Here is a 72,089-nt window from a genome sequence, read left to right on the forward strand (position 1 = left end):
ATCAGAGCTGAGACACATTCTGCGGCCATGGTGCTTTTAACACAGATTCAGTTTTATCCTGTGACTTGTGGAGACCATCTTTGTCAATCACATGACTGAAGTAAGAGATCTGTTTTATTGAAGAACTCACGTTTTTCTTTATTTGCTCTTAGTCCATATTCACTGAGTCGAGTCAGTCTTTCAATGGGCTGCGTTTTGGTTTTTTTGCAGCATCTTTTAGTTCTGGGACATTCATCGTTAATAGTTGCCTTTCTGATGGGAGCTAATAGTCTGTGTCCTTCACCGGGTGTACGGAGTCCCACGGGGGTTCTGAGTATGATCCTTGACTCCCATGAGTCAATGCTAGAGTCAGACATTTAATGGCTTTTTTAAAAACTGCATTTCTTTTGGCCATCATTACAGTTAAACGCGTAATTGAATTCCATGCATTGTCAGGGAGTGCCCCATTTTCCCGGAATAGTGGTTTCAGTAGTGTTTCATTATGGCCAAATTCTGTGTTTCTACCTACATTTAACCACATTTTATCATTTTGGCTGCGTTACAGTCAGACCAAAGTGAAATACGGTTGAAACTTTCTCCAGTTAGGTCTTTATGGATGTACATTGATAAGACAGCAGCTTGGCGCAAGAACAACCAGGTGTCTGTTTGTTTTAGTCATGCATGGAGGGGTTGTGTGCTTTCTAAACCGAGATTGGCATATTTGGTAACACAGGTAATTTCTCATGCGTACGAGTCAGCTGGGCAGTCTGTGCCATTTTCTATTCGATATCATTTAACGTGTGCTTTGGCAACTTGGGGTTGCAATTTTTCTCGTTCCTACAGATTGTATGTGACTCCCTCGCCAGCAGTGATTTTACCAGTGTGAATCCTTCTCAAGGGAATTCCTAGTGTCCCATTTTATTGTTCTCTCTGTCTACTTTCCTGTCGGTCTAAACCAACTTACTATTAAAAGCAAAGAGGCAATAAAATGTTACGTTTGGATATGTTTATTTTTTACACTTTAAAATGACACATTTGTCATTGGCATTTCTACCACAATCTTACAAACTGCCGGCAGTTTAATCACAGACCCTTAACAGTTCCAGCTGGCTGGGAAACCCTGGGCTACAGTGTCAGGCAGTACATCCAGAGTTATACAAGCAGAATAAGAGCGGTCCATCCACAGGGAGCAGATGGTGGGTGATATAGGTTGGTGAGTTTTACATGCAGAACATTGATATTGTTGTTTTTACAAAACAATTGAGACTTGCACGTTATTTAACTTTTTTTTAACAAAACCAAAGTTTCTCCCAGTGTTATGTTTGGCATATAGTAAAGAACAGTCAACCCAATATCTGCATTAGGAAGGAACACAATGTTTGTATAATTCCATTATATTATACAGTTCCTAAGCATTTAGCTGACATAAAAAACACTGCGCATGTGCACAATTATGGAAAAAAAATCAAAGGCATTATTTAAAGCCTTCAAATGAACAACAAAGTAAGGCTGAATGAAAATTACCTTTAATTGTATTTCTAGGAAATTGGCAAGACAGAGCAAAGCCTGTATTAAAAGTCTGTAAAAACAAAAGATCAGCAGTGTAACATACAGCAGCATGGGCACACGCATATAATGTGTCTACATTTGTACATTAACATTTTGTTTATTGCACTTATCAAAACATCCCCTCAAAAACATAAAATTTCAGACATTCAGATATATCTATATTTAGTATAAAATCTCACTTATATTATAGACGCATATCTTTCTCTTATATTCACTCAAGGACAGTAAATGTCAATAATTCTCTCAATGTTGGTATTAAAATATTTTCTTTCCTTTCAATAATCTCATTATGTCACAGTACATCTATCCTCTTATTTGCACACAAACATTCGTTTTTTCAGCACAAGCAGCACTAAAGACATAAATCATATTATCAGCAGATTTTATTACTGTCTTGTGTTTAAAAAAAAGCATAAATCAGTGATTACTACTGCTCATCAGTACACTGAAGTTTTTTAACCTCCCTTTATGTCTTCTCTGTATTTTGTGTACTGCATTTGTATACTGAAATTGTTAGTTTTGATATGCAGTCAAAAAAAATAACCCATCTAAATGTCAAATGGAATCTCAAAAATGTGAACACCTGAATTAGGTACCTAAAATCTATGCTGACATTTATCTGGGGGCTACACAGAGAGAAAAAAGGAGGTACAGGGGAAGACATTTAACCCAAACAGTGTTGTAGTTAAAAATACCTCCAGTGAAAATGTGTGTGTGCTTGCCTCAACAATCTATTACAGCAATCCATTTCCACTTCACCAGAGGTGGGCATTCCTGGTCCTGGAGGGCCACCGTCCTGCAAAGTTTAGCTCCAACCCTTACTAAACACACCTGAATGCCATTCCACGTCATCCTGCAGCCTTTGAGGAGATTTTTCAGGTGTGTTTAATTAGGGTTGGAGCTTTACTTTGCAGGACAGTGGCCCTCCAGGACCAGGAATGTCCACCTCTGGTGACTATAGGAACAGTGCTATACCATTAAAAGGCTTAAAACCCATAAGTCTGTATAATCTATTACATTATTCCAGTGTTTTGAAAACAATTTATCATGATAAAGTAGTCTGGCACATACAGTTTTTCAAAAACAAAAACAATTACAGACAAAACATTTCTTGTGCAGTGAGGCACACGTTTAGTATTGGATTGGTAGGATAAGATGCACTTCTTCTACGTTTGTGCTCTGATTGGTCCGTCTCCAAACGCCTGTGAGTCCCGGTGCGTTAAAACGTCTATGTATTAAGTCTGAAGGCAAAACCTGTGGTGTCCAATCACTGCCACAAACTGGATCACATGGTTCAGAAACTCCCGTTTCTTACTATAAGGACCGACTGGAGTTATTCTTTTGTCTTTTGTTCCCTTCTTTAAGACTATTACATCCCATATAACAATGTCAAGTCAGGGTTGATATCCAACAGGACAATAAGCTGTAGAAAGTGGTTTAGTATTAAAGATCTCTACACCACAGAATGCTTCAGATCAGTATGTTCCACGTGGCCATATATTAAGACTATAAATAAACTGTGTTTGTTTGTTTGTTTGTGTGAACAGTTTTACATTTCCTGTTTACCCTGACTTCAGTTTGGAGTCTGATGTGTGTAACTGGGTTACGAAGGGTGAGCCACATTGTGAGCCATCCAGTTGACTTTGGTGGTCCAACTTTCTCTCAGGGCTTCATCAAACTTCTGACGAAACTGTTTAAGGGCTTCCTCATCTGTTTTACCCAACGCCAGAGAGTCCTACAAAACACACAATCCATTATATTCCTAACTATAAATAAAAAATGTTCAGGTTATCAGCACTCTCGTAACACCCCTTACATCACAAAAACACTACAATACATCAAGTGCCCGTAGTACGTAGTCAAATTGGTACATACATTTTTTTTTTTGAAAGCCTTTGACCAAGTGAATTCTGGAATCTGTATGTGTCAGATTACCTTTAAATACTGGATATCTTTGACAGATGTGAGCTCTGGCAGGCCTGCTGTGAGCATTAACGCAAAGAGTGTGATGAACAAATTTCCATTTCTCCTTAAAATCAGATACGCCTCTTCACAGTACTGCCTAAAACTACACAAAAACAAAGTGTTTTGTTAGTTTAGTGATCATAGTGAGGTTAAGGGAGCAAGAAAAATAAAGAATTGGAGAGAAATACACAGAATTTCTGTTTGTCACGAACTTTCCAAATTTCTCTGTGTTGCCAGTTTTTCCCTGCTGAATCACGTGGATGAAGTCATGTGTGAGGATGAAAGGAACGCGCTCGCGCTTAATTCCAAACTTAGACTTAAAATTCCCCAGGATGTGTCCAAAGTCTATGTGAAAGAGCTGAAGTGCATGCAGACAAACACACAACAGGTTACAATAAAATATTTAATGTCAGACTTCAAATATTACGAATTACTATAGTATAGGAAAATTCCAGTACCTGCCCTGTACTGCGAACCATGATGTTGTCGCTATGGCGATCACCAATGCCCAAGACGTAGGTGGCAACGCAATAACCAGCACATGACAGAGTGAACTCTTCAATGGCTTTCTCCAAAGCATCACTATTTGAACAGTTGGGAAAGTCAAAGGTCTTTTGAATTTACAAATTTATAAAAAACAATACTTTTTTGGAATAATATTGTATAATCTAATTTACTAAATGGGTACAATTTATATAATCAAATTAATTAATATTGTACAGAACATAAACACTTAACACACAATATTTACTCTAAAATACCTATAAATATAACTATCTATTGTAAAGTTTGTAAGGACATTTTGGATCTGGAACACTTCCTAAATAAAGAATAAAATCAAACTCTGTGGGCGCAATGCAAGAGAAAAGGTTCCAAAATGTTGATGCCCCAAAAGCACATGAGCTATAATAAAAGTAACCCATACACACATCCAGATTTATGTGTGTCTTAAGAAGTGAAATGATCAGTGTAAGTTAAAGATTCATATTTTAAACTTCGCAAAATTGTAACTTCAACTTGGACCAATCAAATCAGATATAAAATCAAATTGGTATCAGAAATGTTCTTGTGCTTGGAAATGACATGCACACGTCAATGAGAATTGCATATTACATTTCATAGACCTACAGAGAAGACCTATTAAATTAAAAACCTTTAGCTGTAGAAAGAAATTGATTTATGCATTACACAGACAAATGGCCCGACAAATTTTTACATATTAATGTGAAGTCAAGGCTTGGCAATTATAATATCTGTAGCATCAAAGCCCATTATATAGAAACATTCACGCCTACCATAACTCACCCAGAGTTCTTGTCTTTGAGCCAATTCAGTAGAGCATCTTTATTGAAGGCAGCTGCGGCAGCCATGTTGCTGCTTGTTTTTTGGATGTTGGCGATAGTATCCGCTGAAGACACAACCTCAATTAGACCAGAGTGATCACCGGTTGCCAAGCAACCATAAGGCACAATTCTACAAAAGATAACAGGAGACATAAATCATCATCATCATCTGAAAAGTGATTACTGACATAAACACTAGAGGGAGCCATTTGTTGTTTTCATATTTCTTATGTTTTCAGTGTTTCTTTATTCCCGTCAACTCTCCTTATAGGATACACCGAATTCTTGAAGTCCCTGTCTGTTAGTTTTTGGAGTTTGGATTGTAACTATGTTTAACATTCAGATAACTAAACATATTTAGAAGACTTTTTTCGGCCTGAGGGTAGCGCTCTTATGTTGATTGGGAGGCTCTACGATCATAGACAGCTATCATATACACATTATAGTGTAGTATTTAGATTTGAATATTAATGTAAAAAGTTGCTAGTTGTGGAAAATTCATGAGAGGAAAACAAAGTTATATAAATAAATTCTCAATATAATCAATCAAGTGCATGGGGAGCTGGGTTACTTCAAAACAACAATATCATTAATATAACTTTTTTATCATTATAATTTATTGGTTGTTATTGCAATTGTTTCTCATTATAGAATGCAAGCATTTTGTATATTCCCATTCATCTAGAAGTTATGACAAGAGCACATTTAATCTAAATGGTATGTGCTTTTACTAACATGATTAGAATTTATTTTATTTTATGAGAATTTGGCCCAACATAGTTTTTTCTTGAAATTTGGTGATTTTGGTTTTCCTACAAAATACCATGGTTAAACTACAGTTTCTGTAATCCGGTGGCCATATTAAAAAATATATTTTTTTAAGGATCCACACATACAGCATTTACAAAGAAAGGTAAAGTACTGCAAACATGGGAAACAGAAAGCTTTTCTCTGTCTAGTAAAACCAAACTTTCTGTCCTATTGAATGACTTAAAAAGTTGTGCTGACAATCTCTCAAACAAACTTACACTGACTGACTCGACACAACTACACGTCGGATTATTTGTACTTGTGGCTGCTGCTCAGGGAAGATAAAATAGGCCTTTTCAGGTCTGATTTTGAGGACAGTGATTGGCTAAATTTTATTTCATGTCATGATTATGAAGCCAATAAATAGTTAATATCATTTGTTTACATCAGTGTTGTGGCTGTTCAACAGAGGGCGATACGTTGACGCCAGGCCTGTTTGCTGTCATGGTTTATCATAATTACTGGAATTTAGCACTTTTAAATGTGGTTAAGGGTGGAACTGTTACAGAGTGTCAGATACTCATGTTCACCCTTCACTGAGCACAGTTTCTGTATAATGTGTGAGAAGCCGGGTTGATTATTTGAATACGCTACTGAACACAAGCCTGTCAAAGCCAGTAAATAGTAAATATCATTTGTTTACATCAGTGAAGTGGCTGGTCAACAAAGGGCGATAGGTTGACGCCCTTTCTTGATGACACAAGCACACAAAAAAAAACAATAAAATAAATTATACAAATAGCTATTTAGATGACATATGATATAAAATCTGTCTTGTTCTTTTTATTAGAAACAGCAGTCACATGGACACATTACAGCCTATGATCAAAACCTGTAGGACAATATCAGTACATGTAAATGTTTTATTTTGTTGCAAGCAAGCACAGAGCCCTGCACAGGGGCAGAGGCTGAAATGGAAAAAAGGGAACTTCTCTTAGGCCTAATTATTATTTTTGAACAAAAAAAGTTTAAATATATTGACACATCTTCCTTACCAGTTTATTTGAATTCCCTCACACACACACGCACGCACGCACGCACACATACACACACACACACAACTGTTTCATACTTAACAGATTTCTTTTTTTTTTTTTTGGGCCATTTTGCCTTTTATTGATAGACAGTAGATTTTAGAGACGACAGGAAAGTAGAGGGTGGAGAGAGGGGTATGGGATCGGCAAAGGACCTCGAGCCGGGATTCGAACTCGGGTCGCCGGAAGTGCGTTTGCACCATATGTCGGAGCGCTGCCCACTACACCATCGGCTCCGACACTTAACAGATTTCTACACAATAATCAGTTCAAACACAGAGGGTTTATTCCAAGAACAGGAGACAGCAAAGGAAACGGCCAACAATGTGAATGTTTTCTGTGCAGTAGCAAACTAGTTAGTTTCCAATATATTTAGAATAAATGACTGCGCCAAGGACAGGGTGGACAGTTTCATTTATAATTGGTTTGTTTATTTTGCACAAGTAGTAAATCTCTTTAATTCTTTTGGTGTTAAAAGAACCCATTTTTTTTACCATAAACTAACAAAAGGGGTGTTGCTACTATTTTGTTAAATTCACAGTAAGAACATATGAAGTACAAATTATTTCTTATACAAATGATTACTTTATCAGGCTCTAAGGGTTGCACTATTTCACATCATTTACAGGACATTTAAAAGACGAAAGAAAGCAGTGGTCATCTGATAAATAAACTGTGCGCTGCTGCTTTTCTCACTTGAACTATGATGACTACTGCCACCCACAGTCTGCTTGATTCAACGCTGGGTTATTTGCGCTTGAACAATTATATCATTATTTAGATTTCATATCATAATTACATTTTCTTTCTGTTGCTTTGACGCCTGGGCCCGTGCCTATAATGCCCATTGGATAATCCGACCCTGGCAGGAGAGACCCACTGTAATATGTGGCCTAACCCTAACGTCAACCCTAACACAACTGTCACAACAACTCCTATTTATTCCCACCTCTGGATGTGTCTGTCTACTGTAGTTATGATAAGAGAAATTTAAGTTAAAGGTCAGATAAAATGGAGCAACTGCACTCCTATCCAACAACTGTTCACGAACAGCTTCACAAGGGTGACCATACGTGCCATTCTGCCCGGACGCGTCCTGGCCAGGATTTCGGTGCATCTTCCGGAAGTCGTATTTGTTGACACCATATGCCATTCAGTTAAAAACATAAGACATACAATTGTAGTTTCATTCTTACATAAAAATGTAACGGTTGCTTTTCTGTAATAATAAAAATAATCCTCTATGACGTATGCAGTTGACAAATACGACTTCCAGAAGACGCACCCGAAATTCTGGCCAAGACGCGTCCGGGAAGAATGGCACGCATGGTCACCATAGTTTCACAAAACCAAAAAAAAAAGCAGCAGCAACAGTATATTGTCCCCCTCTGACAAATGTAAGAGAAAATACAAGTCAGCATATCACACAAACACACACACTCTACCTTAGATCCAAGTTGGCCTCTTTCCACAGTAGATCCATTAATCTCAATATTTGAAGAGTCAACATGTCCTGTCTCAGGTCTGAGAAAGTGAGGTTTTTAAAAGTTAATATTTCAATGTTATCCTGTGACATTTGTGTGTCATCCAAATTGTGTTTCTCTTACCATCTCCATTTTTAAAGATGATGCCCAGGGTGTCTCCAGTCAACAGCTTGTTATTGTACACAATCCACAGTGGTTTCATCTTTGAATCCATGTACCTGCACTTCTCCACGCTGCCAAAAAAAAAAAGAAAAACTATCAAACAAAGCTTTTGTTTGCAAGTTAGTTCAAAACCTGCATACATTTATTATGATATTGGTAACACTTTACAATAAGGCTGTATTAGTAAACATTAGTAAATGCATTCACTAACATGAACAAACGATGAACAATTAATGTCAATAATCAATTCATGGTCCTTTGTGCTGCATTAACTAATGTTAACAGTAGTAAATGCTGAAATGAACTAAGCTTTAAAAATGCTGTAGAAGTATTGTTAATTGATAGTTCATGTTAGCTAATGTATAAACTAATTGATAATAAATACAACCTTATTTAAAAGTGAATTATTCTTTATTACTGCAAACAATTCACCAGGTGTTGCTCCACCTCTCAAACTACAATTCTCTACCATTGCTTTTGGCTGATATCAAGTTTTTTCTTTCTACTTTACCCCAAATGAATACACAAAACACCTTGAATCCTGTACTGTATGTTTTCATGTTCAACAGTGATAATAATACTAACAGTGATAGTCAGGTTTTAGAGCCAGAACTATCGCCACACTTTACGAAATATCAAGCAATGCACAAAACAACTGAAATGCACACACAGAAATATCTTACTTGACTCCAGCGAATAGTATGCTGGGATTGAGTGGAGACTGCAGGTCAGAAAGTGTCTCGATGAAGCCTGTCTGTCTAAGGCACGTCATCATTGCCTCTTTAAGATGGGCATCTTTCGTTTTGTTCTTGGTTTTTATGGTGCCCAGCTTAATCAGCTCATTAACTGCTTTCAGCTTATTAAGAGCTTCAACCTATTGAAACAATTATTGAAAAACATTCACTTTTTTAAGAATTAGGGATCAAAGTCATTTTGAATAAAAACAAACATAAATGCCTAAATGTAACATGATGCAAATATGTAATGGTCTATTACAGCAGCAACAACTAAACAAAAGTTTTTGTGGTCCAAACATAACCACTGGTAGAAGATAAGAAAGCACAAACTGGAAGTTAACTTCAGGGAGTGAGTCCGATAAAACATCTATAAATCATCTATTTTAAAGGCACCTATATCTCCTAAACATATTGTCCTAAAGAATTAGTCCATCCAAAAATGCAGATAAACAAAGAATTTTAATAAAGCATTTTGACACAAATGTCTTTATGTGGGACGCCCCCAAAATAAAAAATCAAGTATATCTATCATAAAAGGCGTGTCGCACCTGTTTTTTGAGAACTTCTATGTGTGGGATACTGCCTCTGCAATACGCTTCCAAAATCAGAGCGAAATGAACGGATACAGCTGAAATGTGCATCTCAGACCTGGAGCAAAAACATCAATAAATGACATGCATTTAGCTGGTTCAGTGGGCTTATGCAAGAGCTAACGTATTTAAATACTTTGTTTCACGTGCACACACTTGCCTGAGATGCCAGAAGAGGAAATGGCCGATTTTACGGCTGGTCTGAGCGCGGTCCAGGAGGAAACGGCTGAGGGCACAGTCATAGTACGGCTCATAACGCAACACCTGCACCAACTGCAGCAAATACTGCAACAGCTCATCATCACTAACAAAGAAAAACAAAAAGTAAGCATTATAATGGAGATAGATTTGTGGACTAACTTGCTTTTGAGTAATTTATTTAAAAAAAAAATGTACATATGCTTTCTCATTTGTAACTCACTTTGGATAAAAGCATCTGCTAAATGAATAAATTTGAATTTTTTAACTTATTAATGCAGTGAACTGTTTTAAAAGTGTTTGTTTTCCATTTTGCACTGTCAATAAAATAAAATAAAAACTGGGCAGGAGTGCATATAAGGTGGCTCATGCAAAGAAACTTGTCTCTTGTGTGAATGACACTGAAAACAGTTTAACCCAATTAATGACTAGCATTGATAATAGTAAGGATATCTTGCAAGTGTTTTTTGATATTGCAAATTAATATTTCATTCATATAACGACAATAAAACTCTCTTCAACCCCATATTTCCATTTAAAAATATTTTGTTTTTTTCCGGAGATAAATTATACCCATCTAAGTGGGTTGTCAAATGAAAGTTTGGGATCCCCTTATCTAAGGTGCATGGTCGAGTGTAGTGTGCACAGCGCTCCTCACCTCATATCTTTGAGGCAGTTGACAGCAAATTCTCGGACATACTGGTCAGGGTAGTTAAAGTCCAGGAGCTCTAGAGCATCTCGAGGGCTCAGCTTGGGCCAAATCTGCAACAGCGCTTGCAGCTGTAGCACGAGAGAGAAAGAGTTTGCATTTGTCTCCACACGTATGCTGGTGCATAAGTGTGGAAACCGTGTTGGCTTACCTGAGCCATATCTTCGTGTTTGCTCCATTTGACAGACAGCAGCAGTTTAGGGAGAGACTGAGGGAAGTTTTCTCTGCAGTCATAACGCAGTGTCCATATCAGATCCTTCTCATTCTCACACAACTGAGAGAGCGGATCTCTCTCCATGATCTCTTTAAGCTCGATATAAAACTTCTTACCTCCACGACCCTACACACACACACACACAAGCCTCCTTGTAAGCATGTCAGATGTTTAGATTTACATGTGTATCTCATTGTACTATCTAAATGTGCTTTAGGCCTGGATGTTTTTACTTGTTTTTAAATTTATATTTACTCTGATGAATACTGACTGTACATGTACAAACGGCAAATAAAACTTAATTTATCTTTTTACTTTTTAATAATAGTACAATCGATCTTTTTTAATGGATCTGCACAGGACAAGTTGCTTAAACTTGATGATTATGTATATATTTATAGATACTACATTATACCATTGTCATGGAATCACTGGCTCCAACAATGTCGGCAGCTTTTTCCAGTATCTATGGATCAAGAACAAAAAATGTCATTATACAACAGTGTCAGTCTTAGTCCACAAACTATTCAATGACTATTTTGACTGCACTAAAAAGAGGTGAGTTGAATTTGTGACTAAAGTTTCTTCAATAATTAATAGCACATTTCATGAATCAGTGCTGTTGGGTGTGGTCAGTGGTGTAGTCTACGTGATACGCAGGTATACGCCGTATACCCACTAGAAATTGTCAAGGATTTCCGTATACCCACTAAAAATAGCGCGAGGATGCGTAACAGCATGGTTTTGTGACATTTTTAAAGGTTAGTCATAATATAGATGTGAAGCATTGACCATTAGCATGCTACACTTGCTACTTTAGCGGGTTGAAATACATATTAGGCTATATACTTCATGCCAAACTGCGCGATCCGATCGGCGTATGAATTTCTATGAAATCAGATTACTATAGTGACGCGAAAGTGACTGGGGAGCAGACTGGCGAGTGACAGCAAAGTACCGCGAGAGAGACTCCAGTTATCACATGGAGAAATCTGCTTTGACTCGCTCTCGCGGTACTTTGACATCACCAAGAGGTCTGCTTAGCGCCAAATGAAGTCGAACCTACAGTGTAGCTGCTCACGCGACACTGTAAACAAACAGTCCAGAGAAGTGAACGAGTGCTGCAACATAAACTCCATATAGTTTACAACGCACATGTGAGTAAACAACATTTAAATCATCATTCCAGTTTATTACTTTATCTGGAGGTAAGGCTCCAAATGCAATAAAATAAGCCCGTGATTATACCCTGATGGTTTTTAGCTGCCTTCAGTTCCTCTGCATGTTTGCTTGTGCTTCACAGTGTTAAACTTCCCTTCTCTGTGTTCATTTATATATCTACGTTCAAGATGTATATGATCTTAAACTTCTGTTTGGTTTGGGTGTCTAATATTAGGCTACATGATGGTCTTGTAATAATAATTATGTATAAGCCTATTTTCATTTTTAGACAATGCTTATATTATATGCAAAAATAAGCTTTTATATCAATGACTATGCAAATTAGAGTTAATTCATGGTCATCTTAAATGTGTATTAATTAAAAACATTTACACCATTAAATTACACATGGTAATGTTATCAATAGTTGTCAGATAATAGCTGTTGAAAGAGTGGATATTTTGTTCTCCTTCAAGGCACGTGTTAGCCACAGATTGAAGATTTATTTAATTTTAATTAACAGTTAAGTAACTTTTGTCCCCGAGTTAGATGTTGATTAACACTAAACCAGTCTAAAAATCAGTCCAGTTTCCCCAGCTGTAAACCCATTGGCTGTTAAAGTCTTTTTTTCTTATAATAAACTGACATGTTGATAACACGTTCAGTTTATGTGTTATGAGTACACTTTCAGAATGCTCTTAGTTACATGAATACTATACTGTATGCATCTGTGAGTGTGGTGGTGCTTATGAGGTGTCGCGCTAGGACGAGTAAGCATAAGGGTGAGAGGGAAAAATCACAGTATACTCACTACAAAAATCTAGACTACACCACTGGGTGTGGTCCAGGTCTCCAAATATGCTGTAATGTAAACATCTCTTCTAGTTCATATATCTTTACTTAATCCATTTAGGTTTTCTGAATTTATTTTTCAAGCTGCCATTTTTCAAACTTTAGTTGGTGTGTAATGTTGCTGTTAGAGCATAAATAATACCTGTAAAATGATAAAGCTCAAAGTTCACTGCCAGGCGATATATTTTCTTTAACCGAATTCCTCTTTCGAAGCCTACAGTGAACGGCCGGTTTGGACTACAACCCTCTATTTCCTGCTTTAATGACGTCAATATAAGAGTTTTTAACTAAACTCCGCCCACAGGAATACGTCAGTTGCCAGTTTTGGCTCAAACGGCTCTGCTAAGCTAAGCTGCTGTCGAATCACAACACACTTAACAAACTACACAATCAGAACTTGTTACGTATTTCTGAAGGAGGGACTTCATAGAACAAGGAAGACATCAGCAGTTTAAAAAAAATATAAAACAACAGTATACAGAGAAGTAAATTGTGTGAAAAATACCACGTTTTTTACACACAAAACATGAGCATGTTATATTGCGAACAGTAAACACAATCAAAGGGAAAAACGGGACCTTTAATGTTCTCAAACTGTATACCAATGATCATCTGTTTTTAACTTTTTAACTTTGTTTAGAATATACTGGGGCCTTCAGCAACAAACTGGGTAAGACATTATGGCAGTTGTCAAGACTATGCAATACAAATGCGTCATGTGTACATGTGTATAAATGCAAGTCATGTTTACATGTGTACATGCGTATGCATACCTTGTCAAATGGAGGAAATACAACAGGTTGTGTTGAGTACATATGGAAGCTTATGTGTAGTTCCGTGGCATTCTCAGTGTATGGATTGGTCTGAATCGTCCCAATGGGGTTCAACATTTCTTCCAGTTCATCTGCATGCAACCAATTTTTGAAAAGATAAAATTAGAAGCATTTCTGAGCATATTTCCTTCATAGAGGGCATCAGTGCACAGGCTTACACAAAAAAGCTATTAGTTTATTACGATTCGATACAATATCGATTTTGCCCACCAGCGTGCGATATTTGCCAATACATCAAGCGCTTCTTCGATGCAATTACAATTCGATTGGATTAATTTATCAGTATTTTTATATTACGCGTATTTTCAATTTACAAATGCAACCAAAATATAAAACATGAACATTTAATTAAACTCTTTGAAAACGGCACAATCTCTGTCTCAATTGGAACATTTACAACAACAAACTAAAAAAAGACACCTTTTTTAAATAAAGAAAAATGAATAATGTCACATAAAATCAGGTTTATGATGGCAACAAAATATGCAATAATGACAATCACTGGAGGTAGTTATAGGAAAAAAAAGAATTAATATATAAAAATAAAGCTGTTAAACTTAAGCATTTGATCTTTCACACAACTTCAGATCAAACAGTCAAACAAATGCTGCAGTGGTCTCTTTTGAGAGGGTTTTCTTAAAAAAAAAAAATCAACAGATCAACATGTTCAGGAGAGAGGACACTGCATTTTGCACGAACAAAATTTGAATCTGCTACAACCACTTTTTGCTGAATTGCATTCATTTGCTGACACTAGCAGACGAAAATAAATGAAAATGCGTGCTTTGGCAAAAATGCCTAGATGGATGTTACATCAAGGAATGAGTGTCAACATAAAGGAACCTCATATTAATATTTTATGTGTGGCATCGATGCATCATATAATTCGAAATATAATCGATGTATCGATCCACATTGATGTATTGTTACACCCCTATTAAAAACAGATGAACTGATAACTCACAGTGCTGACCTAAATCCAGACACACCCTGTGACACATCTATCCAATAGTTTACACAACCGTATAGTCAAACTCACACCCCAGGAATATGAGAATGAGCGTGTGTGTGTGTGTGTGTGTGTGTGTGTGCACGCGCGCGCCATTCTCTCACCAGGAAATGAGGACCAGCAATGCAGGATCATGTCTCCAGTCTTCAGTTGTCCTCTATAGTCAAACACCATTGTGTTCACCCATGCAATTGGGTAGTGCTAATCAAAGAAACAGAAATGAAAAGTTTCAAATTCAATACAGATTAAGCTTCACTGACAGCATTTGTAGTATAATGATTATAACTAAGCGATTGTCTGTGACTAGCACAGTTACAGTAACACATACAGTAAACAAGGCAGGCCAGTTGAGGGTGTACATTTCTGCATTTAAATTTGCACCCTTAAAATGCAAATGATGTCTTGTCCTCACTCTCTTACCAACAGACAGTGAGCACTTTCGGTTAAAAATAGATGTGATTCCTGTGAATACAGTCTTTGACAATATTATCTTTAGCCGAATTAGTGCTACAGTGTGCTAACAAACACATTTAGAAAAGCTTTTGGATAAAATAAACCAGTCAGTCAGTGGTCGTGGGCGGGATTTTATAAGTTTGACATCACATTAAACTGATTGCTTAATGAACTTCTAACTGTTTTTCACAGTGTTTTGTTAACATGTTTTATACTTTAAAGGGATTGGTTTTACAAAGAGAGGTGGGGTAAAGCTATTTGTATCAGAGCTTTTCAGTGAATTTAGTCCCGTCCAAATAGAGCTGGGCGAAAAAAAAATCACCTGCGATTCTCATGCGTGTCTCATAAGTAAAGCCGGTTCGGTGATAAGTAGTAAATCGCCATCACCTGCGATTTGGATGGAGCGGCATTTACTACACAAAGTTGTATTTCACCAAGAAGCTAGGCAAAATCGCATTCATAATTGAAGACGATCTTCCACGATTATGCCTAGCTTTCAGTGAAATATGGCTCTGTGAAATAAATGCCGCTCCATCTGAAAGCAGGTGAGGAGAATCGCAGACGATATTTTTCGCCAGCTCTACCTCCAAATGCTCCATGTCAGTTATCATTACGGACAACGTCAGTGAAGATTACAGCGACTTTTACCTTCTGTATAAAGGTCTTGAAGAAATTACCTCAGATAATAATAATCCGGTACGAATAGACCAGATGTAAATATACATGTACATATTTCGTAATTTCCTGTAATTTTGCTTGTTTGTTTTTTAAATATGGAAGTGCTTGAAGAATCATTCACTTGCGTTCTGAGTGGTGGAACAAAACAGTGGAAAGTCAGTTCCTGCATACGACGACAAAGACTTAAAAAAATCACTTCTCAGAGGCACGGAACTGTTTCTGAAACTGACAATACCGAAAATAACCACTGTGTTTCCTATCTAGTCCAATTTTTTGTTTTCTCGTTGGCGTCATGTTTGCACATGTCATATCAGGAAGCAACGTAATGTGCACATGATGACGAGGGAGGTGACACGCTGCGTAATCGAGTTACCCCTTCCACTTCTGAATGTTTTAAGGAGATTTCTAATCCCTTGCAAATTGGTCATCAATATTACAGACGTCCTGTGGTAAAGTTACATTACTCCAGCTACCCACGTAAAACTAATCCCGTCCGAATAGGGCTACAGTACTTGTGTTCAACTTACCACTTTCCCTGCTTTGCGAATGGTTTGGTATTTGTTAAGGTGTGTGTTCTTGGTGGATTTCTGTTTCTTCACTTTGTCCATGACCGCGTAAATGGCAAAACAGAGGCGCGCCATCCGTGGCAGGTCACAAACAGCAATTTCAAACTCCAGTGTTGCGTTCCATTCATGCTCAGATCGACTACTGCTTTCACTGCTGACTGCTGTCTTACACAAGAGCTCCGTACCGTGAAACAGCCCTGCTCGAACCTGGATCTGCTCATACACAAATTACAACAACAAAACATAAATGCATCATAAAAATCTTCGGAATTGGTAGGGATGTTTGTGGAAATTTTAGTAACGGGTACTGTAAGAGAGCAACACATTAAGTGTACTTTGCACTTTATAAAAAAAATTCAGTTCAGTAGGAATAAGTCCAATTTTTTTGTAAATCCTGAATTAAACTTTTTTCATCATATAAATTGTCTATATTGTACTTTACCGGTTACTGCTTTGATTTGTAATGTAAAAACAGTCCATCCCCTGACAAGTAATTTTTTAATTCACGTTTATTGTGTCATATCACTTGTTCTTTGGTGATAGGTGGTTAAAGACTAGTGTAAGAGGAATTAGTCTGGATTCAGGGGTGCTGATCATATTTACCTTAGCAGTATCTTCAGCATTGACTTTAATCCCCTTCACAAGATTAATTCGAAACATATGTTTGTTTGGAACCTTCCAAACACACGTATGCAACAGCTGGATGGGGGAGAGAGAGAGAGCGAGAGCGAGAGAGAAAACAGTTTATTATAACAAAATTACTTTTTATATGTCGACAATTAAGCTATACAAAAATAATTCATCAGATTACTTCTCAAACCAACTCATTTATTTTTAAAAGCGACAGCACAAGCAAACCTTTTGGAAATAAAAAATCTAGGATTATTGGGCTAATTTAGACATCGTCATATGTCAACATGGAAAATGTTTGTAGTTAACGGATTAACCAAAAATGAGGTTCATCACATTATGACATTTGGTGGTTTTCTGAAATGAATAGAAAAATGGGCCTTTTAGCAACTGGATGATATAGTCACTTCCCTGCAGTTCTTTTTTATTTGCATGGTTTCTATGGTTAGATACACACAGCATTTCCCATACACTGAGAACATTTCATCTTATAAAAGGATTACTTAAAAATTACAGGCATGTACGTAAGAGCAGGATCATATAGCAATGTTTAGACTTGGCACAACAAAAATATATCAAAGTATATTTTGAAGCCATTGAGAAACCCTTGTAACATACAACATATCAGACTATTGAAAAAAATAGCTTGCATTGCTGTAACAATGCAAAACGGTACACACATTTGTGAAAATTAATAATTTGTTAATGTTTATTAAATCTGGCAATTACAAGGTAAAGCATAACATCTTAGTTTTTTTATTCACATCCTCTTTTCAATGGTGACAGGTATGAGTGAAAACTGTTTGGTCTCGTTTTTTTAGAGTTTGTTTTATTCATTTTTTATCCTACAGTATTAATGTGGCTCTAAGATACGTTCACACTGTCAGTTCAAATCTGATTTTTGTGCATATCTGATTTGAATGAACGATATGAGAAACAGGAGGCTGGCACGAGCGGTTTTATTCCCTGCAGCCATCTTCACTCGCACATCTACAATAACAAAACAACCTTGCTTTTCACACAACGTCTAACATGGTGAGAGAATTAATTTTAACACAACTTTTATTTTAACTTCAAATCAACACAAAATGACACATAATGTGTTAAGTAGCATAACATAAAAAATGTGTAAAAAATTAACACATCCTTTCTTTTTCTGAGTAGTTCAACTTAAATGTAAAATATGTATTTATTTCTGTTAAAGTGGCTTTTCTGTAATGACTTAGTGGGCAGTCGTGGGGTAATGGTTAGAGATTTGGATCTGTATCTTTCACTTTACTGCCGTTGCACACCTTTGTTTGAAGTTTTTAATTGAGTGCTTTTTTGTCTAGTTGAAAGGACTGCCACCTAAAATATTTATAAATGAAATGCGTATCCACTTCAGACTGGATACAGTGCCAAGCAATTATTTATGTAGTTATTTATGTTTATAATGTTTAAAGAAACTGTTAATTATTAATTATTGTTGAAATTATTGCCTCCTGGTCTTCATTCAAAAAAAGTTTTCTTTATAAAAGAAAATCCTAATACTGTACGATAAAAAAAATCTAAGCCAAATCTAATCCTACATTAAGCCAAACATGAATATACCCTATGATTTTGCTCAACTCTCTGGGAGACAAACTCTGGTTCAGACTCGAACCTTTAAGTTGGTGCTACCAGCCATTAAATATGAATAATATGCTAAAAACGCACTCGTGAACGTGTATCAGTCGTTTCCCGGAAGCTAGTTCTTTTAGTTTGTAAAGTTTTAAATACTGATTTTTTTACAAAATGGCATTAATTTACTTAGCTGTGTGGATTACTTCCGTTAAGGATGGATGGACTTTGTTGGGTATCAAATCAGATGCGCCATTTACTACCATTATAAAGCTTGGAACAGCCAGTATATAAACATAACCAGATACATATGGTGCACTTACAGTTGGAGCTCTCTTCTTCGGGGGCAACGGAAGAGGAGGGTTTGACATCTTGCGTGCCAGCACTGATCCGATAGTACTGACTTCCTTCTCAAACAAGTCCTTTATGAAACTGCAGTGAACCATCGTCAGATGAGGACTCTCTTTAGCCAACAAACAAGTCCTGATGTACTACAAACACAAACATGTTGAGATGTTATCAATACTCCATATACTTCCCTTTACAAACAGCATTGCAGATAGTATCACTGAATGTAAATATATTAGTAGTTCAGCAGAATCGTATTTGCATGGAAGGCTTCTCTCCAAGCTTCAAAGAGACATCACAACATCACCACGATTAGAAGTAATACAATAATTATTTCTAAGTATTGCATGTATAAACTAATGCCATGGTTTCAAGGGATTATCTTAAGCCAAGCCTAGGCCTTAGTTAAATGTTTAAATATTCTTTTATGAACATTACTGGTGTGTATCTTGAGATATTTTAAGATCGGTTTTATTTTTAGTTGAACACAGCTCAAACAAGGGGTGGGTGGTATGACCACAAATCCATTTCACGGAAGGAGTCATTTAATTTCACATGAATGGTATATTTCATGGTACACATGTTTTTAAGCTTTATGTTTATATTATTTTTGGAATACACAAACTTGCAGAAATTTGCCACTCACTAATTAACTTTTAACACAATCCTCACCACCGTTTTAAAAATATAATAAGTTAAAGTTAGTGTTCAAGTGACAATGCACTAAAGATAGTAACAGATTAAGTCTTATTAGACAGAATGTTGTTTTTAAATCAGTTATATATTTTGTAGGCTATTGAATATATAGGACGCATTGTATTTTGGATTTATGCAGGCAGTAGCCTACATTGAAAATATAAGTAATATATAAAACAAACAAGTATGAATATATGCACAAACCTACAGACAGGAAAAATACCTAGCCTATATAAGATCTTTAGATTTGGAGATTATAAATATGACACGTGCTATGAGGTGATGATCATGGAGTCTGATCTGAGGTGGTCTTGTTTTAAGTGGTTATGCATCTGGTTGGCTCAAGATTTATTATTGTCTTCCTGGAACAACACGACAATTGAAATCCTTACAAGCCACACACGTGTTTACTGGACTGAAGCTGATCTCACCTGACAGGTTTTTTTGCGCTTTGTGTTTACTAAAAACGCACACAACATGGAACAAATGCACTTAGTTCTTTCTTTGATCTTTGAATACGACTTACCCTTCAGAACTATGCATTGGACTAGTATTGTCTTTTTTTTTGGGGGGGGGGGGGTGACATCTCATTCCTTTTCAACACATTTAAAGGGCACCTATTATGGCCTTTTTACAAGATTTAATACAAGTTTTAGATGTGTCCAGATTCAGAATGTGTCTGTGAAGTTTCAGCTCAAAATACCCCACAGATCATTTATTATAGTATGTCCAAAATGACCCTATTTGGGTGGGAGAAAGAACGTGCTGTTTTAATTTCTGTACCTTAAAGCTCCTCACTTCCTTAAAAACAGACAGTGAGCGCTTTCAGTTCAAATAGATCTGATAAATACAGTCTGAGACAATAATATCTAGTGGACGGAGTACAACTCACTGAGTGTGGAAACTATGGCAATGGAGGACTGTAAGAGTAATAATAAACACACATCTGATCAAGGGTGTGGATTTGGTTTTGAACACTGAGGGGCTGAAGTTTCAACTGTACATACGTTTTCTTTAATCAGTAAATATCATACAAATATAAATATTAGGTGGGGAAGTTTTTGCTACAATTGATTATCGAGTATTATAGTACTGTAGAACCTGTACTTCCATATCTGTACCATGCTTTCACTATAGTATTTTATACTATTTTAACTGTTCTTACAGCCTCAGCAATGTTTGACATGGTTTCTTTTTTTGCCATATTAACAATAAAAAACCTCAGAAATTACAGTTTGAACTTGGCAAGACCTTTCGGGCATTTTGTCTTACTTTGTACTGATTGAGAGGGTGATCTTCGAATAGGAACTCCAGTTTGTCGCTGACACGTAACACATACTCTCTTCGGGTGGTCTGCAATTTCTTAAGAGCCTGATCCATAAGTTCAGTTACTGTACAGTTCAAGGACACATTCAAACTGGTTGTGTCCTACAGAGACGGAGACAAAAAGAGGGTAAGACTGGTGCTATCAACTGTAAAATGCAGAAAAACAACGCTTTGGCCTTATTTTGAATATTTCTGTTACAGTAACTATCTCCTAAGTTACTCAATATTAGGTAGGTTACAGAACTGTTATTTAAGCATATCAGATTTGCAAATCAGGGTTTCCCGCAGCACTTTTCAGTTCGGGCGGCCCACCTTAGCTGGGATACCCTACCACCTTAACTAGGTCGTCCAAAAAAAAAATAATTCCACCAAACGCCACATGGCCGAAATGAGAGAAAGAGATGGTCCGTCACTGTCTGGAGGATAACTAGCCTGTTGATAAAACATTTAATTCAGCACTAATCTAGTATGTGTTCATTTTCTGTCATAGTTTCTTGAAAATTGAGTTTTATTTGAGTGTTTTAAATAAAATATTTTCATCATGACGTGTACAAGTATGTACAATCATTGCCCCTTTGATTGCCCACCTGCACAACCCTACCACCTTAACTAACAAATTTTCTGCGGGAAACCCTGCAAATGCTTAAAAAAATTATCCACTCATCAATTCTTTTTGATATATTAGGTGAAACAAAGTTGCAAAATAAACCAAGCATAAGGGTCAATCGAGATGTTCATTTAACATTTGAGTACACACCACTGATTAAAATGACATTAAAATAAATAGAAAAATTGTAAGGTCACTATTTACACACCTGTGACTGGTCATGATGCATGGTGATTTTGATCCCGCCTTCATGCTTGTCAATCAAATTCTCCACAGACCCTGTCTCCAGCTGTGGGGAATAACAGCACCGGAGCCAGTCCTCCCAGGACATCAGCTGCATTTGCTGCATCCTCTCCTCGCTGATTCGTTTCATTTTGGAACGGAAGTCCTTCACTTCCTGGTCTTGCAGGGCGTCTAGCTCGTGAAGACCTGTGTCATGTGCCATAATGGTCTTTTACTGTGCAATCTTAAAACATCAACAATATCCAGCATTCCCAAATGACCTGACACAACCATGTGTAAACGCGTTTTATCTATAACAACGATTAGATTTTCAACACATACATAAACAGCATTCCAAAACCATTTTCTTGCAGCTCAACAGGTAGACCATTGCGTAAGCAGCTTCATATCTTTTATCCCAGTAAACACACACTTATTCACGGCACATCGCTTTGGATAGACGCATCTACCACCTTTTCTGTAGTACTTAATATACATCAACTTTAAATGAATTATGGACACAAAAACCAATGTGCGATAAGTTAATGAGTCTCTGATTTTGCTAGATGATGTCAGTGTGTTTTGATGTAAGACAGGTCTGTGCTCTAAAGGGAAAGGTTCAAATGTCTTTCCTGATAACACGCATGATGACATTTCAAATGCATCAAATATTCATCTGATCCTCTCCACTAAAAGAGTGCTGGTATCTCAGTTGTCTGTGTGTTTGTCTGAAGCAGTGAATAACATTGGGAAGCAAAAAGTGTGTTTGTTTGTGCAAGCACAAAATGTGCAATTAAAAAGGTAAGATTTAAAATCTAACTCACAGTAAAGATCCTTTGTTCTGAGGACTTTACTGATATGGAATATTATTCATTTTAGGTCAACCTGCTGTTGGTCAGAGGGCTGTTTCAAGTCTAAGTTTGGCGGCTGTTGTGAAATAAAGACAAAACGCTGCCCGTCTGGCACTACACCCCATTATAAGATGTGAACATGCTTTACCTTTCCCGATCAGCACTCCGATTTTAGAGTCTAAAAGGCGCTCTGCACGTCCACAGTTGCGTGTGATAAGTTTTAGGACCGGCAGGAAGGGGCGCACATCGCACAGTCGCCTGCTTTCATCCTCCAGTTCCTCGTGCACTGCTGCCTGATTCACACATTCAAACATGTGACCCTCCATCTCCCCCAGCAGGGAGAAGAGAGGGTACGTCTGTGCCTCCTTCCATAACAGCTGCGGACAAACAGAACATTGGGAAAGTGTTTAATTACAGAAAAAGGAAATTGTGTCCTCATTTACTCATTGCAAATGCGTATGACTTTCTTTTTTTGTAACGAAAGAGGATGTTTTGGAGAATGTCTTGTCTGCTCTTTTCTGTGTAATCTAAATGAATTGAGACAATTGAAAACAAACAAACAATATGAGGAAAACGTTAGTAAAACTAGTCAATGTGCCATATGCTTTTTGTATAATCATTCTTGAAAAAACTTCACTCATTATCATATCACATTTGTCTGTCCCTTTAAATATACAGTCTTTATACCATGTCTGAGATTAAATGTAAATGCTTCTTTGTGACGGTCATTAACGTCAAACCTGATGCAATCTAAAGGTGCTGTATTTGTTCCTGTAAAGTCAGACAATAAATGTGTTGTGAATTTTATAAAAAATGTGTTATTAACCACCCAGCCAAATTTGAATAATATAAACGCCAAATAGAAAATACAGGATACTCTGCTCTCAAACGCTGGGGGCGTGTCCACTGTCGATGCTGAAACCACAGCCACTCGCAGGAAAGCTGCCATCTGTCTCAACTTTTAAATACCGCTACATCCCGAATGGATGTTTTGAATTGTGGTAGGGGCGGGGTCATGCTCAGTGGCTCAAGTCCGTCATTGAGACAGCGTTTTAGGCCCTGAACTCCTGAAATGGTCTTTGTGGCATGTTTGTGACTGAACAGCAATATATTTCTTACATTTAGAATGTGTTTGGAAATAATTTTCATGATTGACTTTAGCAGCACATGTCTGTCCTCTGCCAACTTCATTATAAACAATAATCATGACATGCTTCAAAATGTCTTCTTACATGGAGTCCTACTACTGTATTTGTGAATATGATCTTTCTCAGTGCCCCTTTAATACGGGTTGCAATGGTAAAAGCAACCCTCAAAATTGGGCTTTGTAGTATTATTTAGGATGCAACATTTTCATAGGTTTAAAGACATTTAAAGGAACAGTATGTAGGATTGTGGCTAAAACTGGTACTGCAATTACACAACTGGTGGCCAATACACAAAATGACGACATAAAAATCAGTTGAGGGCTGCAACTCCACTTTTTAAATGACAATATCCTGGCCAGACCACTGTTGTCAGTGATATAAGTATTTGAAATGAAAATTATTTCTTAATGTCTTGTGACATATCAGGGCCATTTTATGATTAATTGATATAATATAATATATATATATATATATATATATATATATATATATATATATAATATAATATAATATAATATAATATAATATAATATAATATAATATAATATAATATAATATAATATAATATAATATAATATAATATAATATAATATAATATAATATAATATAATATAATATAATATTATATATATATATATATATATATATATATATATATATATATATTGTGACATCATGAGAGGGCGTGTTCTAGAGGGCAGATACATTGCCCTCAGATGGCTGAAGCAAGATGGCCGTCTGTTAAAGACTACAAATCCCAGACTGCCTGAAAGTACAGCTGCAGCTAATGAGACCAGCAGCAGTCCCTAATAGGGGGTGTGGGAAACTGTTGAGTGTGTGTTTTGGCTTGGAGAAGGACATGTACCTTTGTGAATTAAAGACTAAGTTACTTATAGCTGAAGAGATTTAAGTTGTAAACCCTTTTGTTAATTATTAAACACACCTGCATATTGAAGAGACCGTTGAAGTGATGTTTTCTTGGAACTGACACAAGCTAAAAGATCCTAAAACCTCTCACGCTGTCACATATGGTGGAGAATGCGGGCACTTGGATGACTGCAGATGTTCCAGAGTGATGTGGAGGACCTAACAAGCCTGTTTTCTAAGCTAAGTACACAGTCAATTGATGGTAAAATGGAAGAGTTACTGAAATCAATGATAGAGAGTAATAAAGTGCAGCAGCAAATTCAAGCTGGCTTGCTGGAGGAACAAAGGCGGGCCAATAACCTTAAAATTAAAGAACTAGAAATGAAGCAAGCCCAAGATGTTAGCAGAATACGGGCTAGTGACTTTATTCCTAAAATGGGAGAGTGTGACGATGTCGAAGCGTACTTGCATGCTTTTGAGACGACTGCCTTTAGAGAAAAATGGCCAAAAGATCAATGGGCAAAAATATTGGCACCGTTTTTGTCTGGAGAATCACAGAAGGCCATACCCAAATGATCCAGCATGAGATCCATACTGTCCCGGGAAAAATCGTGCAGCAGCGGCCTTACAGAATCCCAGAGGCCAGACGAGAAGCCATTAAGGAAGAGGTGAGGGAAATGCTTAGGTTAGGGGTCATTGAGGAGTCACAGAGTGCATGGTCGAGCCCTATAGTGATGGTCCCCAAGCCCGATGGCACAATAAGGTTCTGCAACGACTTTAGGAAGTTAAATGAGATCTCAAAGTTTGATGCATACCCTATGCCCCACATTGATGAATTGATTGACAGACTAGGGAAAGCCCGCTTCATTTCAACACTAGACCTAACAAAAGGCTACTGGCAAGTTCCCTTGTCTTCAGATTCCAAAGAGAAGACTGCTTTTGCAACACCAGACGGACTATACCATTATACTCATTTACCCTTCGGTCTTCATGGGGCTCCAGCCACTTTCCAAAGGCTCATGAACCGTGTCCTTCAACCCCACCAGCAGTATGCGGCTGCTTATTTAGATGATGTGGTAATCCACAGCTCAGACTGGGAAAGCCATCTTGGAATGGTGCAGAAGGTACTGGATTCTCTCAGAGAGGCAGGCTTGACCGCAAACCCCAAAAAATGTAAAATTGCCTATGGTGAAACTGAGTATCTGGGCTATACAATAGGCAGGGGTGTAGTACAACCTCAAGAAGCCAAAGTTGGAGCCATTCAGAACTGGCCTAGGCCACAAACCAAAAGACAGGTAAAGTCCTTCCTTGGCCTAGCTAATTATTATAGGAGATTTGTGCCTAACTTTTCAAGTCTGGTTGCACCCATTACAGAGCTAACCACTAACAGACACTCCAGAATGGTAAAGTGGAGCAAAGAGGCAGAGGAGTCTTTCTCGCAGTTAAAGAGGATGTTGTGCTCCAGACCGATTTTGAAATCCCCAGACTTCACAAAAGAATTTCTGGTGCAGACTGATGCCTCTGAGGTGGGTCTAGGAGCAGTCCTTTCTCAAACCCATGAAGGCGAGGAACATCCCGTGCTCTACATCAGTAGGAAACTGGCAAAGCATGAGAGAAATTATGCCACAATTGAGAAAGAGTGCTTAGCTATTAAATGGGCACTAGAGGCACTCAAGTACTATCTATTGGGGAGGAAATTTGTATTAATGACAGACCATGCACCACTACAATGGATGGCCCGGAATAAGGAGAGCAATGGCAGAATAACTAGATGGTTTTTAAGTCTGCAAGCCTTTAACTTCTCTGTTGTCCACAGGCCTGGACGATGCCATGGAAATGCTGATGCCCTCTCTCGCAAGGATGCCCTCTTCACAGTGGCCTGCCAACCAAGAGCCTCAGAGCAGTGGAGGGGGGTATGTGACATCATGAGAGGGCGTGTTCTAGAGGGCAGATACATTGCCCTCAGATGGCTGAAGCAAGATGGCCGTCTGTTAAAGACTACAAATCCCAGACTGCCTGAAAGTACAGCTGCAGCTAATGAGACCAGCAGCAGTCCCTAATAGGGGGTGTGGGAAACTGTTGAGTGTGTGTTTTGGCTTGGAGAAGGACATGTACCTTTGTGAATTAAAGACTAAGTTACTTATAGCTGAAGAGATTTAAGTTGTAAACCCTTTTGTTAATTATTAAACACACCTGCATATTGAAGAGACCGTTGAAGTGATGTTTTCTTGGAACTGACACAAGCTAAAAGATCCTAAAACCTCTCACGCTGTCACAATATATATATATATATATATATATATATATATATATATATAAAATATATATATAAAATATATATATAAAATATATATAATATATATATTTCTTAGATATTGTTCCTTTAAGTGACCACTGACCAGAATAAAAAAACAATAAATGAAACCGAAAGGAGTCCATTTGTACACACACTCACCAGTTTGATGTGTTGGATAGTGCTCTCCCGAGGAACCTCCATCTGGATGTAGACTCCTGTGGGCAACAGGAAGTCCACTATCACCTGGTCATCTTCATCCAGCCCCGACTCCGCCCACTGATCCAGCTGATCTGTCTTGGCGGGAGGCATGGCAGATAGCACACCGGAGCCAAACCATGGGAACCTCAAGATAAAAAAAATACAAATTAACACAAAACAAACAATGGTACAAAACAATACGCCTATAGAAATGCTGGGTTATTTTCAACCCAGCATTGAGTCAAAAAGGGAAGAACCCAGTCCACTGGGTTATAATTTAACATATGCTGGGTTGTTTCAACCCAAAGTGCTGGGTTAAATATTTTCTGGGTTAATTTAACCCAATGACCAGGTTTGTCCCATTTTGACACAATAGTGGGCTGAACAAAACTCAGCGGAGCAGTTTTCCGGACAGGGTTTAGATTTATCCAAGACTAGACCTTAATTACATTAGGACAGGTTTTCACAAACATAGCTTACAAAAAACTATACTGGTTTGCATACTTTGATTCAAAACAAATGGCATTGATATATGTTAAGATATGCATGGTCAAATGTGCATTTTAGTCTGAGACAAGGAAGGATTAAGCCCTGTCCGGGAAACTGCCCAAGCATGTTTTAAAGTGCAAGTAAAAAAAGACTTTTTGATTTTCTGAAGAGGACCTATTTTGGGAAATGCATTCTGGGAAACTTGGCTGTCTTAAGTCCACACAAGTCTCCTCCTGATGCATCCTCAATAAAGGGGCGGATCAAGAACACATCCAGGGATTTTATGTGAACTTTGCTAAATGCGATCTTTGAATTGAAACAGTATTTAGGCTGTGACTGATGACGTTTCACAAGTCCACATAAACAGACAAGAATGCATATTCAATGAGTTAAATTAGGTGTTTTAAATAAGTAGACATCTAAAAACATTTAAGTAAAACATTCTGGAAGGGGGTACTTGAGAACCAGAATGGCTGAGTTTTTCCTATTTGACCCAACACTGGGTTGAATATAACACAGTATTTTTTTGTGTATATTCAATGCTGTAGTCCGAGAGGCTGGTTACACCTTTGGCTGATCGCATCACAAGTGGATCACAAGAGAGACAGACACCCATTCACACCTGGACTCTTCTGTCCACTTTCGACCGCTTCGGTAGTGATTCCTTCGAGGGGATGGTCTATGGGCGAGTCATTAAAACAGGAGTGGAAGAAATGATGGGTTTAAGTTGTCAGTGTACAGCTGCTTCTGTTGTTAGTAAACATGCTGCACAAAGTTTTGTACATGTTTATGGAAGGGCTTTCTTGGATATTTCAGAGCAATTCATGAAATAAGTTTGCAACTTTCAGAGGCTCGCAAAATGAAACAACAATGAAGGCACACAGTTTTATCCATAATTGCCTCAGGTTTGCGTTAGATGTCAGGACAGAAAGAAAAACATTGTGCTTGGTACATTACACATTAGATCAACAGGCTGACAGTAGGCTGTCTTTGTGGCTGTTTGAACACTTTCGACCACATGAGCATCTACACCACAAAAGCAATCCGATCAAATGTGTTTTTGAATACCTCTGAATATGGTTGAAAGTGGACAACCTGAAAAACACCCCATTTTACACCCCTTTCACACATGTATTTAGCATCGTACACTAGTGATCCAATCGACCAAAGTGCATCTAAATACCAGGTGTAAACTGGGTTTAATGGGTAAAAATCTGGTGTCTGTTTGATACAGAAGTTGCTGAACTGTCAACCACTTAAAGTTTTCGAGAAACATAGACAATGCTGTGCAAGCAACAGATAAAAAAAATCTCCAACAGGGGGCATTAATTTTGTCTCTATGTAGGCTAATGTTCAAATTCCTTTGCTCGCCTTTCAAATCTCCCTCTTACCAACTGAACACAGGCACAGCTATACGTTTGACTTCCCCCAAAACGCAGAACAATGAGTCATTAAACCTACTGACACTTACTGTATCTCTGAGCTCACACACAAACTCAAATCCACATATGCATTACATCATCAAAGAGAGACCAAACAGGTGCGGAGACTCAGTCACACAATGTCATTGTTTTAAACAGGAGGAGAGTGTGCGAAGACAGCTCGCTTCCACACTCGCACAAACAAGCAGGACAGAAACGGCAAGTCAGACAAAGAAATATACCCACACATTAGGGACGGAGGATGTGGTTATACATTTTGTAACCTAGATTGTCACACACAAACACGCTATTGTTTAGAGAGATGCACAAACCCACATGGACAGGAAAGAGTTATTCAATGTCGTTGTAAGTGCACTTTTCCTGCTTTTAGTGGTGCCACAGCGTGGCACATCCATTACAGCTCATATCCAGAGCTAATGACCCTCCTCTGTGAAGTGCTTCAGGAAATCCAACCTCCACATCCACCACAGCTCAATATCACTGACGTGGTCAAACCTCTGACCTCTATCTGCTGATGGAAATGTTTGTTAAGAGCTACTGTATGCAGTATACAAGGTTTTAGATTTGCAAGTCCTACCCTTATGAGAACGATCTGTGAGCTATCGATATAAGGGCAAGAAATCTACAGTACCACAGGACAGGGTTTCCCAATTACAGTCCTCATGCACCCCCACACCAAATCTCTTCTTACATAAAACACCCGATTCAACTCATCAGCCTCCTTCCAGAATGTTTGTAATGAGTGTATTTGACTTCATGTGGCACCATGCAGACTAACAGGTGGATGACATCCAAGTAAAGCGAGAGCGATTCGAATGCAGACTCTGTACGATTGAATGCTGACTCCTGTATGTTTTCTCGAATCACGCTCACGGTAACTGATTTCGTCCAGCCGCAAGAACCAACAGGCGATTACACCTGATACTTGGAATTCATTTCTTTTAGTCCGGACCAAAAAATAAAGTTTGTTTAGTCCACACACTGGCATTTTATCAGCAAATCTAAAGATAACAAACCTTTATGCCTAAGGATAAGGTCACCACCCGATTGGTTGGCTTGCGACAGAACTTTCACAACAACGCTACATGCTGGAGTAAACATGCTCATTTTATGCATATTTATACGGTGGTATTATTACCAGCTCAGATCTCATGAAGATATTTTACTATCACTAAACATTTTAAAAACTTTTTTGCATTTTTTTTCAGCATGTGTTACCAAATGTTATTGCGGACCTTTACCTCTTTGTTGCTCCATATTTTCCCTCTGCTCCTATTGCTTTTGCATTCACCACCAAGGCTGAATGCCTGTTGTCAACCCCCAAACAAGATCATACAATTTTACATGCAATATTACATATAAAAAACATAAATCATGTAAAAATCATGTGATCATGTAACAATCAAAACTTAAAATGCATTAAATTCTCACTCTATCCATTTAAGATCAATGATATTGGCCACATTTTCTAATTTATCACATATGTCTGTTCACTTGTCAGAGCGCCGTCAGTCAAATCCATTCCAGTAGAGGAATGCCCTAATAAATTAAACTTGACTTACACACTGATGTTTTCTCAAATCTATTCCACTTAACTCATTTAGAGTCTATTTAAATTAAACTCCATTTCGTGTTTTCACTACTTTTGCCAACTGTACTCCCGCAACACAACAAGGTAACCAAAGCTTTTGCCTAAAAAAAGCAATGTTTTGATTCAAAGGCACCAGAATAAAAGAAAAATGGCACCCACTCCAATAAATGCTTTTGACCCACCCACATTTTTTCCGACACCCATGTGTTGAGCGCTGAAAATTAAACCTTAACATGCATTTAATGATCAGGCAGTAACTAATAGCCCTCTGACCAATGGCATATAGGTATCAGACTGACAGTACTCCATCCTAATGGTGTAAGGGGAACTGTGGGGACAGCAATCACCTTTTCTGGTGGCTGTGGCCAGCTTGTGCTTAGAGGTCGACCGATAGTGGATTTTAGCGATATATCAATAACTAGGTTGGTCCGATAATCGATTAATCAACAGATAGTGGATAAAACAACCACAACACTCAAAGTAAAACAGTAATGAAATGTATTACAAAAGTACATTTTTGTATGTATTACAAAACAACAGTCGCATATTGAACCACAAAAATGTGCTAAATGAAATAAATATATGAATAAAAATATATGAATCATATTAATAATTATTGAATTAAATACTTCATTGAATCTGTGAAATAGTCCCACTGGTAACACTAAAATTTAATAAATGTATATTAATGTGTAGTCTTGTACTTTATTTGTTTCTGTTTTAACACTTAATGATTATCTAAAATAACAAAATATGTATTGCAGTGATGACAAAAAAGAACTGAAATCAGATTTTTATTTGTTGGGTATTTTAGTGTAGCTGACAGCTGCATATAGTTCACTTTCTCTAGTTATTAACTTAAAATGTGCAGCTTAGCTGGCAGAATCGTGGATAAAAGTACCCAGCTAGATATAATGCAAATAGTTAGTAATAATCATGACATTAAGCATTTGGGTTGGATTTATCTGCATGTATTTTGTTTGAGGTACTACTAATGTTAACATCCTGTTAGCCTTGACGACAAACTGACGGTTCCTGCTGTTTTTTCTCTGCCAATGCAGCATCTAGTCCACAAATTCATTGTTTTCTAATGATATGAAGCAACGGACAAAATTCAGAACAACTACCTTCATGGATTTTTGTTCCACCAATGAACTATCGGTGCTGATTAATTGGCAAAACCGATTAATCAGTCTACCTCTAGTTGTGCTACCCATTGGACCAGGGTTAGGCAAATATTTTTGAGTCAAGAGCCACATTAGATTGTGAAATGCATTTAAGGAGGCAAGCAGAAATTATTCAAAATTATGCTTACAGTGCGTCATTCCCACTCGCCAACAAGTTAAATAAGCACACATGCACAAGTGGCATTAATAGCATTTCACTTCCACAATTTAGTACAACTGCATTAATATTAGCAGCAAACTGTACTGGGGTCCACACTCAGGTGCGGTTCTTGGGTGTGCAACTGAATGCCAAAAACAGTGTTGACATCATCAAACAAACTGAACTCAATTACCATAGTGTTAGTACAAATAAAATATCATTGTTATTATGGTGAGAACATAATAAATTTGTGGTTACTACAAATAAAACTATGTTTACTATGGTTTAATCACGCTTTATTTGCTTAAGGGCAAATCATCACAGTTCTTGATAACTATAACATATTAAAGGCGCTCTAAGCGAATCTGTGTGACGTCACTTTTTGTTGATGTTTGAATGTTGAATGTTTTCAAACAAACTGAGGGTAGCTAACTCCTCCCCCTCCCTTCCGTGCTTTCATGAATGCGCCCAAACCCCAAATCCTTCTTGTCATTTATTGGCAACACTTTGTTATGGTTTCTGGTGCTAGGTTTGGCCACTTTGTTTTTATTGCAGTTTGTGGAGCCTGGGCTGTTTACAGAGACCGCTCTTTTTACAGTTTGATCAGCGGACAGGCAGCAAACAGATAGTGAGGAGATGTTTGCTGTATGTAACAAAAAATGTTTTATGGCCTACAACGAGTGAATTCGCTAACAGCACCTTTAATTATCATGAAAAACTAACCCTTACCCAATTTTAAAAACGAAGACAAGCAGGTTGTGGCCTTGAAAAACTGCAATACTTTTGGTCAAATCACACGTACCACCTTCTGTCTAATGCTGGCGAAATATTTCTCTGTCCATTCTATGTTAAACAGAAATTTCTTAATAGAAAGATAACTAAATTTAAAATTACAGATGTACACGTCTCTATGGTGATCTAGTGCAGTGGTTCCCAAACTTTTTCAGCGTGCGGCCCCCCTTGTAAACTGTGCATTCCTTCGTGGCCCCCCAAAGAAAATTTGTGACAAAAACTGTTCTAACACTCTAAAATTATACAAAAAAGTAGTGCTTTTGGTTAGTAGCCTTATTGTTTTAGGTTTAATAACACAGAATTCATGATAAATTAATGTATTTCATAAAATGTCATAAAACTGGGGCCCCCCTGGCACCATCTGGCGGCCCCCCTGGGGGCCCCGGCCTCCAGTTTGAAAACCACTGATCTAGTGCCAAGAAATAGTGTCGTTGCCTGCTTGCTTGTTTAGTTATCCAAAATTATTTGCTTAAAAAGCCAGCAAGCTCTCTAAACAAGCCACACAATTTAGGGTATCATTCATGACAGTAGCACAAACTGTACAAACTGAGTTACACACTAAGGTCAGGGTTCACACACCTTAGTTAACTTCAAATTCAAGGACCTTTCAAGGACTTTCCAGGTCCAATACCCCCAAATTCAAGGACTTAATGTGGGACACATTTCAAGTGAGAGCAGATTTCATTGTGTTACCTTTTAAGATACACTGTTACAGTTTCCTTTCGAGGTCACTGAGGTGACACTTTGGGGACGCCTCCAGGGGTAAGTGCGTCTGAATGTGTATATCAAATTCAACCAATGGTGAGGCTTAACGACAAAGACAGGGTGATGCGGGAGCCAGGGAGTATATCGCTATCTGAAATATTGGCAAAGACGGTGTTACAGGGACGCAGGAAGTATGGCAAGGGAGATGCTGCATCTCGTTCCCTTCTTAGGGAACAACAGTTACATACGTAACCAGAGACGTTATCATGTGTCAAACACAACTATGCAAAAAAGCATTTTGGTATGAAGATATAAGCATTTAAAGCAAACAGTTTAGCACATGCACTTAAAAAGTCTAGAATGTTTATGATATTATCCTACACTACACAGGGAATAATACGGATTTTTTAAATAAACTCAAGCACTTTCAATAGCCTGTATTTATGTATATAGATTAAAAAAAAAACTTCTCAGGGCCTTGAATTTTTTTTCCCACAGATTCACAAACTTTCAAAGATTTCAAGGACCCGTGGGAACCCTGTAAAGTTAATGTTTAAAACAAATTCACAAACAGCAGCATTTCAAGCATAAAATAGGCTCAATTATGAATTAGCCTTCAGGAGGCTATGTTCAAATCCATTACCCTGGCTTCAAGCAATATAGTAATGACTTTCAAACATAACTAATAACAAAGGGAAACAGGATTCAAACAAACCAAAGGACAAGCTTTCTGTATGTCTGACTGATTGATCTATCCATTGATAAGATTTCATTGTATAATACACAGAGAGAGCGATAAAAAAAGAGATCACCGGAAACTCTGGCATGAAGGTTTAGCCACTGATAAATCAGGTCATCTCTCCTAAAGCATCACCTGACCATATGCTTCGGTCTCAAAACTTACATGAGTAATGATTCATGACCTCCTGACTTGACCATATTCAAACTTTAAAAACTGACTGGTGTTGTAAGCTAAAACACTTCATCAAAATCTACCCCCACACCTAACATAACACCCCCATATCCTAAAATACTGATGAATGTGCAAAAACGTGGTTCAGAGTTATAAACACAACCTAAACAATGGGACCAAATGTCCTGCAAACATACTCAAATAGCCCTGACTCAACATTCCCGGGAAAAGACGAGGGCAGTGCTGAGACCAGGCATTTATTTCCAGATAGTAAAGCCGCCTCTTATGTATCAGTTCCGCCAATTAATCTGGTTTGGACAGATAAAAAATGCCTGTAATATCCTTTATGCTCTGAATTTTTCTACAAAATATTCAATAACTCGGAGAAGCACCCTTTAGACTAATTTAAAAACATTACAATTTACTTTTCACCGTTTCTACTTCTATTTAGTTTTTTCCAGCTTATGACTTTGTGAAACAATTTTTGTAGACACTACCTGTAAAACAGCTTAAAGTCTCTCATGCAATTGAATTCTATGGTGTGTCTGTAATAATCATTTATGAATGGCGAACATCGCACGTGGCGATTTGTAAGGTATTTGGATATACTATACACCAGCAATATCGCTCAAGTAGTAGTGTAATATAGCTTGATCATAACGGCTGTAATTAGGTTTCGAGAGTGATATTGCTTTTATACAACAGTTCGATGGCACAAGTTTGAAAAAGAAAACTAGTAAACAACAACAACAGAGTGATTTTGAAAGCCTCTTTTGGTGAGGAACTTTCTTCCACCACAGATTTGAAGGCCAGTATGACAGGTAACACTTTCGGACGTTTGTTTTCAATGTCATAACTCGCTAGATGTAATAGCTGTTTCTCAATCTTATGGTTTCTTGGTCACAAAGCGTAGTTTTAAGATTAGTTCAGGCAAGGATATATATGTGTAATATTCAAATCTGCAGTCGATAGGTAAAGATTTGAAAATTTGATTAGAAAGATTTAGACGCAAGATCCCGTTTTCTCACAACATACGCAGACAGATGACTTGCTGGTTCATCCTGAGAATCTGATTTACTAGATGAACATTTATCTCATGACCCCAAATGTACCATTACTGTTAATGCTATATTTGATGTTTATGCTAACAAAAGTGCACTTGCATGTAAAATCAATTTTAAATTTGGTTTGCATCAGTACTATAAACATGATGTAAAATCTATAATAGCTGTAAGCATTGTGACTTACAGTACGTTTATCGTAGACCTACAAATAGCTTATTTTTAAGTTGCTTTGGATGAAAGCCTCTGCTAAATGAAAAAAATGTAAAAGGACTGCAAACGATTAAAAACGTGTTGTGATGCCAGACCTCGCAATGCAAACAATGCCATCTGTCTCTTTACTACATGTTCACAAACTGACATTCTCTTTATTAAATGTCCGCAATAAAAAAAGTCTTGAAAGTAAAGCAGTAATACAATGCTGTTAAAATCTACAACAGCCAAGTTTCAATGTTGCTCTGTTGTAATTGCTATTTCACCATGTCAAGAGCTGGAAATCCAACAGAACATCAGTTATGTGTCATTTCCTCTTTAGATTTCAGAGACAGTGTGATGGGGAACATAAAAAACTGCTATATTGTGAAACTAAAAATGAATTGCTTATTATAGAGGAAGAAAGGGTGGGATAGGGAGAGACGGAGAGAGAGCCGGAGAGAGAGACGGAGAGAGAGACAGACAGAGACAGAGACAGAGACAGAGAGAGAGAGAGAGAGAGAGAGAGAGAGAGAGACAAAAGACCTTTGTACCAAAATAGCTTGGTGGGCACACACACAAAAGTGATGAGTTCAACAGAGGTCATAGACAGATTTTCTGTGGCACACTCATATTAACAACTGAAAATACATGAACTAAACACACACTCTCTCTTTTTAGGCAAACAGGGGAAAACCACATGCAAATTTCCCTGTCTGATTCTACGAAGCATGACTGGTTAAAAATAATATTCCAATGCTGTCCTTCCTAACCTAAGCCTTACTCAATGACTATTTGTGCATTGCCTTGCCATGCACACAACTCTAAAATTCAAACAGAGCGGGAAACAGTCAGAGTCACATTACTCTAAAGACATCTGTCAGAGACTACAAGCAAAGCAAATCTACAACACACACGCAAATATCAGCATGAACTGTTACAAAAGAGATCAGAATAGAGTTTACAGATTGAATCCGTCACTGTAGAAAAAATTACCATAAGACTTTATTGCATTTAATATTTTATTTATAAATTAATTGAAACCTAATACATAACACAAAATAAATGTATTTCCCTCAAAACATCTATTACACACAACAAGTTTTTATTTTTGAACAATAAGCATTGGTTAGACGCATCTATAAAGTGGGAAGCAGCACATGTACCCATTTGGGACACTTCACCTATAAACTAAAAGATATATGGGAGGAGGGATATGACCCGATGAGCTTATCAGTGTATCACCATTCTGGGAAACATCAGCGCTGTGTTCCACAGAAGTGTTGCTCAGCATTGAGGAAATCTGAGTGAAAGTGCAGTGCCAGAACAGATTGGAAGTAAATAGGAGAAAGCAGCGATGAATGCTGGATATGTAGGAACTATTAAAACATGCATATTTTCACATGAGAGGAAGATGACAGTACCAACATTCCAGAAGGCAATTCAGAATTTTGAGGGTCTTACTGGGGCAACTGGTTGGTTACAAACGTCATTTGGCTCTTGCAATGAAATTGAATTTAAAAAAAGTGCAATTAATGACTAGCAATGACCTTGTTCACTGGTTAACAAGTTCATTGTGCTTTCATGGATGGGCAAACCGTGCCTTCAGAATGCAGCAACTCACGTTTACACAGGGCTATCCTCCAACCGTTTAGATTGTTTGTTTAAGGTCCCGTTCTTCCTGTGTTTTTGAAGCTTTGATTGTGTTTACAGTGCGCAATGTGTGTTCATGTTTCACTTGTATAAAAACAACAACAGTATTTTCACACAATTAACTTGTCTGTATACAGCTGCTTTCACTGTCCTCAAAACAGGCTGATGTCTTCCTTGTTCTGTGAAGTCCCTCCTTCAGAAATACGTAACGAGTTCTGATTGTGTAGTTTGTTTTGTGTTTTGTGAAGCAGCTTAGCCAAAGCTGGTGACTGACGTATTCCTGTAGGCGGAGTTTAGTTAAAAACTCTTATTTTGACGTCATTCAACTAGAAAGTAGAGGGCTGTAGTCCAAACCAGCCGTTCCCTGTAGCCTTTGAAAGGCGACTTCTGTTAAAGAAAATATATCGCCTGACAGTGAACTTTGAGCTTTATCATTTTGCAGGTATTTTGTATTTATTTTTACACATGTTGCTGTAATACCCAATGTATTGTAAGACATACTTGGAAAGTGACATCTGCATTTAACCCATCCCAATGAGTAGTGAACAGACACACTGCAAGTCATGAACACTCACTCTCTCACACACACACACACACACACACACACACACACACACACACACACACACACACACACAGCAGTGGACAGCTATCACTGCAGCGCCCAGGGAGTAATTGGGGTTAAGGTGCCTTGCTCAAGAGCATGCCAGTCGCAACATGCAAGCTGTAAGACTCGAACTGGTGACCTCTGCTTTACAAACCCGATTCTCCAACCACTAGGATATGACTATAAAACACACTATACAAAACAATTTTTTTTTTCTCAAAAAGTACTAAGGTTGAGTGATTGCGTTATATGAGGAACAGATGTAAAATAAGCGATCAACATTTACTGTAAATCTCAGACACAATGTACGTTTAAAAAATTAGCGCCAGAAGAAACAATCCACCATCGTTGGTTGTGAAATAGCATTGGCGTGTGTCTCATGACCTATGGCATAATTATGTCAGCTTAAAATATGAAACGGTATTGGCTCATATGTGACCCTTCACGGAAACCAGGGGCACAAGTCGGCAGCACAAGTTTCGAGAAAATGAGAAACAACGTTTTTTTTTTCAAAATTTGTGATTTTCGTTTTATTGCAGAATCTGTTAGTTGAGATCACGAAGAAGCCTCTCCATGTTTGAGATAGCAGTTTTTGTATATTTAAAAGCGTACATTTTGCGGTTAAAATAGGCTTGTTTTTCCGGAGATTCTAGCGTGCAGCGGGGGGCGTCATTGTCTGTGTGTATATTTACATACTGTATAAGCTTTTGTTTTCGCCTCCGCCCCCAAAGGGAACAGCGTGACTACTAAATAAGGATAGTTCGCCCCAAAACTGAAAATAATGTAATTAATGACTCACCCTTATGTCGTTCTAAACTCGGAAGACCTCCGTTCATCTTCGGAACACAGTTTAAGATGTTTTATCGTTAGATTTAGTCCGAGAGCTTTCTATCCCCTTCATTGAAAATCTATGTATGGTTTCCATGTCCAGAAAGTTAATAAAAACATCATCAAAGTAGTCCATGTGACATCAGTGGGTCAGTAAGATTGTGTTGATGCATCGAAAATACAGTTTGGTCCAAAAATAGCAGAATTACGACTTTAATCAGCATTGTCTTCTCTTCCGGCTCGAGCGTGAAGTCACGTGACTGTAGTGCCCTGTTCCTCAGACATGTTTGCTAAGTTTTTTTTTTGTTTTTTTTACTTATAGCGTGCGTCTCCCCAGACTGTAAAGCTCGGGCGCACAAAACAAAAATACAAGAAGCTGGGGCGGAACAAATAACAGTCAGCCGCATCGTACGTCAGCCGCGTCACTGACTTTATGCGGCGCCGCAGTGGGATGACGTCAAAGTACCGCGAGAGCTCTTCAAGAAATCTTACGCAGTAGTTTAATTTCGACTCGCTCTCGCGGTACGTCATCTCTATGTCAGTTCTTGCAGCGCAGCATGAGTCCAGACACACAGACGTTACACAGATATCGTTGTATTCTTCATATAATTGGCTACATGTTTTGTCTATCAATATTTTCCATGAAGTCATTGGCTGATGGAGGAACGAGCGAGCCATTGGTAACATCTCTAAAGGATGTCACGTTTTCGACGGCGCTGTTTGGATGATCTATTATACTACTTCCCTATTTTAAATACAAACTTTGAAGGCGGGTTCATGTGTTTAACGGAGTGTAAGCTCATATACCCTTACATGTTACGATTTAAATAGTCTTCAGATTATATATTATATTGTATTACCAGACATTCATGCGAAATCTGATGTAAACAATCTATAATTTCACGGATTATACGCATTTGTGGACAAATATGGTCATTGGATAATCTGAAACAGACTGGATTCGACTTGTGATCCCCACAAAGGTAAAAGAGTCATGTTTATTTTTGCGGGTTGTCATTTGGTCATAAAATACTACATATGATGCTAGAACATCTCAAAAAGGGTTTTACAGGGGGTATGGTTTAGCTAAATGAGATGTAAATGAGCCCTATTGTCTCCCCCAGCTGAAAAGAAGAGTCCCTTTTGTCTCGATTTTCTCGGTTTGAGTATTTCTGAGTTCCTATATTTAAATGGCCACAACTTCTCCAAATCTTATCAGATTTCCATGTGTTACACATCGTTGGAAAGCTTAGAAACTGCACTTTCAGAATCCGTGAATAACTCAAAATGCCCAGATCTGACTTGTGTCCCTACTTTCCGTGACTGGTCACATATTCTTATGAGATCTTTATATAAACTGATTGTATGGCTTCATTTGGAACTTGTTTTGACTTTCTGAATTACCTAACAACTGAAAAATTACTGAAAAACTAACATTGTAGAAGCTTGAAATCGGTTTTCTTTTTTAAATATCAGCACCCAAACCAGCCCTCAGATAAGTCTGACTGGACAACATTTCAACACACATCCTAGTCTTCTTATTACTAGAGCAATATGCTGAGAGATCATTTTTACCCCTAAAAATGTGAGCAATCAGGCACAAAAAAGACAGGGCATATAAAATCTACTGTAAGACCGCATTACACAGGCAGAATAAACCCACTACATATTTTCAGATAACAAAGAATGCTGGCACATACTGTAATGCAGTAGCGAACCATCAGAGCCCTCTAGGACAGTGGGTCTCAAACTTTTTCGGAGTGGTCTGGGGGGGGGGGGGGGGGTTGGTAGGATAGATGGCGTAGGGTCAAGAGCCTTGCTAAGGCTGGAGCAGCTTGCAACTGGTGTAATGTGCCATAATGATTTTGTTTTGTCTGGACTCAATAGTGATGTGACAAGAAAAAAAATGAACAATTTGTAAATCCAGTTAGAAAAGCACAGCCAAACATCTGGTTAGCAATCATCTTAACAGACTACAGTTTACGTCATACCAGAGGTTACTACGGATATAGTTTTCTGCAGATGCAAAGGTCAAATCCATTTTACATCATAAAATTTATGTGTTTCTCCAACACATCTGGATGCTGTAACAAATATTATACGTGCTGGTATATTTTTTGACACTATATTGAAAGACTACTAATATTCATTACTTTCAATTGATATATTTCACTACCACGCATATTTATTTGTTGAAATTAAATAAATAGATCATTTCAGTTAAACTTTGGGTTGTGATATAGAACTGTAAAGCAGTTGACAGATCTGGAACTACTTATGGTGCGAGTTGACTACTTCATTGGTTGTGCGTTTCTTAACAAATCAGAATGAAGCATTTATTAGACCAGTGGTATAAGCTAAATTAACTTGTCCTTCAGTAAAAGGCTTATTTAAGGACATGTGAGACACCCATGACATTTATCATACGATTTTGTTTGTAAAAATCAACAATAAAGCCAGTTACAGCATAGGCCAAAAATCTTTAATAACCCTATGACATTTATTTAATTTAAAATAGCTGAGAAAGCATACCTTATTCATACTAAATATACATTATCACAATCATTTCTATCTAGACGTTTCATTCATACAAATCATTTTTAGCTTTTTGGATCTGAAAATAAGTACTTGCTGCAGATACATTGTGTAAAAGGTCTGCAAACACTCACCTGTTTTTCTAAAGGTCTATTATTTTGCAGTTGGCTCCATGATGGCTGGAAGAGGATGCTGCATCTGACAGAGAAAGACAGATAAGAATATGTGTGTAATGATGAAGACAATCTGAACGGAAGGACAGTGTTGGTCTCCATGTCAGCTGAGATAACATGAAGCTATTGTTTCATAGTATAATATTACTTCTGGCAAATCTAGTTCATCTAAACATTAACATTTGCTACACACAGCTCGTTAAACACACACAGTTGACAGACTGCATTTTCTCAGAGATCCACATTTGTTCGTAACAGTGAGGTCAAGCAACCCACAGCAGTGATATTGACAACTGGGGAGCTCAGATGCAAAAGCCGCTAAATGCCACCTCCGTCAAGAGTGAGATATTAAAAGGACATTAAAGGTACCAAAGAATGCACTGAAATAATGTTAAATTGTTCTCTGATATTTTCATAGAAGGTTTGTGGCTTTATTAAGTGCAAAAATTATCCAGAGACAGTTGTACAAGTCTACAACCCTAGGATTTGACTTTATAATGAAATGGTCTCTTATTACCTTATTTGAAAGAGTCATAAATAATAATGTTGAGCTTGGCTCTGATTGGCTGTTGGCTTCTGCCTAAACACTCGGATATAGCATTAACGAGCATAAATCGCTAACTCAGTAGTCACACATTTGTTTTTAGCATTGTAACAACATTGTACTTAATGTTAGCATCATCACAGTTGCAGTGATGGGAGTAACGCGTTACAAAGTAACGCGTTACTGTAATTCCACTACTTTTAGCAGTAACGAGCATGTAACAAAGTATTTTTTTAAATCAAGTAACACAATTACAATTACTGAAATTTAAATGAGTTCGTTACTCGCGTTACTCTATTTTGTAAAAAAATAGACAACATATCTGACGTTGCAGGACCGTGGTTGGCGGCGCAATGATTCATTACACTTCATCATAGCTGACAGTGCATATAGAATGAACATAAAAAAACTAAACGGGACAACATACCTTTGTTTAAAAATTGTGCGCAAGTCATAATCCATCCGGACTCATGTTTGTAAATTATCTTCGCCAAGCAATCCCGGCATGACATTAACTTGCATTTGTAGTCCACAAAAGTAATAAATCTGAGAAATGTTCATATATTCTTAGATGTTTACATCGGCCTTCATGGAAGAGAACGATCCGCGATTATTGTTTCCACTAAAATATTCACACTGCACTGTACGCCCGTGTTAAAACTCCATAGTATGTTTGAGCTCACTTTTAGTTTTAGTTTCAGTCTCTCCATATCCGAAAAAACAATCCACTCGCTCTGTGTCCGTCCGACAAAACAATCCACGTAGCCTACTCCGTTTTCTGATTAAATATCTTCCTTTAATTCTGTGTATCATTTAAATCCAACAGAAAATATATACAAACAGTATATGACCAAAGAGCACAGTCCCTGCCGCGAGCTTCACAAGCTGTGTTCCAATTCAAGGGCTGCACCCTACTAAGCATGCGATAAAAGGTGAGCACTCGGCCTTTCAAGGCGCTCACAAGTTCGCGAAGAGAACTGAAATGAGACGGTCTAACCTTCGGAGGACCCATAATTTGCGTCACCTGCTGCACGTGCACCACGCCTGTCAGCAGGACACAGCGGAGACGTTTCTAACTTATTAAAATAAATATGAAATCAGAAAAATTATAATTTATTTTAGAAAATATGACATGTTGACACAATTGTCTCAAAATTTTTAAAGAGACACTACACAATTTTAACACATTATATATTTTTTAAACATGCAGAATATTTGCCTAAATGATCTAAATGATATACATAAATAAAGTAAGTTTACATATAAAGATAATTTCTAACAAAAATATTCAAAGGTTGAATCTAAAGCAAAATAGCCTCCTACAGTATGTGATATATTAGAGTCTTACGTGTAAAATAGCCCATCCATATCATTTTATTGTTTGACTGTTCAGTACTGTTCATATTTACATTTAAAAAGCAGACATAAAAGTAACTTAAGTTACTTTTCTTAGTAACTTATTACTTTTGATATACAGTAACTGGTAGAGTAATTCAGTTACTTTTAAAAGAAGTTACTAGTAACTGTAACTAATTACTAATTTTCAGTAACTTGCCAAACGCTGCACAGTTGTAATGTCACAGTTGGTGTAATGTTGAGATTGGGCTGTTTTCCACCAGTATTTTGCATGCACAATAGGGCTGTCAACGAATATTCTAAATTCGAATATATATTCGAATAGTAAAAAAAAAAACGAATTTCGAATATGAAAATTAATATTCTAATAATTTTTTTTTTTAAAGCCCGCGGTAGTAGAGGCATGGCTGTCTGCTTTGTAAGTGGGCGCACTAATGCGCCTGATTCAGGGACAGGTCACAGTAGTCACACTGTCTGTCACTGTTAAAAGTTGACGCGTCTTGCATGGAAGATGGCAGAAATGAAAGTAATTTACGGGACTGACAATCGCATTCTACAACCGCATTATCTCCCGCAAACTGCAGTGACAACCGCGTTTACAGAAACTTTGCATTGTGTGTAGCCTACATAACCGAAATGAACAACTAGTTAATAAAGTGTTTAAACGTGCATCATGGACATGACAGGTCTGTCTTCTGAAGAAATAAATTATTACAAGGGGGAAAAGTCTTCTGTATGCGCGGTACAAAGAAAGACAGAGGCACAAGCATTTGCTGACTAGTGTTGCCAGATCTTGCACTAAAAAAACAGCGAACAAGAAAAATCCAATAATAAACCAAAATAAATCCAAACGCTTTACCTCAAAGATCAAAATATTGGGACAGGCACCTTCACATTTTAACAACACCAAAAACTTGATCGCTTCATGAGCCAAAAGCCATAAACAGGTAAGCGCTAAAATGGTATGTGAGTACAAAAAAGACGAGGACCTGGCAACACTGCAAGAGCGCGCGCAGCCTCACAAATGCGTACAATACACAATGACACGACGGAGGTTTATTGCGAAACATAATGCTGTTAAATTATTTTCATCAAAGCTGTGAGTGATAAGCATGTGAGACGGCAGACCGTTGCTATGGTTATCTCCGTGTCAATCATCATATTTTCACATTTAAATGCGGTTGTCACTCCTGAAAGTTTGCAGTGTGTACGAGACCACAATTGTGGAACTCCAGCTAAACCGTCACGTCTTAACACTTACTTTGCATCGCCCGTCACAAGCTATTTGTCTGCAACACAACAAGAGGTCATAACGGAGAAATTAATTTCGTTCATTTGTAAGGACATGAGACCGATCAGTGTCGTGGATGGAGCAGGCATCAGGGAGTTTTGTCAAGCAATGTAACCGAGGTACCATATCATTTTGATGTCTCTTGATTTACTTGTTTTGTGTATGTAATATACGTTGTCAAATATGTTTAAACTTAAATAGACTACCTATAGAAGTAGTTATGTCTCTTTATATTAATTTGTCCTGTTATTGAAGTAATGCGTCGTTAAACGTCGTTAACGTCGTTGAAAAAATGGGCAACCAGATATTCGAATAGTTCGAATATTCGTGGGTTTTTTAGGGAGAATATTCGAACGTAATTTTTGAGCAATTTTGACAGCCCTAATGCACAAGGTTTAGATTAAGAGGAAACATTTGTGTTTGAGGCTCACAATGTCATTACCATGTACAGAAATCTTATTATTCATCTATGCCTCAATAAACACAGTCTTACCTTCTACAGCACTTTAACCAAACGCTCTTGGCATGTACTACACATTCACCAAATACTTTCGCTTTAAATCCATTTATTCCCGGCCTCAGGCCATTAAAAATGGTTCGTTGGCAGAATCTGAATGATACAGTACTGTGACATACTGTGACTGACTGTAAAATGTACTGTAATGACTATGTAGATGTACAGAATTCAGTAATATCAGTACTGAACTAAAGTTTTAACACATTGCTGACAACACATATTAACATGTTCCCTTAACAAGAAGTACCAAGGTGTTACATGGTAAAACCATGTTTGGTACAATCTTAATACCACATCAGTCTTTGAAGTACTTTGGAGTACCATGGAAAAGCATTGCATTTGACTATGAAAATAATTCATACCACAAGTATCAAAATACCCTGTTATCGCCATGTATCTCATCGAGATAAGCAAATATCACCTTTTCTTTCCAAATAAATGAGGAGTATCATCTAATAATGACAACACAAATTGTTTTAATGTTTTTGTTATTTATGAATATTTTATATATATAGCATCCGTGTGCGATGTGTAAAAAAAAATTCCCTGGGGAGAGATGTTTTTCAAACAGGGCTGCACTGATAAATCAACCGATGATGCTTGCTATGCTTCTCAATGTATTACGCTATAATGCTGCTACATCCAAAACCCAGAGGGCGCCCTCGTGCAGAAACTCAATATGGGCCACAGAAGAAGAACCATTACACACGTAGCTCCAGGAAATAAATAGATTTATATTGCTGTTCTTTAAACCTTTTCAGGCATTTTCATGATAACAAAGAATATTATATTTATAATGATTATGTTTGACGAGTGTTGCTTTTTCAAATACACGTTATAAACGACTCAAACTCAAAGTAATTTCGGATCGATAAGGACTAACTGATCAAAAGCCATAGTACATGAAATAATTGTGCATAATTCTGAATAGTTATCGGCCAGGTATTATTAGTGTACATAGGCATTTAACTTTGCATCCCTATTTTCCAATATTTTTATTTATGAAAATAAATTATGAACCACAGGCTTATCTTGATTATTCAGGGTATTGAGCCTTTTCTTGTAACTGTTGAAATAAAATGTGGATAGCGGATAGCTGCGTTCGACACATACGCAATACAAATGATTTTTTATTCAAATTATTACTCTACCAGGCCATTAGGGCAGCAATGTTTTGCGACATCTACAGTACATCAAAACATTTAGGATAGATGAAGAAAAGTAGCAGATCCACCATTGCAAACAAAGTTTAGAACAAACAACAAGAACAGAAATCAAACATTATGGTGACGAAAATGCTCCAGAGCTTTCTGTTCTTGGAAGAAGTTAAAAAAAAAGATGAAAAGACGATGGTATGTGTGTGTTTGCAAACGCTGTCTATTGCCTTTGTGTTATCATTTATAGTTGAGTGTCCTGTGTTAATATTTTCACAAACATGCACTCCCGTACACGGACGACCGTGGACTCTCCTGATGACAAAAATGAGTATACCTAGTATACCTTTGGCTTTAGTCCGGCATGAGAGTCAGATGCATTAACAAGGAGGCTAAAGGCTGCACAGCTTTCAGACTAGCTGCTCTCTGTTACAGAAACTTAATAAAACAATAATGAAACCTGAACTGTACATGCCAGAATGAATTCCTTCTTTATAGTTTGCACCAGACAAAAACACTTGTTTATAATCATAATATTTAATGCAAGGCACAAAGTACTCTCAATAAAACAATAAATAGGCTATATGCCTACTAGGACAAGACGTCAGACTTAGAAAATAGTTGTTTGTTGACAGACTTTTGACCTCTTTTTTGGTTTCCTGTCATCCCGGGACTTCCCCTCGATTCTAACAACGGTCAATTCTGTGGCTCATTCTCAATGGTAATTTTTCTTGGAGCTGTTTTGCGAAAATCCTAAAATACAATATGCTGCTAGGAATCGTTTTCATTTACCATTTTGTGCTGAAATAGACCCTTGGTGGTTGGCGACATTTTGAAAATCCAGTAATGGATTAAAAAAGGATCATGACATAACCTAGATGCGCTGTCACCTATTGTCACATGAGCGGAAGTTCTGACAGTAATGCTCAATTCCTGATTTTACTGTTGTTTGCACTATTGCGTAGCAGTTTTTTTATTTAAATTAGGGCACCAATTATCTAATTTTAAATTTCTTTTGGTGTGCAAGTGTGTGTTAGTACATGTTAACAATATGCAAAAGGTACAAATCCCAAAGTAAACGATGACGCGAATTAATTTCTTTTCTTGAACTACAACAAAAACACGGATTGTAGGCAACAGTTTACTTCCTGAGCTGGTTGACGTGGACATGACGGTTATTATCATGTTTCTGACTAACAGCCTGTAAGTAGTCTATGTTTTCAAATTCCAAGAATTTACTATAGACTAAAACATGATTCAAATGCAAGTTTTGTGCAGAACAGAGTAGTGCTTTTTGTTTGTCGTTTCTACAATCACACATGCAAACATGGCTTTAATGGTTTAGTATCCTTACCTTACCAATTTGTTACGATCTGCTCAAGCTGCGCTGGCAAAGTTGACCGACCAGCTTAGTCATCTGCATTTACTGGATCAGATTCGGCACGTATTGATAAGGTAAAAAAAATAAACTCCTGTTAGCATTGCATTGTGAGCTGATCTTAAAAATAAAGGTAAGGAGAATCACATTTCTGGCTGATGTCAGAGGTATTCAGGCCAATCACAATGTACTGGTAAGATGGCCAATCGGGGACTGTGCTTTTCAGATCGGTGAGCTTTGTAACAAATCAGAGCGTTTGAGAAAAGCAGGGATATCTGGAGCATCAAAAATGTTTGGTATGTGGAAAATAATGTGTTTTTTTAACCGTAAATCACGCAAACAAATTCTATTATACCAAATACACAAAATAAAATTTTTCTAGCAACAAATAGGTGCTCTTATCTTTATCTTGGGCCATTTACATGGCTGATTGATGACCATTAATCATGGGGGAGATACATTTTGTGGGATTTAAAGACAAGAAGTGGGGATAATCCCAGTCACCTCCCCCCCAGCAAATCACACCCTGAATACTATGATGTCTTATTAATTACTCTTTATGTTTATTTTGCATTTAAAACTCGAAAACAGCCTTGGAATTTCTTTGTCTAGTACACAGGTTTATAATAAGCTCCCCATTTCAACTGAGGAATCGATTAATAAGTGAAGCTATGTAGAGTGATTTGTAGAGTGCTTGTGTTTGTTTGGGTTGCTCACAGTTGCTAACGTGTGTGAACACATGTTCTCACTCTCATTGGCTCAAAGAAAACAATGCAAGACGCAATACACAATGCCCCAGAACTGACGTATGCAGACAAACAAACTAACACAAATGAGAGCACAACCATTATTCATACACCACATACATGCAAAACACACACTAAGCACTGCGTCCTCATCACACAGCAATCAAACAAAACCAAAAAAACCAAAAGGAAATACAACCATTACAACCCTCCCTATCAGAGAAATTTTGTTCTTTTCCTCATCAGCCCAGGTCCGCCTCCTGCTCTCACACTGGAATGTCAGGAATCTAGAATCTGCAGGGAAGCACAATATCAAACACTCACTGACTCACACAACACATGCCCACTGACTAAACACTGATTTAATAATGGTTTATCAAACCTCCCATACGATAATGCTCGCTCTCTTTATGAACCTAACAATTATTGCAATGTAATTGTAGCTGCTAAGGCTTCAACATACGAACCTTCTGTTATGATTGGATTACAATTTTATTTAGTTTTAAACTGCCTGCAACAGATTCACCAGATAACATTTAATCTGCTAAAATCTGACTGAACTGACCAAGGACTATATAAAAACTTTAGCCACTCCTTTATAGCTGGCCTGGTTTCCTTCCAAAGGCTATTACAGTGGCAGGTTCTACTACTGTGTAGGCAGGCAAGTATATAATAAATACAAATTAGTTAACAAGTTGAATACAAGTGTATTCAAGTGTTAAGGAATAATATTATCTACCATATCCTCCTCTTCTTTTCTTAACTGTTAGATAAAATGGTCAAAATATGTACTTCAGCTGTCATTGGGGCCATAAGGTGCAGATATGTATGCAATTGGTACCAATATGTACCTTTGAGACACTAATATTCATCTCTGAGGTACTAACAAGTGCTCCTTTGATAAACAACTAAACAATGTATGTGTAAAATCAAACACACATTACAAAGTCACAGATTTTAGAGCAATTCATTTTATGGCTCAGCTTCAATAAGGTCTCTTTTGGAAAAACTTCTTCAGTTTTTTAAGTACTATTTACCTGAAACTTTAGTTCTATTTTATCAAATGTAAGGAAACCTTGACTTTATGTTAAATGACCTCTTAATAAATTACTAGCATGTTTTTACAGGACATAACATTGACGTCATTGTAACAAGGTATTTTTAAATACATTTCACTAATGAACGATTACTGAATGACAAAATAACATTGCAGATAAACATGATATGCCACTGTTTATTTATGGTGTAAAACTAATAAAAGATTTTGACATTGATCACTGGGTCAGATTACTTATGAAAAGACAAATACTAGGAACAATCATGAATGACTTAAATTGAAGTTTATTTAACTAAGTTCAGGAGGTGCATGGTCATGTTATCCAACAAATCAGCGCAAAATCGGGATTGTATATATACAGCAACAGATCAGGAGGGAGGACCCATAGGTTCTAGGTTATCGTACCCTAAGTCAGTGGTTCCCAAACTTTTTCAGTGTGCGGCCCCCTTTGTGTACGGTGCATTCCTTCGCGGCCCCCCAAAGAAAATTTGTGACAAAAAACTGTTTTAAAACTCAACATTTTAACAAAAAAAAAAAAAAACATAAAATTATACAAAAAAGTAGTGCTTTTGGTTAGTAGCCTTAATTTTTTTAGGTTTAATTACATTAATTTATCATGAATTCTGTGTATTTCATAAAATGTCATAAAACTGGGGCCCCCCTGGCACCATCTCGCGGTCCCCAGTTTGAAAACTACTGCCCTAGGTTATCAAACACGATTACATGCTAAGGCAAACTCATGAATAAAGGGCTGGAGGAGGAATATGTTGGATTTGTGTCATTCAGCTCAAATGTTTGTCACAAAGGGGAACATGCTTTGCTCACAATAATGACACACGTTGCATGGGTATAATTTAAAGGAACTAAAGATGATCTCAGAATTAAGCACTTATGAAACGAGATTTGTAGAAGTAAGAAAAAGACCACGATGTGATAAAGTTATGATTATGATGTCAAATGTGCGTTTTGACAAAATATAGCTAACACTGGTGTGGTCAAAATAAAGCTTGTTTATGACATACCCTCCACGTCACCACAACCTTATAATTAACACAGAGCACACTGTTCTGCCAGCCACAAACAAATCATGTGTCAATCATTACAACACACATCTAACCAAATATCCACACATTTCAAATGTCAAGTCATCATCCAGTGCATGTTGACTCAGAAAACTGTTAGAATCCCTAAATTTAGAGACTATTGTGCATTTGCCCTTACAGTGTGGAGCCACGATGGCGCACAAGCAAGCACAAACACACACACACACACACACACACACACACACAGACTAAAAGATGTTAATCAGTTACCTACTGAGAGCCGACTGAACAAAGGTCCCGTTTTAGCTGTGGGTGGAGCAAACTAGAGTCTCTCTCCCTTTTCCTGTATGAAAACTGCATGTTTAAACTCTCTCTGATACTTGTCTGTCTACATAAGTGAGTTAAGCAAGCGCTGACAGCTAAAACACAGGAGCAAAAACAGCCCAAATTAAAGTCATTTCTAATGACTCCAGTGTAGGGTGGGTACATAACGATTAATTGCAACTAATCATTTGCGACAGTTTTTGTATAAATACACATACATTGCATGTATGAAATACTTACATGTATACACAAAAATAAAATACAAAATACAGCCAAACCAAAGAACTACAGTTTATACAGCACTGCTGCTTAGTTATTTATATTTACATGGTAAATTTTTACATCAATGTAAACAACAATGGCTATGTTCAACTGAACACTAGCTGACCAGTTACTAAATACTTTACAGTCAACACTATTATTTTACAGTCAGATAGAGACATAAAAATTTGCATCTGTAACTACTTTTGGTTTATCATTCACAATGGAAACGGAACATCAGGTTGATGGCATTGCATTCTGAATTCCACAAATAAACACCCTACATGCTATTGAATATAATAATGAACATTTTATCCAATTATTCTATGCATAGTGTGTACAGTACATATGTCACCTATTATGTAAAATCCATGCTAAAGTTGTATAATATACATATAATCCTGTGAGATTAGGAGCATTTAAAGTTTTATTTCATTCACGGATCCCACTTTAGTTTAAATCTTTGACATGACCTTAATCAGTCAATATTAAAGACATCAAGGTTATTTTATTTCCACAAAATGTTCTTCACATTGTGAAGGATGATTTTACATAGAAAACAGTAAATAACAAAAACAACTTTTGTTTTCATTTAATACATACTGCAGAATTGGTAAACGCAGTATGCAAGTGTTCCATTTTAAACACAGCCAATCAAAACCATTTGTTTAAATAATTTTCCTCCACCTTCCCACAGTCGTTTCACTCCCACCATCCATGCACCTTTCGTGTTGAATTCCTTTGCTGGTTTTGACTTGTACACAGGGAAGTGGGGGAATCCAAGTACGGGCACGTTTATCACTCTGTACACCGCGGCTAACGCAAGCACGCAGGTGTGTGTACAGGTGTTGATTATGCATATGCATAGCAATCTGGCCTAGTCAAGAACAATGTTTAACCATTATGCAAGTGCATGAAAAGGAAGAGACAACTGGGTAAACACACGAGAAGAACACATAAGTGCATATGAAAGCATAATGTGATAGTGAGGTCTAGTGTGACTCATAAAATAAAATAAATATAAACCAAAAAAACCCAAGAACATATGATAAGTGGATACGAAAGCATACTGTGGTGAGCACTAGCGTGACTCATAAATCAGAGATGTCAATCTTACAGCCAACAAATGGAGAGAGGAGGGAGAGCGAAGGAGGCACAGGAAATCATTGTAGGTGTTCATTCACTGACTGTCCTATCATAAACTAACACAGAGAGAACCAGAACCATGAATACAACTTAATCCAACTAGACTTTTCTGTAGAAAGCATAAGCAGTGCTTGCCTATGCAGAAGTAACTGGCAGGATACTAGAATGCTAAAGATGATTGCCAGGGTATTGATGTGGAGTAGTAGTGGTTAACAGATGGTTGCTTACAGGCCCAATCAATCAAAAGAGCAAGGTCTCAAGTCTCTATGAGGAAAATCCATGAGATATTTTGGTGTGTATGTTATTATACATTAGGGAAAATCATTTGTTTATAGCATCTCTCACCTACACAAGCTAAAGGGTTGCTTGTTGTATCCTTCATTTACACGGCAAACAATGAAGGAAGTTACACCACAAAGTGTTTTATGCCTTACATAGGACTGTTATTTTCTCCATTTCTGTTGATTTTTTTTCTGTGCCTCTAACACAAACTCACACTCTGTGTTCTCACATGACTGAGAGAATCGGCCCATTTATGGCCCTTGTCACCACAGTGACCTCTTTCTGACTGTGAGTGTGTGTATGAGAGAGAAAGAGAGGCACACAGTATTTCTTTCCCCTGACTGATGATATCATAGCACTTGTCCAACTTGTAGCTCAAATCACATAAAGAGACGTACACGCAGACGTGCACATATATATCTTTCCAAGAGCGTCCTAGCCAGATACAAAATCTGATTTGAAAAGATGAGAGTTCATTCTATACACACAAACACACACACACACACACACACACACACACACACACACACATACAGATATTTAGGAAAGATATTGACTGGTACCCTGGTACAAAAATCCCTGAATAAAATCACTAAAATCACACGTATTGGGTAGGATAGAAAGGTGGGTGTACTGTACATGCATCTAATCGACTGACAAATAAATGAACATACATACATACAGAGGAATCCATCAGATGACAGACTTCCTCTTACTGTTGTCTTTTAACTTTATGAATGGAGGACAATGAGCACCCTTGTCAATACCTTATAGCTCATGCAGATAGTGACACGCGCAAACAATTCTAGTCTTTGATAAGAAAATTCGATTTTGCTGCTTCTGGTTCCTTTAGAGAGCAAACAGGTACATGCAGGGAAATCTGCCTTAGGGTCCCTAGGGTTCCATGATAAGCAAAGTTTCTATCCAATTACCATTGTTAATACAGGTATGGTTAATGTTAATACACTGTAAAACCATTGAAAATAATTATGGAATCTCTTTTAAAGAATCTGTAAAACTTTTCAGACTATTTTAGCCCTTTTCAAAGCCATGATCTCCTAATGAAGATCCTACGGTTTTGTTTAAACAAAAACTATGATAAAACTTCAGTCTTTTCTGTGGTTATTGTTTATAAAGGTTCGTGGCTTAAGGTTCCAGGATCAAAATATGGACAGGTGTGTTAATCGTAATTACTCATGTCTGTATGAGGTTTGAGTCAGACTTCACACTTATGTCATTTTATCCATTCGCGATGCATAAACATCCGACTCAAAGTTTCTCATGTGCGTCGTACGATCCTCTCGCCGACTTTAAAACCATAGGAGATAAATCTTTTGCACTGGTCAATACGTAATGTCTGAAACTTATAGAGAGAAGGAGTCATGCTAGATGACCATGTCATTCAAATTTTAATAAAGTTATCCGCTTTGGAGCATCAAAACGCTACATAACAACGTTTCCACTGATAAAAGATTAAACACATTTTCAAAATCTCATTAACGGTAGCCTATGTGGTTTACGAACAACGAGAAATAACATCGAGCAGAGACGCATGAAATCAACATAAGATAAAGGAGCCGCAGGCAGACCATCGCTCGACACAAAGTAACAAACCGACACCAATATAAGCGAAGCAAACAGTTCTTATCGCGATAATATTATGACATCAGACAAAATCAAGTTTTTACCTTCAAAGCCGATTAATCCAGCAGTGGCGAGCTTCAAACGTCTGTCCGATAGGTTTCACAGAAACCGTGCTAAAAGTTGTGTATGCGTCGACTTGAGCTTCAAAAACAACAGGCAGGCTGAATCAGTGTACGCGGTCCAAAGCAGAGCCTAAATCCACTGCGAATGTTCCATTCGGTCCGGTGCAGGTGAGCAGATCTTCTCCGCTTCCTGTTTCTTCAGCAGGGCGCGTGAAACAGGCGATTACTCGTTTTTCGTTTTGGTTCGCGCACCTCCCTTTTCCACACGTAACCGCTATTTATCGAATTTAAGAGTCGTGATTTTGACCGGAAACACTGACATTTTAACCGCCTACATGGCACGCGACGAAACCGACTCTGATGTTTTTTTATGTCGCGCGAAGATCTGAACGCGCATTAGGCCCGATGTTCTGCGTGGCTGAACGTTGCGCATTCCTCTGGGATTAGGATGCCTGAAACACTCAAAATAAACTTAAACTTTAACAATATTTTCAATAGAAGCCCTCTATCTCAATTCGCAAAGAGTACTTGTTTATGGCATATTGGTTGCTAAGTGCGTCGCTGGTTTGTATATATGTTTATTAAGCGCGTAAAACAATTTAATTAGAGTGGTCCACTTTGTAAACATAATGATTGGGAATAATATAAAGTGCCAATCTAAATTCTACACTTTTCTTATAAAACACAAATACATTAACAATATACTCAAAAAAAGGTTTTTATCTCCCACCTTCCTCCCCCTAGGGAACCAAGTTAGGTTTACTCTTTTTAGTTCCTTTTAAAGAACCTGTTACACTCATCTGTGTGTGCATGCCTGTAGTTTTGTTAGATTTGCTGACCTCTAGTGGTTTTGCAAGTGTTTTGTACATTGTACATCTGCTGAACAAAAAATTACATTGATGCAGAATAGTGATCTTTCACCAAAATGCTTTTAGGAGCAAACACTTGCATTAGGACACTTTATTAAGAGTGGTGTTACTTTTGTTTGCCGCTCAGCAGTCAATGACTTTCTTTGCATCATTATTTCTTATTTTACTATTTAGGGAAGATTCTTTATTTAAAGTATACACTTGTCATTGTGAAACCATTCTGTATTTTTTTTTAGCTTTTATAGGTAAAGTTATGTATTTTGTAGAGGAAAGCGTTATTGACTGATCTATCTCACACTCGGAAATGTTCATTAACGCAATAAAGCTATTAAACACTATTGTAAATCTGAAACTTATTGAAACACATTTAAACAAAAGTGTAGCGGTGTACGGCAGGCACGCACGCACGCACGCACGCACGCACGCACACACACACACACACACACACACACAGTAGTTCAACTAATGACAAGCAAAATGACTGGTTTCGATATGATATAGTCTACCATAAGGTTTTTTGATATTGCAATTTAACTTACATTTCATTAATAAAATTACATAGAAGTAAAAAAACTACTCAATTATAAAAGAGAGAAAAATATGTTTAATATGTTGGTGGGTGCCATGACAGACCTCGGGGTCTTAATTTAAGAGGAAATTTTTAGCATTATAGTTTTTTGTCCAGTTGCTAACAAGCATTTTTCAATACTGAAACGTTATTTTGAAAACTGTTCATACATTCTATGCAGACCAAACTGTGAATCATTTCATTGGTTTAAGACAAAATGGATTCAGTCACCAACTCATTTCTCATTCATACTCCACATCCTGCAAAATGGTTAAAAACACATTCTGACAGAATTATAGCAAATTGCATGCATTTCTGCTGTAATTATTTTAACTATATAGAAAATATTAGCAGAAAATGCAGGAAAATAAAGTGTGATTGAACATAGAGCAATCATGGGAATCACAGTCCAAAGAGGAGCTAACATAATATCAAAAATCTGTGCACTGTCAAATGATGGTTTGCTATTACACAAACCGCTTATTGGCCCCTATAATACAGAGAGGCTCATTTATTTTCTCTATGACCTGCATAATGGACTATGCCAGCAGAGTAGAAAGGGCAATGAGCATCAAATCCTCTTTCTTCATTGTTGTGTGTCATATTCCAGCACTCACAGACTGGTTTGCTGTACATCCAAGGATGTTACAGTTGTTCCTGCTTCCATAGTACCCTTTTTACATTAATCCAAAAGCTATGCCCACTTCCAAACGTTTATGACCACCATACGTATGACACAGTTTTTTTAAATTGTAATCTGGATCCCGAAACACCAGCAGTGCACAGCAGTGAAATTAGGCCCCTTTGAGTCCATATTTCAAACTCTTTGTAGCCAACACTTATCTTAAAACATGATTGCTTTGGTGTGCCTAATTAGGCTTACACTAATCACCTGATTGCTGGTTAATTGGTGACACGATTTTAACACATCGTCTTTGCACCCGTTTCTCTTAGCCTACATCCACATGGCGGGTATTGTTCATCATTAGTGTGGGAGAAGGTCCCGTCAAAGGGTGCATGCTGAGCGTGCCAAACCGCTCGAACAATACACATCAGAAAAACTGTATACATGTTTTTGCTTTTGGAGAGATGACATTAAGTACATTACAGGTCTTGTCAGGCCAACACTCCAAACCCAAGTCAGTCATGCTTTATCCGTAGAGGAACAGTGCTTAATTGCTCTGTGCTTTTACGCATGTGGGACTTTCAAACAAGTGATTGGTGACAATATAGGATGTGGTATAGCCTTTACCACATTACTCACAGTGTCAGTAGCATTGGGCAGTCTGATCAATTAATTTGTTTTCTTTCCCAAGGACAGCTTAGACTAAGCACAAGGTTTTTTCAAATGGGGAACATGCAGCACTATTGGTGCTATTGATTGTACTCATGTGCATATCCAAGTACCTTGTGAAAGGGATTGTGAGTGTGTCAATCGAAAGGGGAGGCACAGAATCAACATCCAACTTGTGGGCAATGCCGACCTCATAATAACCAACTGTGTTGTGAAATGGCCAGGGTCTGTTCATGATGCACGTATTCTAAGAGAGAGTGCACTATACAGAAAACTTCAATCCCACCAAACAAACGGCATAGTCTTGGAAAACAGTGTCTATTCACTCCTACAATGGCTAAAGACCCAGTTGCAAACACACCGGAGCAAGCACTTTTTAACTCCTCACCTTGCAAAGCAAGATGTGCATTTGAACCCTTCAATGGAGTCCTGAAGAGACGGTTTGCATGTCTTGCAACTACTTGCAAGTGCAACCTAAGGTGGCATCCAACATAATCCTTGCCTGTATTGTTATGCATAACATTGCCACCAGGCGTGATGCCCCTCTTGATGAAAATTTTGATGGACCTGAGCCTGATGTAGAACCAGAATGTTCTTAGGTAATAGAGGACACAACAGACATGCAATTAGAGATGCAATTGTGAGAAATTACTTTAAATTAGGCAACTGAATATATATTGAGTCAATGCCATTAATATAATGTGGAATTATAGAGCTGTGAGCAACAGTGACATTTAATTGACAGCTGATAGCTTTGAGATTTTTTTGTTTGTTTTGTTTACCATATATGCTTCAAATATGAATAAATGTATATATCATCAGTAAACATTTAAGGATCAGGATGTTTTTATCAAATAGATCCCAAAATGAGTTTAAAACTTTGAAAGGTTGGATTCAGATCAAATGTTAAATTGGATTACATGCTCTGATCTTAGTTTGAAATCTCTATTTTGCTTTAGAAAAACCCATTTCCAAGATTTGATCCGATCCGAAAACCCAATGGATTACTTTTGAAAAACTGGGCCCAGATGACTTCACTGGAGGCAATGAATGCGGGTGTGGGGACATTTCTTCTGCATGGTTGGATTAGACCAGGGGCTCAAACTCAAACTGGCTTGGGGCTATTTCTGTGATAGACATCTTGTTGGAGGGCCGCAGAGCTATTTTAACATAAAAACACAGTATTTCAGTATGGACTGCATTTAAATATTATTTAACATATAATAATAGGCTACTTAAAACATATGAACAGTGCCTTGTATCTTTTTTATACATTATTTTATAAAAATAATAACCCGCGGGCCGAGAGTTGAGACCACTGGATTAGACATTCCATACAGTACTTTGCAAGATGCATTGCCAGAGAAGACATCAGATGTAATGTTGATGAGAGCTTGTGGTCAAATGCAAAAGAGAGAGGGAGGACAAGGACCCTCACAGTAATTTACAATGAATGAAACCATGTTGTTACAGTAGTGTGATGTTTTTTAGCATTGCAGTCCAGAATTTCTATTTTTTCCTCTTTTTTACCTATTTACTGAATTTTTTGTTATATTTAAAGAAAAAAAGAATAATTTCTGAGTCATTCACATATAATTTAGTTAATTTAATAAGGTGAAATGTTGTTGTAATAAAATACTGATTTATGTGAAAAAAATGTATGTAATGCTTCCTGTTGTTAGTGTTTTTTTAGGTCAGGGTGTTGTGAATGAAATGTATATTTTCTAAATGAGAATAGTGTTATGTTGGTCTGAGTGAGTTTTGGTGGTGAGATTAACTGTTCATGTTGGTAGTGCAGACTGTATAAGGAGTTTGAAAATGTGGTTTCAGTATTGAACAAAGCTGGTTAGCAATTGAAAAAAAATTGTAACTTATTTGTTCATTCTCTGACCGATCTTAGGCTTCACATTATGAAATATTCAGTTGAGATTTTTAACACTAGGCCTATATTATATTAGCATCATTCATTTATTTCTTTAAGAGTAAAGCCGCCAGGGGGCAGTGGATGCCTACAAAACTGTTATGTTCGTCAAAAGCAACAAAATTGTGTGTTTGGCTAAACTTGGTGAAGCCCAAATGTTTGAAATATTTACACAATTATGAAATTGTCAATATGGTGAAGCATGTCAAAATTTTAATTATAAATGTATATGACCATAGCATCATGTTTGTAAGGGGTTAGTTTAAGGGTGTATAAAAGGGGATATTATTATTTATATCTGCAATAATTAAAATGTGTGTGTGTGTGTGTGTGTGTCATTGTGAGAAGATTAATAAATATAATAACAATTTAATACATTTACAACATTGTATTATGATGACATCGTATAAATGATGCATCGTATAAATGATGCATAAATGAAATATTCCCTTGTGTTTCTTTTCATCTCTTATTTATTATTTTATGCTTTTCGGGTGTTTTGGACCAGCCAATGTCCGTCACGACTGGTTTTTATTCTGGTACTTTGTCGTTTAACTCAGCACACTGCCTTAATGATACAGTGAGTCTCTTCCATGTTTTAGTTAGTGATTATCAGATCTGAATGAACCTGATAAGCATTTTCAAACATTCCCAAACATTCCCTAGTCATTCCCGCAGTGAACTAAGGCAAAAAATAGTACTGCTGAGGGAGATCAAGTTTCAAAGCATCAACTCTCTTTAAGTCATCCAACTGATGGCTCCAAAAGTGCATATATGTATGCTTGTACAAACACATAGGAATATGTTTGTGATTTATGGCAATTATTGTCTTATTATGTATCACCATCAAGTAAGATGTTAGCACCTATGAATGTATTTTAAGCTAAAGTGTGGTATAGGGGTGGACCTGTGGGCAGCATGCTTCCATTATACACTCATTCCATTCTTATTCCATTAAACATTCCCTTTAACTGGACCCAAACCAGCCTGACTCATAATCTCATCAACTATAACCAGACACACATGACTCTTGAAAGGAGCCCCCATGCCTAGGCGTATAATTATGGGTATCAAAATATAATCATTTGTTTAATTGTGAACTTTAGCCAAGAGGTATGTAATTGCCTGAAAGGACATGTTTTTTTTTCTTCTTAATTCAATTTTAAACCTTTAAGATGTTTGTCTCAGAAAGGGCAGGACAACGGTGGTAAAGGTGGAGACTTTTATTTCTTCTTCTTGTCCATGGGAGAGCAGAACTAATGAGTTATGAGAGCTGGAAAAGTCTTTTTTTACTATTGTTGGTGGGTCTGGTTTGCCAGCACAATAATTGTTGGTTCAAATTCATATGGGTAGGACAAAGTACCTATGAATATGTATTTGACTTTCAGTATTTATTTTGAGCACTTGTTTACACAAACATTAAAAACAGAAAAAAACAGAAAATAATTATATTTGCCAGCAATGATCAGGTTTTGCTCTGGTAGTCAAACTTTAATAACAGACACAGTGAGGCCTACAATTGTCATCAGCTGGCAATGCAAGAATATTTTTTTGAATTGTTTCCAAATTAATTAAAAGATACCTACATTGTTAAAAATTTTATGCATATTAAATATGATTGTGCAATCATACCTGAAGTAAAAAAATATATATGTATATATATAAGTTATAGCCTACTTCTTGGTGATGCTCATCTTAAGGTTTTTTTAATAATCTTGGAGTTTTAACGTACTTTACGTTACGGTATTTTGGCTCTTAAAACCTGTCTAGCACTGTTAAACATGGCAAGATAGCGGACACCCTTTACAGAGGTCATTTAGATGTGCCTGTATGATTTAGCACGAATATCAGCTTTTACCTTTTAAAAGATGAAGACCCAGCTCTTATTTTTAGCCGCCTATTTTGGAAAATAATATGGACATCTGCATGTCCTTTGTTTGCTCAAGATATCGCCCTAAAGTGTGTGCATTTCCTGTTTATAAACGATCGTACCATATCATAATACCTCAGTAATATTTTTTTCATATAGATACTTATTTAGTGTCCTTTCTTGTTCATCATAGAAAAAAATACAAAACATCACCTAGAATCCATGTCCAAAAGTAAAAAGAGTTAAATTAGAAAATGAAACCACTAAACAATTCTTTAAAAAATCATGTGCATTGTAACAATTGCCGGATTTGTTCAAACATTGCTGACCCCTCTCTCTTTCAATGCGCTCAGGGCGAAGGGCGCGAGGGAGCTCGTGGAAACTTCTGCTATCGCGGGAAATTAATTGTGTACTCGAGCATTGGGAAACTGGCAGCCTGTGTTGACATCAGAGGCCGGGTAAGCCCGAGATGCTGTGGTCGCTCTTAGTGCATGCGCAAAACGATGGGCAGCAATATAAATCCCATCAGTACTGAAAAAGAGCTCATGCGCCACAGAGGTTCAATTCATATAAGAAACTTTTGACCTCATTATTCATGTTGATTTTATTGGGTCGCTTAAATGCACACCAAAGGGTGCAATCTTCATAGTTCAAAAAGCAGAGAAAGTGCAACCACTTTGTTTCCGTAATTTAAATTTATAAGTAACCTTTCAATAAAAAGTTAGTACAAAGAATTAGCAAAATATATTACAGACAGCTTGTTCTTAAAGACGATGGGTCCATGGGTACCGTCAACTGTGTGTGTGTGCTTGCTTACCATCATTCATATATATATATATATATATATATATATATATATATATATATATATATATATATATATATATATATATATATATATATATATATATATATACAAGTATATATAAGAAGTTTACCTTCAGCATATCTAAGAAGTAATTGAAGTATTATTATTATTAATATTATTATTATTTCCAACAGCACCAATAAAATCCATATGATTACAGAGAGGGGAAATTGACGTTATTTATAAATTGAAATCCAGATTCTGAGTGTATAACTGTGTTAACTACTTTATACCTTATATATGAAGACCTGTACACCTGTGAACTACCCCGGCAAAAATATTTGAGGTGAGCTATTTTGGTGACAGCTTTGCCTGTCGCGCTTTCATTGGGTCACACTGAATGCATGAATACTTTAAATGGGGCCCACCTTCACCTCCCACTGTTCCAGGGTATCCTGCATGCGGGTGTATTATGTGATGCACACCTGGCACCTGAAAATGATTGTTATGCTTGGCAAACGTGGGATGGGACAGCACGACAACGAGAAACATCATTAACTGGTTAAATACGCCAGCCGATTGTCATATTAATCTAATTTTTTTACTGTTTGTAAAAAAATTTGGGAAATAGAGAAAATATTAACATACTGAATTAAAATAATAATTTATATTTTAATTCAGTGGAATATATATTTCAACATCACAATGAAACAAATATACAAAACCTAATAAACCTATAATGTAACTTCTCAATAATTTAACTTTAAATTAAAAAACTGCACTATTGGTTGATGTGGGGTTATTAATTAACCAGATTAAAGCAGAGCATAGTATGATTGTGCATATGATATTGTTTAAAATGACCGAAATATATCCAGATTTTTTATACCTAATGTATTTTCCATTTATTTGGGTTAATCCCAGGCAAAAAAAGTTGGAGAACAAGTATATTTCATTAATAGCATACTACCAGATCGATAAGTCAAGTCAGTGCAGGCTACTATAATCATTAATTTTTTATAGTTTCATTGTAGATGAATCATCTAATAATTCGTTAAGTGTTAGGCATATAATATAACAATGTTATTAATGTCATTTACATAGTGTTATTTAAAGTTGTCTTTTTTAGTTTCGAACGGTTTTTTGTTTTTAATTGTGCAAACACATTATAATACAGATACAGCTTTAACACACGGTCTATATTTATGCCATAGTACATTTATAACCTTCAAAAGAATCTAAAAACTAATAAAATTTTATTTGAATTAATCTATGTGTACGATGATTTTATTAATGTTCTTTGTCATCTGGAAATGCAGTTGAGGATTTATGTAATATCCCTGTAATAAAAATCCTTGTTTCACTTTAATTTCTAAGTTTAAAAAAATTATTTAGCAAGTCATTTCAACGTTGTTGACTAGTAAGGAGTTGGTATAAAAATTAATAAAAAAATAAGTTGAATGGGCTTAAGCTATTTATACTTTATTTTTTTTTATAATTTATAGCAACTTGTAACTAGTAAAATAAGTTGTAATTAGTTAATTCAAGTTAATTTAACTAAACATTTAGGTGCAACAAGGAAGTTTTTCAGTGCCGATTGTAACGTGCTTATTCGATTGTTAAAAGGCGACAATGTCTGTACCACAGAAGAACCTTATTTAAACAGTTATAATAATTTTGAATGGATTTTGTGTCAAACATAAATCCATTGTAGGCTATTTTCCCTTGGCAAAGGCCTGGTGCCTCAGAAAAAGGCCTTCGATGAGGTTTAAACATTTCGTAGAGCAATCTTACCGATATATAATACATTTGAAACTATATATATATATATATATATATATATATATATATATATATATATATATATATATATATATATATATATATATATATATATATATATATATTAATATCAATATTACATCCAAAACATAAACAAAATATATACATATATAATATGTGTTTGCGGTGGGCGCGTTTATTATAAATTAAAGTTAATGATCCATTGTCTTAAATCCACAAACAACCCAGAGCTACCCGTAGACCGCTGAAACGTTGCTCTTTTATAATGTTGAAAAGAAACACATATTTACGGACCATACGTTTTAAATAACTTAAATACAGTAATCTGTTCGCATTTTCTAGTGCACATGCTGTAATAAGATTCATTATTTCCTATAAGGTTCTTGGAGCTGTATGGTTCCATAAACACATACTGTACCTTCATAGAACCTTTTCGTTGCACCAAAATGTGCTTTGTTGTGGAAAAGGCCAAAACAGAAGAAATTGTTCTTTAAGTGTTCTTTAGGGACCAAAAAAAGTTATGGCATCGAAGAACCCTTTTCCAGCCTTTTTATTCCGGCAAAACTAAATGCACGAAATGTATAAATTAGTATTAAACCAAAAATGTAGGCCTAGTTCGTTAAAAATTTGCTCTTGTTATAAAGAAATTGGGAAATTAATTTAATCTTAATAATAATAATTTTTATTATTAATATTATCTCAGAATTGAGCCCTGTAAATTATACATTTTACGACCACTGCTATATTGACAAAGTTTACATTTATTTTATTTTATTAATGGGTAAAAACTAGACCAATAAAAAAGACTGAAAGTGCTAGTAAAACATGGTCCCTTTGTGTCAAAGACATTAAAACGTATTTCTTATTGTTTAAAAAATAATACATACAAAAATATTCCAAACTAGCAGTCACGTGCACTGACCCTTATAAGACCCTCAGTCCAGGGCCCTGCACGAAAACAAGAGGCCAAAATACAGGTGTGAGCGTGTTTATGTGTATTTTGTGTCTCGCTCACATACGCCTCCTCAAAGCTTCAGTTTAACTACCCGTCATTAGCTCCACTGTGTCCTCAAACATTCAAAATCAAGAAGAATTAAAATGTTCATTAAACAAAGGGTTCAGAATCCAATACTTCTATCCAAAGTCACTGACAACATGTCGAAAACGGACTTAAGTAAACATGGTTTGTAATTCCAGATGATGGTGCCTTCAATTTGCTGGTCATCTTCTTCGCAAATGATTGCACAGTTTAAGTACACAAATGTTCAAAAAAATCAGTCTCACGTGGAAGAAAATCTTTAGTCCTTATATGTGAGGTACTCACGTGCCCAGACTTGATATTCGAGGTTTTCCTTCTTGTTATGTGTCATACATCAGGCATGCTTTGACATCATCAATTTGAGTTTGAGTCTCTGGATTTTTATCACCATATTATTGTCTCTCAAGCAAGGACATTCTGGTTTATTTCTATATATCAATTCGCGCGTGTAGTGCCGAGTGTTTGCTTTCGTGCTCCCAGTATGAACAGTGCATCACAGAGAGGTCGGTGGGCTGGCGCGAGCAAGCGAACTGCAGACCCGTTCCGTTACCTGTGGACACCGGAGGCGGGGCGGCCGTGGCGGGACTCAGTTGCTGCGCGTGCGGGAGCGCGTGCGTGTGGTGATGATGATGATGATGATGGTGACCCATGCCGTTGTAAGAGTTCACCATGCCCGGGAGAGCCATACTTTGCACTCGAGAGTATGGATTGTACGAGGACGGCGCGGACAAACCTTTCACGTTAACGGGACTTACGTTCCCACCGCTCATCTGACAGGAGGTGTAGGGCATAGGCGCCGTGGACCAAGAGTTGTTGATGAACCCTGACTGCAGGTATTTGGGCGGGGAGAGGTAACCGTACCCATCACCGCCGAAGATAGACTTTCCGGGTTGGAAATGCGTCGGTGGAGGCCTGAACGGTCTCTTCATGCGCCGTCTCCGCCGGTAGTTGCCCTTCTCGAACATGTCCTCGCAAGCCGGGTCCAGAGTCCAGTAATTGCCTTTGCGCTCGCCGCCTCCTTCCCGGGGTACTTTGATGAAGCACTCATTGAGTGACAGGTTGTGTCGTATGCTATTCTGCCATCCTTTCTTGTTTTTCTCGTAGAAAGGAAACTTGCTGATTATGTACTGGTAGATACCGGATAGCGTGAGACGCTTCTCCGAGCTCTCGCGGATCGCCATCGCGATTAACGCCACATAGGAGTACGGCGGTTTCTGGGTCGGGTCGGATTTGTCCGGTCCCTTCTCGGGCGGTGATTCGTCTTTGCTTTGGTCTTTATCCGTTATGCTTGAGCTGGTGTCCATGAGGATCATGGCGTTATTCTCAGCGTCTGGGTAAGTGGCCATCATTGCGCACGCGGCTTACCTGCACCAAAACAAACCCGTGTACAAATGCAACCCAAAGTTTAACGCTACAAAGCAGTCCTTAAGTGCCAATCAAAACTGTTTCCCTTAATAAGGGCTTTTTGTTTGTATGCAGTTTAATGCAAGAGTTATAGGTTCTACTGAGCTCTCGCGCCTCAGACTTTCTCCTCAACTAGATACCCATGGAGAAGTAGGGTAAATTGTGGACTGGTTTCTTCGTAAGCCCGCCTACCCGTTCTCTCCTGAACACACACACATATGCACACATATTTGATGCGTTAAGGAAACAAAGCTTCCTGATTCTTGTGCCACGACGCGATACACCTCTTTTGTTTTGCCCCTTTCAAATACTGAATACCGCTTCTCACCTAAACAAATGAGCTAACGACTGCTCGCTCAATTTAAGAAGACATAATTGATATCGAACAGGTGCAGAAGCAGGGGCGCAGAAATATATCAGTGAACTTATTAATGCCATGCCCACAAGGCTAAACAACTTGTAAACATGTAATTGGACTTCACTTTCAATTAGAAATTTAGTTAGCTTGACATAACTAATGGCAGCTTTTCAAAAAAAGACAAACAAGGAGAAATAACACAATCAGCATCATTTTTATTGTTTGTTGTTTATTGAATAGTTTTTTTTAGGACTGGAAATACATAGTTTACAGCATTTTTAAACTCCAACACAATGCATATTTTATTTCTACATTTTCGGACTTATATAATAATAAAACATGTCCTATTTATTCTCCGTTATATCCAAAATATGAATTGCATTAATTGCAAGAATTAAAGTGTTGACAAAATTGCCTATTGAAACCAGGCAATGTGCATTTATTTGACACGTGTTACTTTATAACTATATTTAGTTTAACTTTATCATTACGATTAAATTTTTTGGACTGAGTGTTCTTGTACAATAAATACACAAAGATGTTTTGGGCATGTGCTTCCTACTATTGTAAGATCCGATCTGCTCCGATAATATGTCAGCATGTCAGTCACAACTAGTAGACGCTATTGCACGTCAGATCAAAACCCAGATCACTTAAGCTTATAAGCTTAGATTACATCTTTATCCAAGTAATCAAAACTAAATAATATTTGCAGACCTTTTCAATAATGTTCTATGAATGTAAATCAAGTCAATATTCACTTTGATTTTAGCGCATCCACGCAATATCATTGATTCATATATGTTCAGCGTAGCATTAACATTTTCTATTAACATTTCTAGAACACAAATATTTATTTTAATATTCAGTAATGTTTAAGCATTTTAAGGTGTCTACTAGATAACACAAAATGTTCGGCCCTAATAGCATAGCTATTGTAAGAATTCAACCCATAATAACGATCAATCCACAAAGTGTTGATCTTAAAATCTTACACAAAAGGCGCACAGTATATACATTCTTCCTGACACCTCAATGATTTAGTTTGTTAACATGGATAGAAATGGGTAGAAATTAATGAAAATTTAGATAATATCTTTCTTTTCTATAGACCTTTATAGCCTATACTGTTGTCTAGTTCAGACATAAACAATTGCCTCCATAGACCTCCATACACGGAAACATATTAAATTTCAGCTATGTTAAATAAACATTCCGTTATAATAAGATTATTAAAGTATACACTGGAGTTGTTTCTGAGCTGTGTAAATGCAAAGTTTTTAAAATGTGCAATTTCGGGAGCACAGCAAAAATCATAAAAAAAATCACTAGCGTCAACAAACATGTGAAGAACAGAACGCACCAATGATATTTCAATTTCTTTACAAAAGTTAAAAAAGTTTATTTATTTATTATTATTTATTTATTAAAAATGTAAGAAATAAGCATCTCTAGTATATGTAAATTGTAAAAAAAAGAGAGAAACTTTTGAACCAAAAGAAAGAAAGGCATTTAAAACATTCAGCACATCAGTGAGCGCCCACCAGAAGCCAAAGTTTTTAAAAAAGAGCAGTTAAAATGTCCCTTTAGGTGAACACAAGGTCCTTCATTGGTCACAGTGTGGAGATGGGTTGTGAGTGTGTGTAAAGGCGCAAGGGAGAGGTAAAGGAAAAATGAATAAAGCATTTGCAGGCTTGAGGTGCAGTTAAATTCGAATAGACTTTGAAAGCCAAAAACCTCTGTTCTCTTTGCTTCCCAAATTAGGTTTAAAACATAAAGATGTTTATGAATGCATGAATGGAGAAGACAGGATCACACAGGTCTGTCCAATGACCACAGCTCAGTCACTGAATTCATCTTCATCAGTGACTTAATGAAGACCGTTAGTTCCCTTGAGTTCAGGTAATAACTACAAGAAGCTTCTTCCTCTAAAAGAGCAAGGTATTTTGAGGTATTTTACACTTTTCTGAAAAAATTGTGCTGATCTCTGATTTTTTTACTGTGCCTACAAAATTAAAGGTCAATCATATCACTAGGCCAACTTTTAAATCAGTATAGTAACTAACATAATAGTTATTGACATGCAAACACATTGAATGTTTTGCTTAAAAGAAATTCCTTAAATTGTGAATTTACACACACATTTTGTCTAATTCAGTACAAACATTTTAACTATACCATTTTTGGTTGTTCGTCATATGCACACATCACAAACAGTGAGCAAGAGAGCTTGCACCAGGAAGAGGAAGTGACAGCTTTGACAGTTGACATGTTTAAATCCTCAAAGTTAATGAAGCAAAAACATGCAGGTTTAATTCAGGTGAACGAGTTAAGGTTCAGTACAAGGCGACTGAGTGATGGGGCGGGTCTCCACCTGACACCCCCATGCCCTGCAGTTGCTAAGGGACCAGAGATCATTCTTGGCACGGCATTGGACCACAGCACAAAAGGCATAAACTACATGTGGGTGGCTATGAATCGTGGAAGATCTTATCGCATCACGTCTCCACGACAACAAGGGACGTTAATGCAGCCATGACACTGCAACTGTGTCAACCAGCTGTTTGACTTCAGCTCTTCACGGCTCTTACACTCAACAAGTAGTCATTTTTTTTTTCGCCTTAATAATTGATGCCGTTCTTATGTATCCTAGTTTTGGTTTTTGACATTCAAAGGCAGATGGGTAACAGAAATCGTTAAGGCAAAGTATAGGTGTGAAAATACAGACAAAAGTTTTATAAAAATGTTTACAGTATTTAAAACACCAGAGGCATGGTTAAACAGGATGATAAAGATATACATAAGTGATCTGTACTTTACTTGTGTTCTAGCTGCAATGCACGTCTTTGTATTTATTTGCACGCATGATTGAAACAGTTTGTGTGAGTGTGATAGAGAGAGAGAGAGAGAGAGAGAATGAGAGAGAGTAAAGTCTCTGCACACAGTGAGGAGTAGTTTCCTGCAGGAAAGGAAAAGTAAAACAGGACGTCTTCAAATCCATAGGGATTTGAAAGGGTTTAAGAACCTGCTTTAGACCTCCACACATAACCGTTCTCGGGTCTTATTTATTCATCCCTCACTTATTTAGTTTCTCAGATCTCTTGACTTCTGTGATGTGATCAGTTATTTCAGTATTTTGCATTATTAAATAATACTTTGTTATCGCAAGTCACCAGTTTATGTTTTAATATTCATAAAATTATTTGCTGCCTTACATCTTTTTGATGAATCAACTCAAATTTACAAATCATTTTAACTTACTATTATTTATCTTGACTAGAGATGAGTTGTTATAACTTATAAAATATAGTGGAAAAATGTCAACTTTATTTTATTATTTGTAGCATCTTATCTCTTGAATCTGAGTTGATACAACAAAAAAATGCAAGGCATTTTTTACAGGTCAGTTCGTTTAGAAAGTTTTGTACCCAATATGTAAATGCAGTATTTTACACATCATCATACTGTAGAGTGACATCTCTGTCAGTTTCTTAATGTGTATTTAGGAGAAAGTCACAAAGATTCAACTTATGTGGTAGTTCAAATTGTACTTTTTAAGAATCTTTATGTTTTTGGTGTGTGTTTTTAAGCATGATGAGGCCCAGATGTAGACTGTTTACTGTTGAATTTTGGCAGATGAGGGCATTAACAGGTAATTGTCTAATCCTTGTCAATCTCTTTGAAATAGGTCTAAAGTTTCATCTGGTGTGGATAATCCTGCTTGGCTCTTAAACTCTAGAGCACAGACACTAGGGGATCAGGCTTTGCATCTCTGCAGTAGATGATGACAGTCCACATACCACAAACCTTTAAAGAGAAAGCTTTTGAAGAATTTGTACATTTAAACATATTAATTATGTCAAACTCAGCCATAGAGTCTGGAGAATTTTAAGTTTGAGTGTAAATAGATTTAAGTTTAATGTTAATTGTTGCATTACACTTTTTTACACTTTTACTGAAATAGTGTGTTAGTTTTAAGTAGTGGTGTTTGCTAAAGCCTTATTGTTACTATTGCTTACACAGTATTCAAGGATTTAAACAACTTAACCTTAAGTATTGCGTATTAAGCATGTATCTCATTTGACGTCATACTGACTGTGGTTATAAATAATATTACATTATTATTATTATATTATTATATAATATAATACAATACACTGTGTGGCTTGTGCAAGTTAACTTGGGCCAGTAAATAACCACCTAGCAACTGCCTAGAACACACTAAAAACCAACCAGTAATGCACCAGCAACCACCCAGAACATCCTAGAAATCACAAATCAACAAGCTTAGAACAACTCTGAGTGATACCCTGAGTTAAAGCTTTGAGTTTTGCATGGGTAAACTACACTAAAACGTCTGCTTAATACCAAGCTGTTTTTACCTTAACACAGATATTTAACACAGTTCTACCCATCAGTTCATCACCATTGCTGCAAAACAATTAAGAATGCAAGAATGCTATGTGAACAGCCTTTACAGATTGACAAAGATGACTACAGAATGGACTGCTGAAGGGCAATAATAGGTAATGTTCAATTCTATAAAAAAGGAAGGATTTATTCATTTTGTATTTGTTTATTTTTTGTATTTAAGAATTATATGGTCTTTTAAAGCACTGATTTTAAATGAATAAAGTAATTGATAAATTAATTAAAATTCCCGGTCCCTTGCATATTCTTTATTTATCATTCTTAAATATATATGATATATATTTACGCTAATTAATATTTAGTACGCTAATAAGCTCTTCACAAAAAAATTGTTCTTCACTTTGTAACTTTTTGGCTTAACTTGATGTTTTCATTTTGAAAGAACATGATTCAGTCAAACATTCATAATACATTTTCAACTTTAGACAGGAAATCTGCTTTGCATGGGACTGAATAATGAGAGCGAATGTAGAAATTAAGTACTATTTCATGCATTTTTTTTATCAAGATGAATCAATTAGGAGACAAATTAATATTTACTATTCTGTTGTGTTGAGTTTGTGTTATGTGGTGATTTTTATGAGATTACCATTGTGCTGAAGAGTAGGTGGTGAAAATGACTGAAGATATTTTGTAGCACGATCGGAAGGCATTATATTGATTAGCTTTTGATTTTGAACTTCACGTCAGTTTGCATTGCTTGAAAAAGTTTAAAAAAGATATCTAAGAGTAAATTAAACAAATTGTTTTTATTTAAAAATTGTTCGGGGTTCAAATTATTCAGTCATGGTTTTTTAAGTTAAGTAAACCTGATTCAGTCATGTTCTATCAACATGAAGTAACTGAGTAGAACTTACATGTTAATTTCATGTTGAGAAAATGCGAGTAGATCACATGGAACCACGGTCCATGATTGAATCATGTTTAGCCAAACAGCTATTTTTTGAGGGCAATAGATAAAACAAATATAAGCCATGTTCAAGTCATTGTGACTAAAAAACATTCAAAAAAATCAATGTTAGATTTAACCATCTTCACCCAGAATTTGTAAAAAGCACCAATGGCATTTTATCAACCATCTGTATAACTTAAGGGCTGTTTTTAATTGTTGTGCAACAATAGTGATGAACAGATGAGCACAAATGTGTTGATGTCTTTTTAAATAATATTGTAGACATTCCCCTCTATTCTGGGCTCTTATTGTTTTTTTTTTATTAATCGGTTAAAGTAATCCAATTTAAAAGCATTCTTTAAAATAAAAAATTGCTTTAAGAACCAAATATGTTGGAAGTTATTTCTTGTCTGCTAAACTAATTTAAAAGATTTAATCATACACCTTCAGATTTAAACGTTTATAATATAATAAAAAAAACAGTCAAGTGGCCTTAAAATGTTGACACATACAAACATTTGCATTCATTCATTTAGCAGAGTGCAAGTGCATGTTTTTGGCACCTAATAGAAAATGGGATTGAGAA

The 72,089-nt window shown here is 36.9% G+C and overlaps 2 protein-coding genes across 5 annotated transcripts; both read right to left on the reverse strand.

Annotated features, from left to right (window-relative positions):
• Nucleotides 1–3,088: 3,088 nt before the first annotated feature.
• pik3cb (phosphatidylinositol-4,5-bisphosphate 3-kinase, catalytic subunit beta) lies at nt 3,089–54,708 on the reverse strand. Of its 4 annotated transcripts, XM_065281893.2 has the most exons (24): nt 54,229–54,694; nt 41,403–41,466; nt 27,096–27,279; nt 22,774–23,002; nt 21,761–21,981; nt 20,892–21,047; nt 18,899–19,066; nt 16,950–17,045; nt 16,308–16,559; nt 14,754–14,850; nt 13,581–13,711; nt 11,210–11,260; nt 10,732–10,920; nt 10,530–10,651; nt 9,834–9,977; nt 9,632–9,731; nt 9,030–9,220; nt 8,308–8,417; nt 8,146–8,224; nt 4,819–4,986; nt 3,972–4,095; nt 3,726–3,871; nt 3,484–3,616; nt 3,089–3,283 (listed from the first exon to the last, which is right to left on the reverse strand). In XM_065281893.2, exons 3-24 carry the CDS (start codon nt 27,243–27,245, stop codon nt 3,152–3,154), a joined length of 3,189 nt encoding a protein of 1,062 aa, XP_065137965.1. In that variant the 5' UTR covers nt 27,246–27,279; nt 41,403–41,466; nt 54,229–54,694; the 3' UTR covers nt 3,089–3,151. The 4 variants fall into 4 exon arrangements, with proteins under 4 accessions (XP_065137965.1, XP_073671741.1, XP_073671742.1 ...); XM_073815640.1 differs by lacking the exon at nt 41,403–41,466; XM_073815641.1 differs by lacking the exons at nt 41,403–41,466; nt 54,229–54,694 and adding an exon at nt 28,191–28,209.
• An 8,883-nt stretch (nt 54,709–63,591) lies between these two features.
• foxl2a (forkhead box L2a) lies at nt 63,592–65,969 on the reverse strand. Its single transcript, XM_065271210.2, has one exon. It carries the CDS (start codon nt 65,765–65,767, stop codon nt 64,847–64,849), a length of 921 nt encoding a protein of 306 aa, XP_065127282.2. The 5' UTR covers nt 65,768–65,969; the 3' UTR covers nt 63,592–64,846.
• Nucleotides 65,970–72,089: the final 6,120 nt, after the last annotated feature.

The sequence above is a fragment of the Paramisgurnus dabryanus genome, chromosome 8 (genome assembly GCF_030506205.2).
Source record: "Paramisgurnus dabryanus chromosome 8, PD_genome_1.1, whole genome shotgun sequence".
NCBI lineage: Eukaryota > Metazoa > Chordata > Actinopteri > Cypriniformes > Cobitidae > Paramisgurnus > Paramisgurnus dabryanus.

Coding starts and splice junctions, on each gene's coding strand:
- pik3cb (XM_073815640.1), bottom strand. CDS start 27,245: ATGCCTCCCGCCAAGACAGATCAGCTGGATCAGTGGGCGGAGTCGGGG. Junction 10,921..11,209: donor CCAGTGATTCCATGACAATG/GTATAATGTAGT, acceptor GTGTGTGTGTAG/GGTCGTGGAGGTAAGAAGTT. Junction 10,652..10,731: donor AACACGAAGATATGGCTCAG/GTAAGCCAACAC, acceptor CTCGTGCTACAG/CTGCAAGCGCTGTTGCAGAT.
- foxl2a (XM_065271210.2), bottom strand. CDS start 65,767: ATGATGGCCACTTACCCAGACGCTGAGAATAACGCCATGATCCTCATG.